The sequence below is a fragment of the Colius striatus genome, chromosome 21 (assembly GCF_028858725.1).
Source record: "Colius striatus isolate bColStr4 chromosome 21, bColStr4.1.hap1, whole genome shotgun sequence".
Taxonomy (NCBI): domain Eukaryota; kingdom Metazoa; phylum Chordata; class Aves; order Coliiformes; family Coliidae; genus Colius; species Colius striatus.
Window position 1 is genome coordinate 1,733,346 of NC_084779.1, and position 68,175 is coordinate 1,801,520.

Here is a 68,175-nt window from a genome sequence, read left to right on the forward strand (position 1 = left end):
AAGTCCTTCAGCCACAGGAGACTGCTCAGATTGTCGTCTGAGTCCTCCAAGGTGAAGCTCCTCCCTGCCTCAGTGGCTTCCCAGTCGCTGCTGGAGCTGCCTTGAGCCATGTCTGGGCGTGCTGGCTGCTCCTCCATTGCCCGAGCCCACGGGAAGGGAAGGGAAGGGAAGGGAAGGGAAGGGAAGGGAAGGGAAGGGAAGGGAAGGGAAGGGAAGGGAAGGGAAGGGGAAGGGAAGGGAAGGGAAGGGAAGGGAAGGGAAGGGAAGGGAAGGGAAGGGAAGGGAAGGGAAGGGAAGGGAAGGGAAGGAGGCCCGGGGCAGCCGCTGCACGGGCGAGAGGCAGCGGGCTGAGGCTCCCCGAGGCTCCGCGGCTGTTTTCTCTCGGCTCGAAAGCCGCAGCTCCGGCGTGTGTGAGGCAGAAGGCGGCGGGCAGCGAGCAGCCCGAGCAGCCGGCTGTGAGTGCGGCCCCGCTCCCGGCCGAGCCCCCGCAGCCGCGCACCGGTCCCGGCCCGAGCCGCGCGGCCGCGGTTCAAAAGACGCCGCAGGCGCGGGACGGGGCCGGCGCTGCCCCGCGCACACACAAACGGCCTTTTCTGCCCCGACACGAGGCTCGGGGCGGCCACAGCCCGTGCCCGGCCCCGCGCCGGCAGCACACGCGGCCCGGGACGCTTCTGCTCGGCTTCTCCGGCCGCAGACGAACGAGCCCGAGCCGCCGCTTCCCGCCCCGCCGGCGGCTCCGCTCCCTCAGCGGCAGGAGCTGTCCCTGCCGGAGCTCTCCTGAAGCCGGCGAGGGCCGGAGCGCGGCCTCCGGCGCGGCCCTGGGCTCTTCCGAGCAGCCGGGGACAAAGCACTTGAGGCCCCGCTGCTGCCGTCCCCGTGCCGCCCCTTCACGGGCTCTGGCACCCGCCAGCCTTCCCCCACCGCTGCCCCGTGCTGCCCCACACCGCTCTCTGCAGAGCTTTGCAGCCAAGAAGATATTCTCTCCGCTCTGGTACAGCCCTGTCTGGGTGATGCACCATTGCCCAGAGGTTACAATACGTAGCTGGGGCGCTCTGGATCGCTTTGCTCACCGTGGTCCGTGGACGCTGGACGTCGTCTGGATCTGTGGAGGCCTCGGCGTTATCTAGATGGCCACAGATGAGTTCCAGCACAGCTAATTGCAGGGGTTCCTCTTCATCATGCGAGAGGAGAGCGACCAGACTCCACCACGATGTGCATCGACTCCAAATGTATTGTCACATAATCACCACTTCTATACTTTCCCAAATGCTGTCACGTGCTACAGCTCATGGCAATTAGTTACCACTGAGCCTGAACCTGATGGGCCTCACTGGGGTAGGCAAGACACCCTTCGATCAGGTGGGTGCCACTAAAGCAGGTTTTTTATCTGCTCAGGTGTAAAATCCCAGGTTACAGGAGGTGATAACCCCACCCAGGGACTGTCCGCTTCAGGGGCATTTGAACATCTTTCCATCCCAAATTTGTCCTCTCTGATACCCAGATGAGTCCAGATTCCACAGAATATGTAACATAGCAGCCATGTTAATTAGTAATATTACACCTCTGATGGAAGGGTGACTAAGGACCTGGGAAGTCTGTGTAACAAAATTGTCTCCATCAGTCCGAGCTGAGGGGAAAGAGATGCGTTGCCCCAAGACCTCCACAAGACAGTTCCCACAGCACAGTAAATCCATCAGCAACAGAATGAGACTCACAGTTATTATTTGGGCCATCACGTTCCCAGGCCCCTTCATCCTTTGCACAAAGTCATGCAGCCAACTTAGCAAAGCTATCAAGGCTAGAGCCCAGCTCAGAGCCAGGGTTAGTAGCAGCGTGTTCCCAAACACTGGGAAGGGAGAGATAAGCTGCATTACAGCAAGGCTCCCAGACCAGCACAGCAGCTTTGCACTCAGGAGCTTACTACAATGACAATGCATTTGATGTGGAACTGCTGTTATCTCGCCCCATCTTGGGCGCTAACAACGTGTGTGGTGGTTTGACCCTGGGGATTTTTGGGAAGCAAAGTTTGGTGAAACAAAAGTTTGGGGAAGCAAAAGCTTGGAGAAGAAAAAGGTTGGGGAAGCTAAGTCTGGGGAAGCAAAGGAAAAGGAAAGTAAGTGGATGAAAGAAAAGCAAAGCAAAGCTTGAGCAAGCAAAGTAAAGCAAAGCAGAGTTTGGGGAAGCAAAACTGAGGGAAGCAAAAGTTTGGGGAAGCAAAGTTTGGGTAAGCAAAGCAAAGCTTGGGCGAGCAAAGCAGAAGTTTGGAGAAGTAAAAGTTTGTGGGAGCAAAAGTTTGTGGTAACAAAGTTTGAGGAAGTAAAACCTTGGTTAAGCAAAACCTTGGGGAAGTAAAAGCTTGGGAAGCAAAAGTTTGGGGACACAAAAGTTTGGGGAAGAAAAAATTTGAGGAAGCAAAGCAAAGTTTAGGGAAGGAAATCAAAGCAAAATTTGGGAAAGTAAAGAAAAGTTTCAGGAAGCAAAGAAAAGCAAAGTTTGGGGAAGCCAAAGTTTGGGAAAGTAAAGCAAAGTTTTGGGGAGCAAAAGTTTGGGGAAGAAAAATGTTGGGGAAGCAAAGCAAAGGTTGATGAAGGAAAGCAATGCTTGGGAAAGCCAAGCAAAATTTGGGGAAGGAAAGCAAAAGAAAGCAAGTGGATGAAAGAATAAAAAGAATAAAAATATGGAAGAGAAGTAAAGCAAAGCAAAGCAAGGAAAAGCAAAGGAAAGGGAAATGGAAAGGGAAAGGGAAAGGGAAAGGGAAAGGGAAAGGGAAGGAGAAAATAGAGAGAAAAGAGAAAAGAAATGGGAAGAAAACAATCCACAGTGATGAAGGAAGTAAGGAAAACACCAAGTAGTAGTAAAGGGAACGAAACAGGCACAGAAAGAGTAATGAAAACTCCATGGGTGTTTGGGAACTGAGGAAAAAAAGTGATGGAATGGGGAAAGAGACTAAAATGGATGAAACACTTTCTGCCTCACATGCTCACGGTACTGCAGACACACAGCCTGGCTGAACTCCGGATTCAAGGCAGCTCTTCAAGGCACAGAAATCATGCATTATTAGATAAAACCCATTTTACTCTTTCCTTGAGCTTATGCCCCTTACGTCCATACCACCTGTTTTTCGTGTCTACATCCTTTTTTTGGGGGGTCTAAACCCTCAGTTTTAGGGTCTAAATCCCCTTTTTTGTGTCTCAACTCCCAAGTTTGGTGTCCAGAACCTCGTTTTTAGGAGTAAAACCCTGGTTTTAGGGTCTAAATCCTTGTTTTGGGGGTCTAAACACTCAGTTTTAGCGTCTTAATCCCCTTTTTATGGTGTCTAAACTCCCAGTTTTAGGGTCTAGATCCTTGTTTTAAGGACTAAACCCCTGGTTTTAGGGTCTAAATCCTTGTTTTGGCATCTAAACTTCCAGTTTTAGGGTCTAAATCATTGTTTTTGGTCTAAATCCCCTGTTTTAGGGTCTAGATCTCCATTTTGAAGTCTAAATCCTCGTTTTGCCATCTAAATCCCCTTTTTTTGTTGTCTAAATTCCCAGTTTTACGGTCTTTTTCAGTCTAAATCCCCTGTTTTAGGATGTAAATCCTTGGGTTTGTTGGCCTAAAGTTGAGTTTTTAGGGTCTAATTCCTTTTTCTGACGTCTATACCACCTGGTTTTGGGTCTAAATCCTCGTTTCTGGTGTCTAAACTCCCAGTTTAAGGGTCTAGATCCTCGGTTTTATGACTAAACCCCTCATTTTTAGGTCTAAATCCTTGTTTTTGGGGTCTAAACAATCAGTTTTAGGATCTAAATCCTTGTTTTCAGTATAAACCCCCTGTTTTAGATCCTAATTTTAATGGCAAGACCCATACTTTTAGGATCTAAATTCTCTGTTTTGGTCTAAACCCCATGTTTTAAGGTCTAAATCCTCGATTTTGGTTCTACTCCCTCAGTTTTAGGGTCTAAGTCCTCATTTTTTGGGCCTAAACTATAGGTTGACGGTCTAAATCCTTGGTTTTGGGTTCCAAACGTCTAGTTTTAAGGTCTAAAACATAATTTTTGGTCTAAACCCACTGTATTAGGGTCTAAATCTCATTTTTGTGTCTAAACCCAGAGTTTTAGGGTCTAAATCCCTGTTTTTAGGGTCTAAACCCACTGTTTTAGAGTCTAAATCTTCATTTTTGGGGTGTAAAGTCTAGATTTTAGGGTCTAAATACTTGTTTTTAGGATCTATACGCCCAGTTTTAGGGTCTAAAAGCTAATTTTTAGGTCTAACCCCACACTTTTAGGGTCTAAATCAGTTTTTTGGGGTCTAAGCTCCCAGTTTAAGGGTCTTAATCCTCATTTTTTGGTCCTAAAGTCTAGTTTTTAGGGTCTAAATCCTCGTTTTACGTCTATAACACCTGGTTTTGGGTCTAAATCCTCGGTTTTGTGGTCAGAACCCTCAGTTTTACCGTCTAAATCCCCTTTTTTTGGTGTCTAAACTCCCAGTTTTAGGGTCTAGATCCTCGGTTTTAAGGACTGTTCTGGTTTAGCAAGGAGCAGCTTTTGGCTTAGTACCAGGGGGAGCGGGTTGCAGTGAAGACCCGGTAAAGAGTTTGCGGACTCTCCCCCGGCTCCTGGGTTCACACCCACCTCCGGCCTGGCTGGGCCAATCTGGCGCCTCTGCCAGCACTATTTAGGGGACGGGAATTTGAAATGCGAGGCAGGAGGTGTAAGAGTGACACGAGATGGAGGCGACCACGCGGACCCTTCAGCCAGAGAAGGAGGAAGGAAGGAGAAGCAACAGACCAGAGACCCCTTGAGCAATTCTCAGCCTCTTCAGTACTCTAGGCTAACTGTGGCCTTTGTTCCCTGATGGGCCTAAACCAGGACAAGGACTAAACCCTTGGTTTTAGGGTCTAAATCTTCGTTTTTCAGATCTAAACACCCAGTTTTAGGGTCTGGATCCTCATTTTTAGGATTACACCCCTGGTGTAATCCTAAATCACCCTCCTCCACCCAAGGGCTTTCCCAACCACAAGTCAGGATCCCCCTCCATGACCAGGGAGGCTGAGAGCCACCATCAAACCCACAGGCAGAACATTTGCTTTCAGCCCCCTGTGCAAGGCCGGGATGAGCATGGAGGGAGCTGAGAGCACCCGTGTCCCAGCGCTGGGTGTCCAGCCGGGGCAGGGCTGCTGAGATGGCCCCTACCTGCAGGGCAGAGGGAGGGCAGCCAGGCCGTGCTGCAGGGACACAACGAGGCAAAGGGGGCTCTTTCATGGAGCTCTGCCCTGGTGAGACCTCATCTGGAGTCCTGTGTCCAGTTCTGGGCTCCTCAGCTCCAGAGGGACCGAGAACTTCCGCAGAGAAGCCAGTGCAGGGCCACCAAGATGATCAGGGGACTGGAGCATCTTTCATATGAGGAGAGGCTGCGGGACCTGGGGCTGTTTAGTCTGGAGAAGAGGAGACTGAGGGGAGATCTTATGAATATTGACAACTGTCTCAATGGTGGGTGTCAGGACGCTGGGGCAGCACTTTTTCCCATGGTATCTAGCAACAGGACAAGGGGTGATGGGATCAAGCTGGAACACAAAAAGTTCCATTTCAACATAGGAAAAAACTCTTCCAGTGTTTCAGTGAGGGAGCCCTGGCTCAGGCTGCCCAGGGACGGTGTGGATGCCCCGTGCTGGGAGGGCATCAAGACCCGCCTGGACACGTTCCTGTGTGACCTGATCTAGGTGGGAGCTGCTTCTGCACTTGGGTGGTTAACAGCAGAGCTTCAACTGACCGTCCTGGTCCTGCCCAAACAAAACCCCTGCACGCTGTGGGAGGAGAAGAGGTCCCTGGAGTGCAGCCAGGGCAGTGGCTGGGGAAGGCAGGATGGGCTGCAGCTCCCATGGGAAAGGGCAAACCCACTGGTGGGATGGTCTGTGCCCAGGAGCCTGGCTGTGCTTGGTGGGTGATGAGAAAGGATGGGGAGACTCGATGTGTGCCTCGAGGAGACTGAACCTTGTGGACAAGTAACGTGTGATGTGAGCTGTGTGTTGTAGGAAGCACCGCGGCAGGAACAGGCTGAGCTGATGAAGAACGAGGTGTGGAGGCTCGTTGGCGCCCCGCAGCCTCCATTTCCCATCACCCCCAGCGCCTCGCTGCCGGCCAAAGCTGCGGGCGGGAGCCGCGGTGCCTGCCGGGAGTTGTAGTTGTGCGGCGGCGCCTGGCAGGAGGCGCCGTGCGGCGGAGGGGGGGGGCCTCGGGTTCCCAGCGTGCCCCGCGCGGAGCCCGCGCTCGTGCCCTGCTCGCGTGCCGGCTCCTCCTCCTCCTCCCTCGGGCTCCTCTTTGTCCTCGGGGTCTCTGTGAAAGGATTCTCGCCCTGGAAAGAGAAGATTCACAGTGCTCAGCGGCACAGAGCCCAGTGTGCGGCCTGTGGGCAGCGGAGTTCCGCAGGGATGGGCGCTGGGGCCGCTCTGGTTCAACATCTCCGTCAGGGAGCTGGGGGAGGGCACAGAGGGACCCTCAGCGAGTTCCCTGCTGGCACCACACTGGGAGCACTGGCTGAGTGCCCAGAGCCTGAGCTGCCCGGCAGGGAGAGCTGGGCACAGAGGAACCTGCTGAGGGGCAGCAAGGGCAGAGTGGTGCAGCTGGGCAGGAACAAGCCCAGCACCAGCCCAGGCTGGGGCTGAGCTGCTGGAGAGCAGCTCCAGGAGAGGGGCCTGGCAGTGCTGGGGGAGAACAAACCAGCCCCGAGCAGCAGCTTGTCCTGTTGCTACGTACCATAGGAAAAGGGATGTCCCGACCTCCTGACACCCAGCAGTGAGGTATTTGTAAATGTTAATGAGCTCTCCCCTCAGTCTCCTCCAGACTAAACAGCCCCAGTTCCCGCAGCCTTTCCTCGTATGGAAGATGTTCCAGTCCCCTGATCATCTTGGTGGCCCTGCGCTGGCCACTCTCCACAAGTTCTGCGTCTCTTTTGTGCTGATGACAGGTTGCTCCTAAAATTTCTTGTGATTCCAACACACCAACTTTAATGCAGCTGTAAATGAGCCCAGCTCCACAGGGACTGAGCAATGGACTGAGGCACAACGTGCTGTGCAAACAGGCAGCTTTATTGACTACACTAAGTCTCCTTCAGCCTTTGTGTGTGCTGAGAGGAGCGTGGGGAGGACAGAGCAGGGGTGGGACACAGGGGCTGCCCTTGGAGCAGCGGGCAGTGCCCCAGGGGGAAATGGTGGTGGCACAGCGCAGCCTGCGCTGGGTCCTGGCCACGCTGCTGCTCAAGCCCCTCTTCCCATCAGGAACCGCAGGAGCCCCCGCAGCAAACTCAGGAACTTCAACGCCTTCCGGCATGCAAAGACACAGGACGTGGAGCTGCCTGGTTGTGTTGCACCTGGCCTTGGTGTCTGAGAGGGGCCTGAGGTGGACACAGGCTGTGACAGTGGAGGAGCTGCTGCCTCTTCTTGGTGCCGTCCCATGTGCTCCAGGATCCAGTTATAAAAGTGCCGAGTGCTGGTGTAGATGCCAGGCTGTTTTTCCCTTGCACAGCCTTTCCCCCAGCTGGTCAGTCCAACGACCCAGTAGTAGTCAGCGTGGCTGTCTTGGCAGGCGAGGGGACCACCACTGTCACCCTACAGCAGAGCAGAGAGGAGGAAGGGAGTGTTGGGTGGCTGCTGTCAGCACAGGGATGCTGGATGTGTGGAAGACAGAGGTTCTAGCACTGGGCTCTGGACCTAAGGGCTGCCACTTACACGGGATGGGTGTGTGGGACAAGGCAAGGGGCCCTGGGCAAGGAGATGATGATGGGGAAGGGGAGGGAAGCCCCAGCAGTGTTGGGACAGGGCTGTGGGTGCTGCAGGGGGTGACTCGTAGCTGCTCCTACCTGGCAGGTGTCGATACCACCCTGTGGGTACCCGGCACACAGGTTGTAGCTGTGCACAGCCCCTGTGTACCACTGGCTGCTGTTACAGAGCTTGGTATCGATGAGGTGAACCTTGGCCTCCTGCAGCACATCGGATATTTCTGGTTCTGTGGCTGTGAGCACAGCAAGGAATTAGCCCCCAGCAGCTCTGGGCCACTTGCCCTCCCCTGTCTGGCAAAGCCCTTCCCTGGGCCTCGGCTTTGCACCTACCCATAGAGACACCAGACACGTCTTTCCCTTCAGTCTGGCTTTGGACAGTGGCTCAGACCCCCGTCTGCAGCCTGATGTCCCCACAGCCTGACTGTGGCCCTCGCCTTGGCTCTCCTCACGCCCAACCCGTCTCCCCAGCGTGCCAGGCCTCGGGACACAAATGCTTTTACAAGGGGAACTCACATCGTGCAACTGTGGATCCCCAACCAGCCACCTGGCAGTTTTTCAGCTCCGACAGCTTCACGTCATCGGGTTGAGGCAAACAGGCCAGCTGGACGTGCTCATTGCACTGGATGGGCTGGTCCAGTTCCAGCACAGCAATGTCATTCTCAGCTGTGGCCTGCCAGTAGGCCTCGTGACGCAGCAGCCGCTTGATGCGTCGCACTTGGGCCTCGGGGCCCAGCTGAGACAACTTTGTGGTCCCGATCACCACGCGCCACTTGGCGATTTTCCTGGAGGGCAGATGGAGAGCAGAGGGCTCAGAGGGAGCACTTGCCTGCCTCCTGCTCACCAAGGGCTCCAGGAATGGCCAGCCCCAGGCCGCTGGCGAGCAGCAGCACCAGCCCAGCGTGTGCCGAGCACGGCTCTGTGCTGGGCTGGGCAGCGCCCCGGCGCTGGCTGCTGCGTGGGAACGGGACGGGAGCGGCAGCAGTGGTGTAGGGATGCCCCTTCCCTGCTCCTCCTCACCTGAACTTGTCAAAGCAGTGGGCTGCTGTGAGCACCCACTGTGGGTTGATGAGGGACCCTCCACAGAAATGCTTGGTGCGTTTTCCCCAGGGGCGCTGGAGGCTGACGATCCAGGGCCAGGTCCCCGGAGCCGCATTTGTGCCACCCACGACGCGCAACGGCCCAGAGGAAGAAGCCTTGAGCTGGCGCCCGCAGCTCGCCCTGGAAGCAGAAAGTCACGAGTGTCCTGCTCCAGGGCTCGCTGCTGCTCGGGCTGCAGGGCAGCCGTCTGCCCTCCACACCGGGTGCTGCGTGGACAGCGGGGCAGGGAGCCCTTAGCCCTGGCTCCTGCCTTAGCCCCGTAGCCTGGCTCCCTCACCGTGGGCTTTGGGGAGCTGTGGCTTGGCCATGGGGCACCAGTGGACGCTGTAAGGGCTGCCCAAGCTCCCTCCTAGAGCCACTTACCCACAGCCTTCCCATGAGCCGCTTGCAGGCCTGCAGTACAGAGCCAGCAGGGTGAGGATGAGCAGGAGCTTCATCATGTCTAGTAGCACGTGGCCAGAAAGTGCTGGTGACCACCAACAGCGGGGCCGATGCTGTGCCTGCAGTGCTCACGCTGCCCACAGCACCTCGGCCCCGGGGCTGATGTCACAGAGCCGCTGGTTACGGATGCTGGGCGTGGGGGATTCCGTGTGGGGCACCAAGGGGGAGTCCAGCTAAAGGGGGGGTGTGGCATGATTACTGAAGTGCCCTGGAAATGAAAACTTACATTGAAACTGGTATTAAAGCACACATTAAACATCAGCATTGCTCACCAGTTAAGGAAAGGGATAAAATGAAGAAGGCTCACAGGGTGGATACAGCTGCTGCTGGTCAGTGAGGAATCCACAACACAGTAATTCCCTGCAAATACTCCATGGAGTGTGGAGCAGAGGGGAGGCTCTGTGGTCAGACTCTGCGACGATACATGGGAAGGAGATGCTCCTCTAGAGCTGATAAGCAGCATTTTCGTACCCTGAGCCAAAGGTCTGTCAAACCTGCCCTTTGGGTGCACTTTGCTCATGATAATGTCATTATAATACCAAACTACACCTCTGTCCTGAAGGCCACCGGCCTCTGAGGTGCCACCACTCCTTGAGCCTGTGCCCTGAATTCTTTGTAACTCACAGCTTTAAATGCAAGGCAAGAGAATTTTACACCAATCCTAATAAGCTTTGGAGGTTATTGTGTGTTTATGTGACTAAAGTCACTCAAACTCCACCTTGAAGGTGAAGAAAAAGCATCCTGGGATGCACCAAGGAGAGTGTGGGCAGCAGGTCAAGGTTCTTCTCCCTCTCTACTCTTCCCTGGGGAGGCCTCATCTGGAGTCCTGTGTCCAGTTCTGGGCTCCTCAGCTTAAGAGGGACAGAGAACAGCTGGAGAGAGGCCAGTGCAGGGCCACCAAGATGATCAGGGGAATGGAACATCTTTCATATGAGGAAAGGCTGTGGGACCTGGGGCTGTTTAGTATGGAGAAGAGGAGACTGAGGGGAGACCTTATTAACATTTATACATATCTAAAGGGTGGGTGTCAGGAGGCTGGGACATCCCTCTTTTCTATAGTAGATAGTAACAGGACAAGGGGTGATGGGATGAAGCTGGAACACAAAAAGTACCATTGAGACATACGAAAAAACTATATTACAGTGAGGTTAGGGAGCCCTGGCTCAGGCTGCCCAGGGACCGTGTGGATGCCCCGTGCTGGGAGGTCATCAAGACCCGCCTGGACACGTTCCTGTGTGACCTGATCTAGGTGGGAGCTGCTTCTGCAGGGGGGTTGGACTGGATGAGCTCTAAAGGTCCCTTCCAAACCCCACCATGCTGTGATTCCATGATTCTCTGTGCAGAGCACTGGGCAATGGGGCATGGGAGCAGTGGGATAAAAATGTAGCAGAAGCCACTTGGGTGGTTAACAGCAGAGCTTCAACTGACCGTCCTGGTCCTGCCGTGCGGCGCCGTGCAGCGGAGGGGGCAGGGCCTCGGCTTCCCAGCGTGCCCCGCGGGAGCCCGCGCTCGTGCCCTGCTCGCGCTGTCGCTCGCGCTCGCGGGGGTCGTTCGGTCACCCCAAAACTTCGTGTCCTGCTCCAACCCCCCCCGGGAAGAGGGGAGCGAGTCCAGCCCCAGAGAGGGGTGACAGCAGCTCGAAGGGCTCCTGGAGCCCTCCCGGCTCAGGAATTGCTGCGGCAGGGCCGGGTCCCTCTCTCCTGCTGCTGACTTGGGCCTTGCTGCTGGAGCCGTCTCTGCGCAGGGGACGGTGGCTGCAGCTCAGGAGGGAGCCACGGGGCTGCGGGGCGGCTGCCTCTGGCCTGGCTTCCTTCTGGGGCGGGACGTTGCCACTTTGGCTCCGTGTCTCTGCTGCTTCTCCCTCACGGGTGGTGTGAGCACGTCTGGGAGGAGCAAACGCAGAGCTGTGGTGCAGAGTTGGGAGCCCCACGGGTTGTCATCTGAGTCGGGTGTTTTTTAGTGGTATAAAGGGCTTTGGATTCCCTAAAGGAGGCCCTGTGAGGGCCATCAGTGGGAGGGGGCTCTTGGTCAGCGCTGTCTGCTCCTTGGGTTCACATGGTGGGCTCAGCTCTTTGCTCCTCTTCACACTGGGTTTGGTTGACCGTGTCCTACCCTCACCTCTTTCTGTCCTGCTGCCCTCTGAACTCCTTCCGTTGGGGTTTAGAGTAGTTTTGCCTGGGCCAGGTTTTTTGGTAGGGGGAGAGGTACAGGGGTGGCTTCTTTAAACACAAAGAGTTGCCAGAAGCTTCCCCTGTAGCTCACAGGGTTGGGGCTAGTGAACTGCTTTACCAACAGCAAGGCCAGTTAGGCTGGTGCATTCAGTAGCCTTAATTCCCGCTGAACAGCATTCTCAACAATGTGTTTTAAAGAGGCCATCAATACATCACAGTGGAGGGCAGACTTCTCCTCTGCTGTATCTGCAACTGATGCAACGGCAGCCACAACTTCACACGGGACATGCTGGGGCGGAAAAGCTTCTCTAAAGCTTCCTTGGCTTCCAGAGGTGTTTTTGGACAATATCTGACTTTATTCTGGAGGATATTTACAGGGTTGCTAGATACAGAAAAACATCAGCTGCAGCTGGGCTTGGCAGGATTTGCTCCTGTCTGCCTCTGTAGAGACTTGCCGAGCCATCCGGGACACGGCTGGTAGTCCAGCCACTGAGCAAATCCTCTTTCCACCAGCGCTCTGTGGAAACAGAACCCAGAAGCCCAGAACTGCCCCATGCCCTGAGGCAGCAGATGTCCAACAGCAGCTCGCAGGGAATCACTAATATACATGAGTTCTGGTAAAAAGAAACTGCAGAGCCCAAGGGATCAGAAGCTCCAATGAAAAACCCACCCTTAGACTCTTCTTCTGGCTGTGATACCGTCTTTGAGGAACGCGAAGGAAAAGGACAGCTGCAAAGACTCTCAGCTGTCTGGGGACTTGGCTGCACTATATGTGAGCTAGAGATGATTTAGCTGACAAAAATTTACATTAAGGTGGCTTCCTCTGGCAACATGTCCAGGGTGCTAATCATAAGGTGTTCGTGGCTTACTGTAAACACGAGCTATATGGTGCTATTCTGTATACTCAAGAGAAGTCTGCCTTTGCTAAAATCACCTCTAGGTTGACATTTTAGTACCTTTCATGTTTTGGAGTTTTTAGACTCATGAAAACGTTTGCCACATGGATAATTCCCAGAAGTAATTGTAGAAGAATCAGAGTTCTCAGTAGAATTTTCTTGTATTAACACTTCCTTGGGACTGGACACATTCTCTGCACCAGCTACATCCTCCTTCATGCTTCTGAACACAAAAGAGACAATTTTTAAAGAAATGGTTTAAATACGTTTGGCATCACAGAAACAACAGCTTTAACTAACTTGCCCAGCTCTGAGACAACCCGGCGAGGCCCATGCTGGTACTCCAGGGACCTTTTTTGTGTATGAAACAACACTTACTCTTTGAAAGAGCACAGTTGAGATTTCTCTCTTCCTTGTAAATATTAGAAAACAAACCCTTGGTCACAGACATTGAAATGATATTTCCAAGGACAGATTGTCAAACTGAAAATTGTCTAAAAAACCTCCTGAACAAGGGGCCACTCATCAGAGGCCGGAACAAAACACCTACAGATGTCTGGCTCATAAGCACTTTAAATCAAGGGTGCTAGGATCCAGAGACAAACCCCAGTGAGACGTGTGCTTCCACTACACTGGGTATTTCCTCAGTTCTGAAAGTTGCCAAGGTGTCCTGGTTTTGGCTGGGGTAGTTAAATTCCTCCCTAGTAGCTGGTACAAGGTTGTGTTTTGGATTTTGTTTGAGAATGATGTTCATAACACAATGATGGTTTAGTTGTTGCTCAGTAGCACTTTTCTTAAGTCCTTTCCAGTTTAGCCTGCTGTGCCAGCAAGGGAATGCACAACAAGCTGGAAGGGAGGACAGCCGATCTGAACTAGCCAAAGGGCTACTCCGTACTGTAGGATGCTGTGCCGGGAAGGACAGACTGCAGCTTGGGCATCAGTCAGCGGGTAGTGAGCAACTGCTTTGAGCACCTGCACTTGTCTTTCTTGGGTTTCCTTCTTTTTGTTATATTCTTTTTCATTACAATATGAATTTAGTCTAGTTAGAGTTTAGTCTAGAAAAGAGGAGACTGGGGGGGAATCTTCTTAATATTTACAAATATCTCAAGGGTGGGTGTCAGGAGGCTGGGACATCCCTTTTTTCTATAGTAGCCAGCAACAGGACAAGGGGTGATGGGATGAAGCTGGAACACAAACAGTTCCACTTAAACATACGAAAAAGCTGTTTCCCTGTTCAGGTGAGGGAGCCCTGGCACAGGCTGCCCAGAGGGGTTGTGGAGGCTCCTTCCTTGGAGGTCTTCAAGACCCTCCTGGACATGTTCCTATGCAACCTGATCTAGGTGGACCTGCTTCTGCAGGGGGGTTGGACTGGATGAGCTCTGAACGTCCCTTCCAAACCTCATCAATCTACGATTCTACGAATATGCTCTGCTGTACTGCCTGGTGCGATGCACCTAGTGGTAAGCATTCAAAAAAGCCAAAGATCACAATACAAGGTGACACAGTTTGAATTTGGGCTCCATCTTTTTATCATAAACTTGGCTACCTGCATCTAATACTAGTTTTACATCTTCTAGAGTTGGTATTTTTCTCTGTGACGGTCACAGGAAAGCAGACATATTACAAACACTATTGTTTCTGTGTTCAAACGAAACACACAGTCAGTAATATCAATCATGAAAACATCTCCTTAATTGTAGCATTCTTTTTTCATAAAGTGTATGTTCAAAAAACCTTGTAAACTCTTACAAGGGCTCCAAGTTTTCTGCATGTCCAATATGTTCATGTGGCTGCACAGCTTCTGAAGTTGTGTTCTGTGTTCTGCATTGTCAGTTCCCAGACCTGTAGGCAAAACCTCAGATTGAACGTCGTATTCGTTAACTGACATCTTCAAGTCTGGAAGCCTGGTAACCCGGACCTTGGATGACAAAACACACCAAGTTGAAACCATAACTCAGCAGTAGTCTCTCTCTAACTCTAAGCTGCTCTAAGTAAAACATTAAACATGTACCCGTTTATTGATACCTGTAAGTAATTGGTTTTCTCCCAATGTCCCAACCGGCACGTTCCCGTGTTTAATTCTTCTCCAGATATTGCCATCTTTTTCATCATAATAGTGTCGTAAGGAACTCGTAGTCAACTCCATGTAACACAACCAAGAGAGCAACCAAGTAAACAATCTGAGCCCTGATTACACAAGTTACAGCTGAAATACACACCACACAGAATAACTTCCTAGACCAAAACAGAGGAAGAAAACTGCTGGGGGGACACAGTTAGAAAAACTCTAAACAAGAACAAAAGCAGAGCAATCAGAAAAAGGCTGAGATGTGCCATATAGAAAAGGAAGCTGCTAAAGAGAATTACTTCCAGGAATTCCCCGTTTCCACTTTATTTTTCATCTGAAATTGACTGAATGCTCAGATGGAAAACAGCATCACACATTCCAAAACACTAACTAACTGTACTCTTGGACAGGACCAAGCAGCCACAAGAGGCACGTCACGATCCTGAGAGGGAGGGGTGGCCTTTCTGATGAACTTGTCCAGACAATTAAAAAATAACCAACTCTTTAAGCAAAACTCATCTCTAAGTCAATCTCCTACCAACAAGGTTTTGGGAGAATAGGAGAATGCTGAGAGGAAACACTCACTGCATGGAGGGCTGTTACCTTCTAGTCAGTCTTACCCAGAAGAATATTTGCCAGTGCCTTTATTACAGGCCAGGGAACTGACAGAACAATACAAACATGGCACTGACTGTAATACTTTCATTTCAGGAAAACCTGAAGAGTTGACTCTGAGAAAACCAATAATTGAAACAATTTCATCCCATGCCTGAGATTATTGCCATGAGAAGTTATCTCAGTTTACCACAGAATGGCTGTGGCTGGAATGGCCCTCTGGACATAATTTCATCCAAACTCCCTGCTCAAGCAGGGACACCTAGAATCATGTGCCCAGGACCACATCCTGGTTGCTTCTGCTTATTTCCAAGGACAGAGACTCTACAGTCTCTGAGAAACCTGTTCCAGGGGTCAGACACCTCCACAGTAAATTATCCAACAGTATTACCTGAATACCGTGTGGAATCAAATTGAACTTGGAACGGACAGAAGTAAAGAAAAGAACAGGTGCTCTTGGCAAAGGAGTTTAGATACAGTAAAAGGTCCAAAAGTTTCATAGAAGCAGAAACATCTTGTCTTACTTGGAGCTGTGTGAGCCATTTTCAGTGGTCCCTTACAGCCTCAGTGAGTCTATGTTTCTGTGATCTAATGCATTAGAAAATGAATTACAATGTTTTAAAAATCAAACCAGACATTTCAATTTCACTATGTAACAGCCCCTTAAAAATCAAGCTCCTTCAGTATCAACGTGATATGACATTAACCACTTGTTAGATATTACTTGATAAATAAGTTACAGACTCCCACACTCACGCAGTCCATCTCTGTCAATGTCTAAGCAGATGGCCTAAATAACCTGGGAAGCATCATGAAGATACTCTAAGATTACATCAGATGCACCCATTCTCAACATGCACTACCTTTTGGATCATTCATTGACATTTGCACCTTAGAACACAAAACCTGCAGTACTCTAATATATACATCCTCCACTCCTGTTTCTCAAGGTTTGTAGCAACTGCTCGACTGCAAAAGTGTAAGAATTGGTGGAATATACAAGAAAGGATTATTTCCCTGACATGAGATGGCAACTACATCACATCCTTGAGCTATTGGTGGCCAACAGTAAGATTCAGTGGAGTTAGGGCCTAAACATTTTTTCCGAGTAAGTTCCTACAGAAAGAGAAATAAAGAGTTCTACCTGAAAATCGTGTGCTTGAAACACCAACAAGGCAACACAAAGCACTGAGCAATTTAAAGGCCTTTGACCCACTGCATAATACATTTCCTTAACACACAATATGATAAGAGTTCTTCTGGGATGAGGAGTTAAATTCTTACATCTAATTCAAATGCCATCATTTGTAGCAGTGGTTGATGGATCAGATGAAACTGTACAATTCTACAGTCTCTCTGAAGCATAATTTACTCAACCGTATGAACAACCTCCTACACATTCCTCAATCAAAATTAGCTACTATAGTATTTAGTATCTGAAAGTTAAGGTCTGATACTAGTCTTAAAAATACTAAATGTAATGTATTACATTAGCATTACCCTTCCCAGATCTTCAAGAAGTGGTGCTGTTTCCAGAATTGATGGTGGTTTCATTTTCTTGCCAAGAAAGACAAAGTTTCCTTCTTCAAGATTTTGAAAACTCTGAAACCATATGAAATAGATGACAAAGGCAATACTTAGTAAATGGGTTTGAGCTTACATCCAACTTAAAAACTATTTTTTTTGAGAAGAATTAGCCAAAGAAATGGTAAACACAAATGAAGTACAACTCACACACACGTCACACAGAACAGTGCTGAGACTCCTACTGTCCCCTGACTTGGCCATTGCCTCTGTTTCTTGCTTTTTTTCTTTTTGTCTCTTCCTCTGCATTTTTTTTTGCCCTTCATATTTTCACAGAGGCACCATCAACTTTGCTGGCTTGCTGACCTTTGGTCTGGTCTTGTTGCTGATGTGGCTGGATTCAGTCCCTGATGTCCCTCCACAGAGTCCCTCCACAATGACCACTCTTGTAGCCTCAACACTACCCACACCTCCACATATATGACACACATTTACAGAGGTTAAATGGAAGTTATATCCTGGAATTACCTGTTGCTCATTTTCAGTTCTATGTGTCTTCAAAGGATCAGAATTTAAGCACTGCTGAAGCCTGAGAAATATACAAATATTAAATTCAATGGAAATGCAAAAGGAAAGTGTAATCGATAAATATCACCAATATTTCTAAATGGCACGAAACAGTTCACCTACAAAATATCTCTGATGTATTACCTGTGCCAACAAAAACCCTCAAATATGAAAGAAGAAATCAAAAAGTACCATTTTGGATGTAAAATTTACTATTAGGTTTTAGGTATCTGAAAATAACCCAAAGGATTTTTAACCAAGACAATTGGTGCATTCCCCAGCTTCAGAAGAAAATCAGATGGGACTGCAGGAAAAAGGTGTCTTACAGTTGCAAAAACATGAAACAATGTATCTTTGCAACAGTTAAAACTTGAATTAAAAACACCCCTCAGGTTGTTTACATATGCAGCAAGTGATCTGCAGCATAATAAAAGCCTTGCACAAGTCAACTCAGTCAGATTTCATTCAGCTGGAAAACTTTATAAATCACACTAAGAATAAAAGAAGGCAACTGAATATGCTGAGTGTGCAGAAACGTACTGCCTCATCACAGCCTTGTTTTCAAGCTACTGTTTAGAAAGATTTTTACTGTGGTCTGGATAAGTATCAGCAGCTTCTAATTGCTTCCTTCCCCAATACCATGTGCACACATCTTGTCTTACCCTCTGCCCTTTTAACTGTCTAAGAAGAGTAACTGGAAACATACTACAGCTCCTAATTATCTGGCTACACAATTGGTTCAAATATGTAACATACTGTACCATACCTGTCTGTGTGAACTGCTGGATTTTCCTTGAAAGGCAATCCTGGGATTGTTTTGACAATCTATCAAGAAAAGACAAACCCTTTTCTGGCAGTAAAATACTGTTTAAGAGCAACATTTTAGAAAAAAAAGATCAAGGTGGTTTTCTTACCTAACAGAATTTTCTTCAACATGCAACAAGAACATCAACCACACGGGAGAATTAGTTCATGTTCACATCTGGAAGTCACTGGGAGCTACTGGGGACCTCTAGGGGTGAACTGGGGGTTCCTGGGGAGGGATTTGGGACTTCTGGGAGCTACTGGGAGGGACAAGAGGCTACTGAGGGATAAACTGGGAGGATGTGGGAGCCTTTGGAGAGGGGAGTTGGGGCATTTTTAGGCCTTTTGGGTTGTTTTCAGTCCCTGAAGAGTCTTGGGGGGCGTTGAAGACTTTTGGGGTGTTTTGGGGTTCCCTCCTCATCCTGAGCCCCGTCCCCAGCGTGGTGTGCCAGAGCAAATGCTGCATTCCTTGAACTGGCCCAGTGACCCGAGTACTTCATGGGTGGCATTTCTGTGAGCCGTGGTTACAGCATTGATCTCATTCAGATGGGGTTTTATCTCTTGAGGACAGTTCCCTTTCTCTTTGTGTATGAGCAGGTGGATTAGCACAGATCAGCAGGTCACCAACAAGGCTGCCATTCCTGTAGCCTGCCGTGTGCCCTGGCATCTCTGTGTCACATTTCTGGGGAGGATCTTGCCATAAGCTAATGCAGCTGTTTCTTGCTGCCAAACTGGAGTCCTGTCTCTGGTGCCCAGATGTAATACCAGGGGTGCACCGACTGGCTGAAGCTGTCTTCCTCTCCTGACAGCTGATGGTTCAAGGAAGGAGTGTAGTCCAGGCTTCATCTCTGTGGTACTTGTGCAGCAGAGACCAGACACCCAAGGACTTGCTCTTGCCCTGTTCTGTTCTCTCGCTGCATCTCTGAGAGCAACTGGCGACAGAGCAGAAACGGGACGTTGAGGGGGGTTCAGTTGCACTGAGTGTAGCAGGAGAGAGCAGTGTCTGTGCAGGGATGGATTTGCACAGGAGCCCTCAGCATTTCTGCTGCCCTCAGGGAGAACTGAGCGAGGGCTGGGAGGCCAGAGGACGGGCTGTGGGTGAGAGCAGAGCCAGGGCAGCCGGGCTGTGCCCCTGCCTGGTGCCCAGCGCCCTGTTGCTGCCCCTTTGTGGCCGTCCCCTGTGAGCCTGCACAGCCCCAGCCCCTGCTGAGAGCAGAGGGATCCCCCTCACACCACTCCGTGTCTCGCCCTTGCTCAAGCTCTCAGCCCCCCACGGCCAGCCAAGGGCACTGAGGGCTCCTTTCCCCGCCCAGCAGCACTGTCTGTGCCTCAGTGTGTCTGTGCTCTCTGTGGGGCACTGAGGGCTCATTTCCCCGCCCAGCAGCACTGTCTGTGCCTCAGTGTGTCTGTGCTCTCCGTGGGGCACTGAGGGCTCATTTCCCCGCCCAGCAGCACTGTCTGTGCCTCAGTGTGTCTGTGCTCTCTGTGGGGCACTGAGGGCTCATTTCCCCGCCCAGCAGCACTGTCTGTGCCTCAGTGTGTCTGTGCTCTCCGTGGGGCACTGAGGGCTCATTTCCCCGCCCAGCAGCACTGTCTGTGCCTCAGTGTGTCTGTGCTCTCCGTGGGGCACTGAGGGCTCATTTCCCCGCCCAGCAGCACTGTCTGTGCCTCAGTGTGTCTGTGCTCTCCGTGGGGCACTGAGGGCTCCTTTCCCCGCCCAGCAGCACTGTCTGTGCCTCAGTGTGTCTGTGCTCTCCGTGGGGCACTCACACACACAGATCCCGGCCAGAGCTGCTGTGGCCTGAGCCAGAGGCTCCCTCAGCGCCCAGCCCCGGGCAGCCAATGGCAGCGCAGCAGGCGGGCTCAGCCCTGATTGACGTGTGAGCGGCGGCCAATCAGAGGCGGCGGCGCCTCAGGGCGGGCTCTGGCCCTTCCCGCCCTGTGCTGCAAAGCCCCTGAGCCACAGGCAGAGGCAGCAGCTGCCCAGCTCCTGCTTGTGCCCTCCCAGGGGAGGCCTTGGCAGCTCAAAAGGAAGGGGTTTGCTCCACAAGGTGTGTTAGGAAGCCAAAACGAGGCCTTGAATGCTAAAAACTGAGATGGAGACCCAAGAATGAGGGATTGAAAGCTGAAAAGGAACAGGTTAAAGCTAAAAAGAACAACTTGGGCCACAAAGTGAGACTTTGGAATCAGAAACTGGAGGATTGTGCTCCAAGCAATAAGGTTGAAAAAGGCACAAAAGAGGCTTTGGAACCTCAAAATGAGCATCTGGGCCACAAAACGAGCCTTTTGAGGTTAAAATTGAGTGTTTGGAAGCTAAGAAATGAGGGTTTGAGCACAAAAATGAGACTTTTTGAAAAGAAAGGTGCTGGTTTGGACCTAGAAGAGGATGATTTGAAATCTAAACCCAAGGTTTGGAATCTGACAATCGGGCTTTGGGAATTAGAGTTTGGGTCACCAAGTGAGGTTTGAAAGATTTGCATGGTGGCCTAGGCCTCAAAATAAGGCATTGGAAGCTAAAAAGGAGGGTTTGGAAGCAAAGCTTTTTGCTTTGGATGGTGAAAATAAGGATTTGTTCCCAAAAGTACCACTTTGGAAGCTAAAAATGTGGTTTTGGATGCCAACCAGGAGGTCTTGGCTCCAGAGCGAGGACTGAGCCAGCCACGTTCTACCTTCCCAGCCCTTTAGGTGTGGGAGCTGCCCTCAGTCGTGTGCAGTTCGTCTGCTCAGCCCAGATGAACAAATGCAGGGCGCAGGCCAGAGAGATGGGGTGGGCACTGAGGCACACAAGGAAGAACCCAGCCGCAGCTTTCCTACCTCTGTCATACAACCATGGAATTGTTATGGTTGGAAAAGGCCTCTCAGATGACCGAGTCCAAGCCCTCACCTCACACTGCCAGGCCCATCGCTGAACCACATCCCTCAGCGCTTCATCTGCACGACTTGTGAATATCTCCAGGGGTGGGGACTGCACCAGCTCCCTGGGCAGCCCGTCCCAGTGCTTCACAACCCTCTGAGTGACAAACTTCTTCTGATGTCCAATCTGAACCTGCCCTGGCGCAGCTTAAACCCATTTCCTCGTGTTCTGTTACTCAGTACAGGAGAGAAGAGCTCGACGCCCACCTCACTACAACCCCCTTCAGGCAGCTGTAGAGAGTGATCCTGTCTCCTCTCAGTCTCCTCTCCTCTGGGCTCAACATCCCCAGCTCCCTGAGCCTCTCCTCATCAGACCTGTTCTCGTGACCCTTCCCCAGCTTCGCTGGGACTCTCACACCCAGCTGAAGCCACGGTGCAGTTGCTGGCAGCAACAGGTTCCCCAGGTGCTGGTGGGCTGCTGGGGATGGACACAGCGTCTGCCAAAGCACGTGCAGATGTTGAGGCTGCGAATAGTGCAGCAGGAGATCAGAGAAGCGACTGTGCAGAGGGATTTCTGAGCTTCCCCAGCCAGCCCTTGGCACAACCAGCTCTGAGCCAGAGGCGTCCCTGTGGGGGCAAAGAGGTGCAGAGAGGTGCAGCCGTCGGCTGCTCCCAGGAGTCAGAGGCAGCCTGAGATGGAACCTTCCCTGACGGATTCACGATGGTGTCTTCCCCAACAGCCCCCTTTCTTAAGCCATTTTTACACTCTCTTTCCCTTCAAAGTGGGGCTGGAGTGACTCTGGTCACAGAGACCTTCATCTGGATTGCTGTGTAATGCTCTCACTTTGCTTTTAAAGGTGTGGGGTGAGGAGAATGCAGAGCACATGCTCAGTGAGGGCTGATGGTACCTTGGAGCTGTGTGGGCTTTGGGATGGAGCTGTGTTTCGGTGTTATAATCAGAGTCTAATGAGCAAAGTTCACCCAAACTCAGCGTTTTTTCAGACAATGACAGGCTGTTGGCCCAGGTGTCAAATGAATTGCAGATGTTACAGAAGCCTCAGAGCATAGAAGCATCATTCAGCCAGAAATCTGCAAGAACACATTTGTAAGTGTTTGGTATCTGAAATATTGGCCTTAGGAACTTGTTCCCTTGTGGCAGTACAAGCTTCAGGACATTGCTGATCTTGGAGAGTCACAAGAAGCCATCACTGCAGCACATCTCACTCCTGTTGTTATCTGGCAAGAAAAGAACTTATCTTGGGCCAATCAGAGTGAGGGAAATGAATCAGAAACTGCTCAAGTCTGTCCTGTGGTTTGGCCAAACAAAGGTGAAAAACACACTGTGAGGAAGACTCAGATCTTCATCCTCAATGGCCCCTGAGGCCATGCTAAAGAGGTTTGAGGGAGCTGTGGCCTGGGCAGACTGCGGCAGGACAATGAGGGGAACTCATGCAGAAGTGCAATGAATATGCAGATCTAGTCTGGGACATGTGGAAAGTTTTGCTCTAAGCAGGGCACACACTTGGTGGAGCCATCCCCTGTGTGCCCAGCGCTGCCAGAAAGAATCCCTACTTGACAGTCACATTGGCTGCTGAGTCCTGGTTGGCACTTTCCTGGCATCACAAACATGCAGCTTGTGAGTTCCACAGTACCCTGCAGCTCCCTTCTTCTGCAAGAGCTCACAGGACTTGCCCACGCAGTCTCTGCTCTGTCCCAGCCTCTGTGCTGGTGTCCCAGGGAGCCACTGTGAAGCGGATTTCTTGCTCCCCAGCTGCCTCCTCCCTGCAGCCCTGCTCAGTGTCAGACTTTTCCTGACAGTGTGAACAGTGCTGTGCCTTTAGTAGAAGTTGAAGTTCTAAATTATTGCCAGGAATTATTCCAGAGGCCATCCCAGGGGAGGGGCAGCGCTGTGACTGTCACCAAGGGAGAGGGAGAAAGTTGTGCGCTGCTGATGTCACACAGGGACTTTTCCAGACCCCACCCGGCGTTTGTGACCTCACCTGACCAGAGTCTATAAAGCCTCCCAGCGGGACAGCCAGAGCCAGTTGGGCTGAGCTGCCCTCGGGACAACTCGGCTCCTTCTTTGGCTACTTGCCTTCCTGCTTGCTTCTACCTATTTGTTATTTGCTGCCCACTTCTCCTCAATTTCCATCCTCTTCCAAAGGTAAGGATGCCCTAAACTCTCAGGACAGGGAAGAGAATGTAGACAGGGATGACAGGAGAGGCTACTCTGCACCTCCCAGTCCATTTCCATGCTGAGCCCTTCTACCTCCAGAGCCTGGCCAAGGCTATGGGTAGTGTTGCTGTCTGGTGATTCTTCGGTTGACCTCAAGATGAGGCTTTGGAAGCTAAAAGGAATGCTTTGGGCCCAATCATGAGGGTTTAGAGCACAGAGCTGGTAGAGCAGAGCTGTGAATGGAAGGAGCAGCCGGAAACCTGCTCCTAGTTATAGCTCAAGCTATTCCTGTTCCCTTGCCTGGGACTACAGCTTGGCTGCACCTTGTGGTTTTGGTGTGGTGCTTTAGCCCTGGCTGGGTGCCAGGTGCCCACCAAGTCGCTCTATCCCTCCCCCTCCTCAGCTAAACAGGGGAGAGAGAAATAAAACAAGAGGTTTGTGAGGCAAGGTAAGGACAGGGAGATCCCTCAGCAATTAGTGTCTGGGGCAAAACAGACTCAGCGTGGGGAGAAAAGGTTTGATTTATTAATGAACCATTCAAAGTGATCAGGGAGAGGAGATCTCCTCCTCTGGAGGTCTTCAAAAGCCACCTGGACATGTTCATAGAATCATAGAATCACAGAATGGTGGGGGCTGGAAGGGACCTTTAGAGACCATCCTGTGCAACCCCACTGCTTTGACAGCCAGTGTGTGTCTGTGGGAAATGTTCCACCACCAGTGTGTGAGTGTGTGTGCAAAGGTTTTATCCTTGACCCTTTGATGATTCCAGAGGCCATCCCAGGGGAGGGGCAGCGCTGTGGCCGTCACCAAGGGAGACAGAGAACATTGGGTGCTGCTGATGTCACACAGGGGCTGTTCCAGACCCCACCCGGCATTTGTGACCTCACCTGGCCAGGGACTATAAATTCTCCCAGCAGGACAGCCAGAGCCAGTTGGGCTGAGCCGTCCTCGAGAGGACTCAGCTCCTTCTTTGGCTACTTGCCTTCTTGCTTGCTTACAGCCATTTCTTGTTTGCTGACCACTTCTCCTCAACTTCCATCCTCTTCCAAAGGTAAGGATGACCCAAACTCTCAGGACAGGGAAGAGGATGTAGACAGGGCTGACAGGAGAGGCTGCTCTGCACCTCGCAGTCCATTTCGATGCTGGGCTCTTCCACCTCCAGAGCCTGGCCAAGGCTATGGGTAGTGTTGCTGTCTGGTGATTCTTCTGTGGGCCTCAAGATAAGGCTTTGGAATCTAAAAGCAATGCTTTGGCCTCAATCATTAGAGTTTAGAGCACAGAGCAATAGCTCAAGCTATTGCTGTTCCCTTCCCTGGGACGACTTGACCATGCTGTCTGTTTCTCCTGCTAGATGCTGCTGTGGCTCTGTGCAATGGCTCTTTGCTTGGCCAGCGTCATCCCCTACGCCGTGCCTGGAGCGCTGGCACTGCTGGGCTGCTGGTGGCTCTACTCCCACAGCAAAGAGCAGCCCAGAGCTGGTGCTGAAGCGGCAGCAGCTGCTGAGGAAGCGCAGCAGAGAGGAGGGACAGAGGAGGAATCATCACCCCAAAGGGAAGCCTGTGTCCCTCAGGAACTGCCTTTGTCAGCAGCAGAGGAACCCCCAGAGCCCGACCTTCGGGATGTGTCAGCACCAAGAGCTGAGCCCAGCGCTGCTGAGGGTGACACGGCAGGAGCAGAGACAGGAGGATGTGCAGAGGAGAGCGGCGTCCCTGCTGCTGTTTGTGTCCCCGTGCAGAGCACAGTGTCCCGGCAGCGCTGCAGCCAGCCCCGCACAGGGCTCAGGCTCAGGCGCCGACGCAGAGCAGCGCCAGCAGCGCGTGTGGGAGCCGGGCAGGAGCCGAGCGGTGCCCAGAGCGCTCCCGGGGAAGCGGCCACAGGCGCTGAGGAAGCGCAGGAGGAACGAGGGCTAGAGGAGGAATCCCGGCCCGAAGCAGCAGCCGCCGTCCCCGCTGGCTGTTGTGCCCTCCCGCTCCCTGAGAGCGCAGTGTCCCAGGCAGGGCTGAGGCTGAGCTGCCAACCCAGCCCCGCGGCCGGCAGCAGCGCCGGCAGCGCCAGCAGCGTGTGCGGGACCCCGCCGGAGCCGAGCCGTGCCCAGAGCGCCGCTGCGCTGCCGCCATCCCCGCAGGCACAGCCCCGGGCTGCGAGCGGGGCCGTTGCCGGCTGTGGCACACGCAGCCCCTTCCCCGCCGCTCAGCACACGGCTGCCAGGAGGTTTGCTGGCGGCTGGATGCCGGCGGGCAGCGAAGTGGAGCCCGCGCCAGGTAAGGGCTGCTCGGCCCCGTTGGGCTCTTTGGCTCTTGGCTTCCAGACCCTAGATGGTGTGTGCTGGGGAAGGGCTCACTGGGTGTGAAGGGCTGCTGCTCGACTCGGGCCTCCTGTGCTGGCATTCCCAGAGCTGGGCTGGGTGGTCCCCAGGCATCAAGGGAAGCTTTCAGTGGGCTCTGTGTGATGGGACTTGACCCTTTCTGACATCCTGGGGAACCTGAGGCAGGAGCATCCCAACAGAATGCGGAGCAAGTGCTCAGTGGCATCTCTCTGCCAAAGGATCTCTTCTCCTGGGCTGGTGTGTGGGAGCTGCGTTGTGTGGGCTGTCTGAATGCTGACATGGTGCCTTTCTGGCAGGTTTCAGTGTGACTCACATGGACTTGGAGGACACAGACGGTGTCGAGGGGCAGACAGTGAGTCGCCAGAACCGGCGCCGAAAGAAAAAGTCCAATGTCCTTGTGTGGGAAATAGAGGTGCCCAAGGTAAGCAGCCACTGTCCTGCTCGTCCCTCCTGCCCTGCCCTACACAGCCATCTCCTCCTTCTTCCATCTCAGGCCAACCCAGGAAGATTCAGAACCAGCCAACGAGGGTTTCAGCGTTTAGCTGTTAGGGCTACACCCTGGGATGGTTGCTGGAGTCCTTTTTCTCCATCACTTTCCACCCTGATCTGTCAGGGTGATGCTCTGAAAGCCTTCAGCAGGCTTTGAGTTCACAGTCCTTGAGAGCAGGGGATGAGTTGTGGTGCTTTCCCCTGTGCAGGAGGGTCACGTTCCAGCTGCCTGTCCAAACCCACCCTGCAAATGAGCTGCAGGAACCAGGAAGATGGGCAAAAGAAGCCCCAGGGCACAGTGGGGTTTGATCTACATTTCCCTCCTTGACTCTTGCTTTCTTGTCTTTCCTCAAGGATACAGTCAGACACATGATTGGCAAACAAGGGCAGTTTATTAACAGCTTGAGGAGAGAGTCTGGGGCCACAATTTCTCTCTCAGCACTCCCTGACGTTGATGATTACGAAGTCTGTCAAATCAAAGGTAAGAGGAATGCCTCTTTGTGCAGGGTCTAGGATGTAGCTTGGGGGCCTTGAATTAGATTAGAAATGGATTCAGTGGCTTGGCAAGGCCACAGCTTTTAGCCAAGTGTTCTGCTCAGGCAGTGGCCTGGGCCTGGGCACGTGCAGCCTCTGTTGTAGGGCTGGGAATGCATTTGAGCAGCTTTGGCTGCTGGAGCTGAACCAGCCGCTTTTGCAAGATCCCTTTGGGCTTGAAGCAGCAGATAGGGGATGCTTGTCAGCATCTTGACTGGGAAGGATGTTGGAGCAATTGGGGCTGAGAAGTATCTGCCAGCCAATTGGGTCCCTGCTGCAGGCCAAAGCCGTTCCAAGTGGGGCCTGGGGCTCTGAGCTGCTCACGGTGGTTGGATCTCAGGGTCGGTGGCCAATCTTTTCCAACTGAACTGGTTGATGCAGCACAGGAGGCTTCTGGCAGCTGGGTTGCTTCCCATGGCAGGGCTGGAGGTGTCCTCAGCCTACCTGTGCTGCTGACCTTGGGTGGGATTTTTGTCTTCCAGGCCTCTCCCATCAAGTGGACAGAGCGCTGAGCCTGATTGGCGGGAGGTTCCAGCACCTTTGTCTGGACAACAAACACTGTGCTCGTTTCTGCTGGCAAAAGGTTATGTTCTAGAAGGATGTGGGAAGGGGTGTAGCATGGGCAGCTGCCCCAGGCTGGCCAGCAGGTGTTGGATCCCATCCTGACATGGTGCCCAGCACATGTGTGCAGTTGTGTTGGGTCCCGGCTGATGAGCAGCGGCGTCACTCACCATCCCCTGTGTACATCCCCTGGTGCATTGTTAGAACTGTTTCTCCTTCCCTTGTTCCTTGTTGTTGTTCTATTAAACTGTTCTGATTGCAACCTCTGGGAGCTTTTGATGTTTCCCCTTGTGTCTGGTTCCAGCAGTGAGCCAGCACCCTCCTGGCTCTTTGTCCCCAGCTGATCAAAACCAAAACATCTACCCTGTCCCTCCCCCTGCTCCAGTGACACCTCCTTCTGTCCTTAGGGCTGCAAAGTCCCAGCTGCCTCGATCCCTCTCTGCAGAGAAAAGCAAGAGGGCAATGAAAAGCAATGGGCCCAGGGGCTGAAAAGCTGCCCAAAGGGAAAGGCCCTGGGGGGGTTATTTGACAGCCCTCTCAGTAAGAGCCAGCAGTGTGCCCAGGTGGCCAAGAGGCAAATGGCTTCCTGGCTTGGACCAGCCATCGTGGTCAGCAGCACCAGGGCAGGAAGGCTGCACCTCCAATACTGTGCCCAGTTCTGGGCCCCTCACTACAAGAAGGACATCGGGGTGCTGGAGTGTGTCCAGAGATGGGCAACAAAGCTGGTGAAGGGTCTGGACAACAAGTCTGATGGGGACAGACTGATAGAGATTGGGATGTTCAGCCTAGAGAAGAGGAGGCTGAGAGGAGACATGAGCACTCTGTACAACTGCCTGAAGGGGAGCTGTAGTGAGGTAGGAGTTGGTCTCTTCTCTCTAGGAATAAATGACAGGCCATGAGGAAATAGGTTCAAAATTCTTCCAGGGTAAGTTTAGATTGGCCATTAAGGAAGAACTTTTTTCCCTGAGAGGGTTATTAAGCATTGGAACGGGCTGCCCAGGGAGCTGGTGGAGTCCCATCACTGGAGACGTTCAAAAGACACACAGAGGAGGTGCTGAGGGACAGGGGGTAGTTTAGTGATGAGCCTGGCAGTGTGAGGTGAGCGGTGTGACTCAATGATCTTCAAGGTCTTTTCTAAGCACAGCAATTCTCTAATTCTCTGATTCTAAATGGAAGCACATCACAACCTGTGCAAACATACCTGTTACACACAGAGGTAGAACACAGCACCAAGCTCAGCTTGTAGACCTGAAACCTACATGACCTCCAAACCATCACAGGTCACCTGTCCAGGTGCTACAGCCCATGTCCTGGCATGTTCCTAGGAAATACAGAGCATCACTAGGCACAGACACCAAGGGTCACATCAGAGCCATGCAAGTGATGGCAGCACACAGTTTGTACTGCACTGAATCACACACACTGTGTTTACCACATGTACAAGGTTTTACTGGAAGATAGATTAAGTCAATGTTTGGAAGGTTAATACAAGGCTGCAGTGTTCAGAACTAACTGCAGTGTGTACAAAAACAGTGGGAGACTGTGTCTTTACTTACAGCTTTTGATGTACCATTCACTGGCTCACATGGACCTCTAGAAGAAGAAACAAAAGTCCTCTCCCTTTCAGGCAGCATTTCCATACCAGGAGAGGGGCTCCTGACCAGGGACTGCTGGAAAGCACTGCCACAGCTGCTGGAGTCATGTGCCCAAAGTTTACAGGCAGAGACACGTCAAGTCAGGGGTTTTTGCTTGCAGATGGCTACCAGAATGCTGTTGGTCTGAGACACACTCTGACTCCTCAGTCTATTGGTTGAGAACAAACATTAGAAAGACAGAGCAGAACCACAAGCCAAGGACATGTACTAATTGTGGGGGAGACACACCTCTTTAAGGGGGCTGGAAAACATGACCATGCCAACAATGCTCGTGTGGCTGAGACAGAACTGGACTGTACAAATACATCCATGGCAGCAACACTCCTGGAGCCAGGAGTGCAGTGGAATAGCTGTCACTGTAACCAAGACACCTGATTCTCTCCCCTCCATAAAGCTCAGGGATACAGAATTCAACCTGGAGCATAGAGTCAGCTTAGGAGAAAAACAGACTTGGAAAGAGAACTCATTGCACTTGCTGATGTGATCAACTGCTTGCAGAGCTTCACCTTGGGGAAGGATTAACTATCCCTTCATCCCACTCCACACCACAGGCAATGCCCTGCAGGGTATTGCTCTTTTTCTCCAGCCTGGAATGGACATTGTCTTTAGGAAAAGAAGAGCAGTTGCTTACAAATGAAGTTGTTGTTGGCATGTTTTTGCTCTTTATCACTTGGACACAAAACCCCCAGTTGGAGGTTTCAGAATGCAAGAAATAGTCAAACACGGAGAATCAGACTCTTCTGAGATGGGAACAAATCAGGTGTTTACGCTACACTGGGTGTTTGTCTTTGCTCTAAAAGCAGAAACAGCAAACACAGAGAATAAGGAACCTCTCAGCGTAGAGGAAACAGCATCTGCAACTTGGGGCTCAGAAAAAACAACCCCAAGAGCCAAGGCCAAGACAACCATCTTAAAAGTTGCCATTGTTGCAGTTGGAACCCCATGTCCCAGCAGGCCTAAATGCAAGTCTGCTTTGGGACAGGTACATTAACATCTGCCCCATGCCGACACAAATGCACAGCAGCTTTGACAGGAAAGATACAACCTGAAAGCCCTGTAAGCTCATAGAACAGGCGACCACCCTGAAACCTCCACAAGGAGCACAGTGCTGTATCCATTTGAGCCCTAACATAATGCAGCCCACTAGCAGAAGCAAACTCAAACAGGCTGTGCAAGCATCCATCCTATGAATACATCAGGCACTTTTGGCTTGGTAGATTCTTACCTGCTTAACTGTGAGAACTCACCTCTCCTCTATTGAGCCAAAGAAAGAGCCAGGATGGCTGCTACAGTGAGTAGAAGCTGCTGATTTGTAGCTGGCGCAGCACCTGTGGGGAGAAGGGAGATGGAGTGAAAGCCCTGCCAGAGTGAGCAGCACCACACACTGCTGCTGTCAGACTGAGATGCTGGGGCGGCTGCGGGGGCTCTGGCAGCTGGGGCACCCGGGGCCTGTGCCCGGGGCCTTGTCTCCATCTCCTGCCCCTCCCCAGCTCTCGGGTCACCAAGGGGCTGCCCCAGCCAGGCCCAGCTCCAGCCTGGAGCTCCCATCACCAGCCCCGGGTGGGCAGCAGGCAGGAGACACCCCCAGAGCTGCCCAAGGGCCTGGCTGGCCCCAGCCCTCACCTCAGCCAGGCCACAGCTGCAGCACAGCCTGTGCCTCACAGCACCGACACGGCTGTGGGCAGCTGAGGGGGCAGCGACAGCTCCCAGAGCGCCCAGCAATGAACAGGGACGGCTGGCAGCCCCTGCCCAGGGCTACAGCTCCCACATGGCCCAGGAGCCAACATGGCTGGCCGGTAGCCAGTGCCCCAGGCCTACAGCTCCCACGTGCCCCGGGGCCTCCTTCCTGCTGCCTGACCCTGCAGGGACACCAGCCCCTGGCCAGGCCCCCCTGACCCTGCAGCCCCATGGCCGCCTCCCCAGGGCTGCACAGGCCCAGCCCCAGGAGGAGACAAAGGAGGAGGAGGAAAATACGGGGGAGGAGCAGGGCAGAGGGACAGAGCAGGAAAGGGATGGAGCTGAAGGAGACAGCGAGTGCAGGAGGAAAAAGAGCAACAAGCAGCAGCAGAGAGGGACAGAGAGAGGATTGGAAGGGCAGAAAGGAGAACATGGGATACACAGACACAGGCAGGGAGTGGGACAGGGGGACAGAGAGACAGAAAAGGCAGCAGGAGAGTGGAGTGACAGAGAAATGGGACAGGGATTAGCACAGAAGGGAAAAGGGAAAGGAGAGAGAAGGCAGGGACAGAAGGCAGGGTGCAGAGAAGAGAAGGGAAAGCATCTGGAGAGAGCGAGGAACAGAGGGATGTGGATCAGCAGAAGGAGGCGCAGGAGGGTGGAACAGCGAAGGGCTGAGAGAGTCAGAGGAAGAGCTAAAAGGGGGTGAGGAGCAGGATGGAGGCCTGGAGAGAAGAGAGAAGCTCCAGCCAGCTGAGCAAGAAAGACGGGCAGGAAAGTGGGGACAGGCTGTGGGGCAGAGAGAGGGAAAATAACGCCAGGAAACACAACATGGTGATAGAAAAAGGCAAAGGACAGGGAGCAGGAGAGGAGAAAGGAAAAATAGCAACAGGGTGTAGGACAGACAGGGAGGGGTTAGAAAATACAGACAAGGAGTCCTACAGAGGAAGAGAAAGAAAAAACAGTGATGGGCTGAAGATAGAGAGGGAGGAAGTAACAGATGAGAGCAGGGAGCCAGACGAGCTCATGGAGAGAGACCAAAGCTAGCAATTATGGACAAGTGCCCTCATTCCCTGAGCACTGCCCAGGAGCTGCATTAGCAGGAGCCTCCAGAAGTGTGGTGCCTGCAGCAGGCCTGTCCTGGGCCCAGCCCTGCCCTGAGAGTGCTGCCGACCAGCACCTTGTCCAGTGGCCAGCCCTGGGGAAGGGAAATCACCCAGCTGTTTCTTTGGGCTTTTTGTGATGGTTTTGCTTTTAAAAAGCAACTGTTTCAGCTGTAAATACCACCTGCAAGGAAAAGGGAAGCAGGCTTCCCAGGTGGGACACCTTTAATGCCTGAACCAGGTACCAGACTTGAGAGCTTTCCCATTCACAGGCCCCAGATCCCTGTCCTCTGTTGCTATTTCATACCAGCAGGTGTGGGCTTAGACGAGGAGTTGAGTGATGAATGGGGAGAGAATGGCAAGCCAAGGGCTGAAAGTGTTTAATAGTGCCAGGAGCCACTTGTGTGTTGTGCAGACGCCTGTGAGCAGGAGCCCTTTGCAACCAGCCTGGGAAGGGCCGAGGGAGCGAGCCTTATGGGGGCCAGTCAGTTGTGTTTGGGCTGTAAATGGTGGGACCAAGCAGCCAAAGCAGCTGAAAGCATTTCCAGCCAGGCCACAGTGCCCACAGTGAGATCATGGCTTCGTCTCTCCGTAAGGGATGGGAGCTGTGTTGTTTCCTTTCCCAGGGGCACGCTGGGTGCAGCGATGCCCCGAGCAGCCGGCGCTGACAGAAAGGAACGACGCTGCCGATGCTGCCCTGGGCTCGGGCACTTCAGTCCCGGTGCCGGTGCCAAAGCCGTTCCCCAGCTGCACACAGCCCCGCTCACTGCTGCTGCCCACACTCCTGCCTGCGGCTACAGGCAGCCGCCCTGGCCCTTCAGTGCTCCCCAGGAACGGCAGCGCCAGGCAGCTCAGAAACCCCACCCTGCCTGCCAAAGGCTGACAGCAGCTTCATGCTGGGCAATCTTTCCTCTTCTCAGGCCTCAGTGCTGCTCCCTCCCAGGAGAGACTCGGGGCTTCAGGCTCAGCCCCACAGCAGGAGAGTGCCAGGGCTGCAAAGCTGCACAGCAGAACGGGGAATCAGGCTGTCTCCTCAACACAGCCCTTGAGACAGATGCTGTGCCTCAAGCACATGTCACACCCAGCCACTTTAGCAGTACTGTGCCTGTTTCTTCTCCAGCAAGTGGAGGACAGGAGGGAAAACAGAATATGTCAGAGCAAGCTCCTAGAGACATCCTGTGAAGACTGAGAACTAAATGTTCTTTCAAGCTGGGGCAAGTACTTTTAATTGTAACACAAGAAGGAGCCGTGTTTGCCCTGTGAAACAATGCTGGGGAAAAGTGTTGATGTGACAGAACAAAATACAATGACATAGAACATAAACAGAAAATAAAACGTAACAAGATGCTTCTCTGATGGCAGCAGGTCCCACACTGATGGGGAGCTGCAGGTCAGGCTGTGGGCCTCTTCTCTTCTCTTCTCTTCTCTTCTCTTCTCTTCTCTTCTCTTCTCTTCTCTTCTCTTCTCTTCTCTTCTCTTCTCTTCTCTTCTCTTCTCTTCTCTTCTCTTCTCTTCTCTTCTCTTCTCTTCTCTCTTCTCTTCTCTCCTCTCTTCTCTCTCCTCTCCTCTCCTCTCCTCTCCTCTCCTCTCCTCTCCTCTCCTCTCCTCTCCTCTCCTCTCCTCTCCTCTCCTCTCCTCTCCTCTCCCCTCACCTAATCTTCCTACTCCACTCCCCTTGTCTCCTTTCCTTCTCTTCCCCTTATCCCCTTCCCTTCCCCCTGTCCTGTCCTCTTCTTCCCTTTCTCTCCCATCTCCTATCCCAATACCCATCCTCTCCTCTCCTTTCTTCTCTTTTCTACACCTCTCCTCTCCCCTCCCCTAATTCCCCTCCTCTCCTTCCCCAATTCCCATCTTCTCCTCTCCTCTTCTGCACTCCCCTGATCCTCATTTCTCCTCCCCTTTTATCCCACCTCCTCCCCCAATCCCCATCCTCTCCTCTCTCCTCTCCTCTCCTCTCCTCTCCTCTCCTCTCCTCTCCTCTCCTCTCCTCTCCTCTCCTCTCCTCTCCTCTCTCCTGACTTCTGTCTTTTTTCTTCTTCTCTCTTCCCTCCTCTCTTCTTTCTCTCTCTTCTCTCTTCCCTCTTCTGTCTTCTCTCTTCCCTCTTCTTTCTTCTCTCTTCCCTCTTCCCTCCTGCCCACAGCCCCTTGCAGTGCCAGGGACAGCTCACCCTCTCCCCGCCAAGCCCAGCACACAGGGTGACACCCACTGAGTGCCTGTGCCGTGGAGCCTTTGCCGCCCAGCTGCTGACAGGGGCCTCCTTTGGCTTCCTGCTGCGGGACAGGGCGCGCGCCTGGCGCTTGGCCAGCGCCCAGCTCGTGTACTTGCACCTGCCAGAGCCGCATTTGCAGCTGAAGGATTTGCCTTTGACGGCCCAGAAATCCTCCTTGTAGTCGAAGCTGCGGGAGAGAGACGGAGCCGGGCTCAGTGCAGAGCAGCAGCACGGGGCAGCCAAAGGGATGGGGCAGCCAGAGCTGCAGGATGGGGGGGCGCCAGCCCGCGGCGCCGCCACCGTTTGGGGCTCGGCAAAGCTTCAGGGGATGGCGAGTGCCGGCGGGGGCACGGCCCCGGGAACACAGCGCTGGAGCCCAGCAGCTCGCAGCAGCCCAGCGCTCGTCCCTCTGCTCTCCATCCTCCCTGCGGCCCAGGGCCGGCACCTACCCAAGCTGCTCTCCAGCTCTGATGTCCCTCGTGCTGAAGAAGACCAGCCTGGGGAAGCGCACGTCCTGATGGGATGTGAAGACCCTGGCAGCGAAGAGGTTGGGCTCGCAGTGATGGTTGATGAAGCGGCCGATGTTGCCATAGAAACGCGCACCGATGCAGTACACGTCTCCTTCCTGAAGTGAAACCGTTGCTTCTAAGCTTTACGTGGCACTTCCCAAAGTGACATTTCTGCTGTGAGACAGCCCGCACAGGGCAGCACAGGCCAGCTCCCAGCACAACAGGCCTCGGCTCCCAGTGGCCAGGCTGAGCAGTGGCCGGTGGATCGTGCCTGCCCACGGCGAGGTGGAGCTCAGGGTCCACTTCAGCTCCGCGCTGCCAGGACAATTCGAGCACACGCTGCATTTTGAGACCCAGGGGACAAAGGGCTTGCATCAGCTGCAGTGCAGGGGCACCTGCCTGTACCCCACCGTCAGCCAGGACCCACGGAAAGGCTGTCCCGTGGGAGCCCCCCACGCTGCTCCCCCGGAGCTCAGAGCCTGCTGCCTGGGGCAGCTCGTGCTGCTTGAGCGCCCGACGCCTCTTCCCAGGCTTGGGGCTGGCAACCGGGGCTGCTGCTGTGACGACCGAGCAGGGCTGTGGCTTTGTGAGCAGGAGTTCTGCTTGGAGCATCTCACAGCTCCTCCTCTGCTTTCTCTGCCCAGGGCAGTGTTTCCTCGTTGCAGCAGGAGCAAGGCAGATGATGCCATCATCTCCAAGCAGTTTGTCATGAACACGGGCATCTTCCACTTTGGTGTGCAGCTGTGTGGGACGTCGAGGGATCGGTACGTGCTCCCGGCTCTGGGCGAGCATCCTGATGGCCCCTGTGAGCAGTGAGATGTTGGGAGGGGATCTGCAGGGCCTTTTGCTTTCAGGGACACACCTGGGGATGTGCTGTCCCCGAGGCACAATTGAGGGCAAGCCCAGGGAGAGACCTGAGAGATACTCGGGGTGAAGGGCCAGGGGTGTGTGAACTTGAGCAGATGACAGGCACGGGAGACTTGGAGGAGCTGGGGAAGGATGGAGCTGATCTCCCTGCCTGGTGGGGCCTCGGTGGCCGGAGCCAGGTGGCTGCTTCCAGCCTGGAGGTGACTTGGAGCACCTCGTGCCTCCCATCCACATCTCAGCCTCACCACCTATGACTTGAACTCTGTGGTGCTTCTGCCAAGTGCTTTGAGCTCTGCAGGTAGACTAAAGGAGCAGTTACTCTGCTGATGGCTTGGTAAACCAACCCTTCATCTGTTATCTTCATAGGACTTTGATGTCACCTGCCAGTATGGGCAGGGGGGTAAGGTGCAGAGGAATGAAAACAGGGATTACATGTCCCTGTTCCTCTCTGTTGGATAAAGTCTGCCTAAAGCAGTTGCCTTTGGAGCTGCTGATGGATTTCCATTCCCAGTGTTGGTTGGGTGGGTTTTTTTAACATTAGCACTTTAGGTCTATTCTTGGGGGGAGCTCTGGAGAGTTGCTGCTGTTGTGAGATCCCAAGGGAATGAAACCAACCCAGCAAAAAACCCTACAGCAGATCTTTAGCCAGGCTGAGGAATGGTCTTGGGGTTCTGTTTGCTTTTTTTTCCCCTTTAGCTCCAAAATCTGTTCCACGGCTGAAGGAAGGCTGAGAAGGGACAAGGTACAAGTTGGGCTGCTTGTTAGACTGTGGCTTCCAGCGCAGCCTCCCGCTGCCAGGCCGTGGTACCTTCCTCAGCCAGGGATGAAGGCAGCGGTGTCCTCTGCAGCCATTCCCTTGTTTGTGGCAGGTACGAGGCCCTGACCCATCCTGGCAACCACCAGCAGCTCTCCGTCCTCAATGCCACCCCACTGGAAGCTGAGCTGAGCTTCTCCTTTGAGCACAATCCACCTGGGGTCACCTTCCCCTTGGGCCCTCCCAGCATGATGCTGAAACCCAAGGAGAGGGAGGTAGGGCTGGGTGGGGAGAAGTACCCAGGAACCGTTCCTCCTGCTCACTGGATGCTCTCGTGTCTCTGTTTGTGCGGGGACAAGGCCAGGAGCGGAGTTTTTGGGCCTACCCCGCTGCAGCTGGGCTCATCTGCCACATTAGGGACAACCCGGAGCCTGCGCTGCCAGGGGGTGAAGGTGCAGCTGGAGATCAGCCCCAAGCAGCTGCATTGCAACAGGCTGCTGTACAGTCAGTCACCCACAGGATCTGCCAGGGCCAGCTTCTCCTGCTGGCCGTGTGGCCGCTCAGGTTGGCAGCTGGGTTGGTGTCCCTTTCTCCCAGCAGCTCCCAGTCTCTTGCTGGCCGTTCCTGGCTGGCTCAGGTGTCCTGTGGCACCCCAAGCTCTGCAGCCCCCAGCGATGCTGCGTGCTGGGCGTGTTGAGGGATTTGTGTCCCGTCTGCTGCTCAGAGAGCAGCCCAGTGGCTCCTCCTGATCGCCTTGCTGCTGGATACACCTGTAGCACCCAGCTGTCCCCCAGGACTGCCCTTCTGAGACTCGTGACCAAGAGAAGGCGTTTCACTGTGGCTCCAGGCGCCGGGATAGGGCTGCTCCCAGCTGCAGGCAGTTGCAAGGCTGGTGTGACCATCGAGCAGCCAGCGCTGAGCCTCCTCCACTCTCTGCAGGACAGAAAGCAAGAGCCTGGTCCTGCAGAACCGCAGCCCGACTCCTTGGGCTGGGAAATGTCAAGGACTTCTCTGTCTCGCAAGATCGGGGCGTCCTCGAGCTCAGCGTGCGGCTGCACTTCAAGGCCACCAAGGTGCTTAGGCTCAAGGACAAGATCTGCCTGGAGGTGAGGGGCCTGGAGAGGGCTCAGGCCTGTGTTCTTAGGGAGGGAGGCTGGGAGGGAGACGGAGCCTGCCCAGGGCAAAGGGATGAGCCTGCCTCAGATTGCTTCCTGCCTGCACGGCCGAGGCCAGGCTCTGAGCCGCCGGGGCCTCGCACCCAGGGATTATGTTTTGGGAAGCAAGTGTCTACTGCAGTGGTCTTGTAGCTTGAGCTGAATGGGAGGAGTGTGCTGTGGAGGCGGGAGGAGATGTGCCTGATGGGCCCATGGGTGCTGTGATCCCAGCTGCTGCTGCCTCAGCCTGGGTTCTACAGACACGTGGTGCATCCCCAAGCACCTGCGTCACCCCGAGACCCAGCGCTGTGGCCGCCAGCTGTCTCCTAAGGTTTCACAAACGAGTCCCATTGTCTGACTCGATTCTTTCTGGGGTGCCTTGTTGCCACAGGACTTGCCTTTCACGGCCCAGGACGGTGTTCCAGGCAGTAGCATGAGGCACAGGATCTGTTTCCAGCCATGCAGTGGTCGCTTCCACCACGGTGAGCACTTAGTGCTTGCCTCAGCATGTGGGAGTGTGCTAGAGTCCATCTGCCAGGCCTCTCTGCACTGGTATTTGAGCCATTGTCCTTCAGAGCACAGAGACTTCAACCGCTTGGCTTGTTTGAGGGCAGCATATCTTGCATCCATGGACAACCTGTGCAACAGCCCATCTAGAGCTGCATCTCTTCCTTGGTGGCCTGAGGCATCGTGGGCCCCCCGAGCTACAAACATTCACATTTCCATTGCCAGTCCCAACACACCTGGGCCACTGCCATCCTGGCTCCTGTTTGTGCTCATGTTCTTCAGGGGCCTGGTTCCTGGGTACATGGCATCTCGGTGGCACACCATCACAGTCAGCTTCTCCAGGTGGGCAGCGATGCCTGGCCTCAATGAGGCAGCCCAGATGGGGTGGCCCTGGCATTGCCAGTTGTTCTGTCTCCATGGTTGCAGCCACCCCACAGAGCATTTGCCACCAGCCAAGAGTCACTACAAACTATTGGCCATTTTTCTCATTGGGGGATGTCTAAAGCCAGCTGGGAGGCTTCCACCTCTGTCACCTGACTCCAATGCCCCTCTCCTTCTGCAGCTTGTGCCACGTGTCACAGGGGACGCCCCACAGCCACCTTCCAGCTCCGATGCTGTCCCACAGCACAACAGGAGCCATCGGTGAGCGACACACTTTGCTTCTCATCTGCTGAGAGCTTAGTACATGGTGGGGCCTCTTCAGCATCTGCCAGCTCCTTCTCAGGCAGTAGTCCAGAGCTCTTGCCCTCTGGCCAGTTGGTGATCACGTGCAGGATGCTGGGGTGACTGCGGTTTCCTACAGGAGCTCACTGAGTGCTCAACACAACCCCCTCACTCCATGTGGCGTCAGTCGCCTGATGTGTGGAGGAGACCCTCCCTTTGGACACCCAGCCCAGCACTGGCAGTTGGGTGCTGAGAACAGTCCTGCTTCCATGCCAATTCCTTCTGAGGCAGCTCAAACTCCTTCATCTGCTGCCAGTCTCCCCTTCTTGGTGGGAGTGCACCGGGCCTCGGATCCTCTGCATCCCTGACTCAAGAAGCCCAGGGCTCAGCCTCCAGCCTCCCCACGTGCTTCTAGCCAGAGGCTCCAGGTAGGGCCATTCTCTCCAGCTGCAGTGCAGAGCACATTTGTCACGTCTGGTCCTGTTCAGACTGGCCCAAGGGACACCACCTGAGCAGCCTCTCGTTTAATTTGTTGAAAGCCTTGTCGTTGTTCAGAGCCCCATTTGACATAGTTTTTCTTCCAGGTGACTCGATAGAGAGGATTTACAGCAGCTGGGAATGTGCAGCCTCCAAAAGCCCACACTGCCTAAGAAAGCTTGGGTTTCTTTGTCACCAGTTGGTGGAGACGTGGCTGCAGTTTTGCTGGTGTGAGATGTGCTGACCACCATCCTCGTGACCGAGCTGACGTGTGATAGGATGATTTTGTCAGACTCTCCAGGTAGAACTCCTCATTCTCTAAGAAATCATGGTCCTGAGAAGAAAGGGATGATGGGACAGATATCAGAGTGCAACACAAACGGAGTCACAGCCCAGGGTGTCACTGGGTGAGGAAAGTACCCCGAATCCTACAGAAGCAGCCTGAAAGAGCAGCCCAGCCTGGAGAAAGCCCCAGCAGGGAAGCAGGGGGCTGAAGGGAGGGGACTGGCACATCACAAAGCCAGAGTCCAGCAGAGATGGCTTCTCCCAGTCAGGGATGGTGTGAGGAGAGGGATGAACCATCAGGTCCTGCATGTTATCAATGAACCTGAGACAAGCTGTGAAGGTTCACCCCTCCTTGCTTCTGGCATCACTCTTCTAGGTGTGACAGGTCCTCTAGGTCCTCTTCTGGAAGCCCACCCAGCCCAACAGCTCAGTAATGGTCTGAGGAGACACCCCATGCTGTGGCTGCCGGCCTCAAAGCACGCTTTAGCCAGCCCTGTTCCCATCCAGCCGGTTCCAAGCCCCTTCTCCAGCCCCAGCCTCCTCCCCCTCACCTGCTGGGCCCTGAACTTCAGCAGCAGCAGCGTGGCGTCAATGAGCTCGGTGCCGCTGGCTGTGGCCAGGGTGTCCCTGCCAGCCCCAGGGCTGTGCTGAGGGAGCACCCTGACAGGAGCTGGAGGCTCTGCAACAAGACCCCAGCTCTGTGGTGCCGCTGTTGTCAGGGGAACTGCAGACAGAGACAACAGCATTCCTTTTCCAGCTGCCTGCATGTCCCCACAGCAAGGTCCTCCCCAACCACCCACTGCAAATGGGCTTTAATCCAGCTGCCTCTCCCCTTCTGCCCCCTCTACACCCTCCTGGCACTGCCCTGCCTTCAGAGGACAAGGGGCCAACTCATAGCTGAGGTTTATCATCAGGGGAACTAACTCAGCCCTCAGCAACATGCCAAGCCTCCTGAAAAGTGGAATACAAGCGCAGCTCCCCCCCCAGCATGTCCCTTCCCATTGGCAACAGGCAGAAAGCCTTACACAGTGTGCTGGAGAGGCCGTTCACAGGAGCACCGAGGTCCTGGTCTGCAGTCAGCAGCATCATGGGGTTGTTGGGCAGCTCCTCACATCGCTCTTCTAGCTGCCTCCTCTTCAGAGCCGTGCTCAGCCACTCCTGCCCCATCCCCAGGAGAAAGAGAGAGAGACGCTGTTGGCAAAGGTTGAGGCCCTCAACACGGTGGCTTCAGGCCAAGAAGGAAAGGCGAGGGGGTGTACCTCCTGCAGGTGCTGTTCCTGCTGCCTCAGCTGCTTCAAGCGCTGCTGCATGGCCTGCAGCCTCCTTGGGTGCTCACACTCCCCCCTGCAAGCCTTCTGCAGCACTCGCTGCCCCCTCTTGTCCTTCTGGGATGAGAGCTGCAAGGTAGAGAGGCTGGGGAGGCTGGGGACAGGGTCCCTTGCTGCTATGGGGCAGGGCTCCTTTCTGCATCCCCTCATTTCCCTTCCAGGACAGCACTAGGACTCCTCCTGGCTTGGGGAGGGCTGTGACCCCTCCCAGCTCTGCTGCCAGACTCAGGCAGATGCTGTGCTCACCTTGGCCCTGCTCTGCACCTTCTCTTCCTGCTGCCGGACGCGCTGCGCAGCCACCTTCACCCTCTCCTTCTCCAGCCTCAGCTTCTGCCAGGCCTTATCCTGCAGCTCTCTGGCCTTCTCCAGCTGCTCCTCCTTGGCTTTCAGCTCTGCCAGCTCCTGGGATGGGTACGGGGGAAACCAATGCACTACCTGCCCTGTCCTGTTCACTGTTGTGAGTCTTTCCCAAGTGATGGGAGAGATCTGCCCCCGTTGAGCTTCTCGTGTGTGCCAGTGTGGGGTGCAGAGCAACACCTCCAGGTACTTAAGCAGTGCCCTCATCCATCACCCCTTGGGGACCAGGGCTGGCAGAGCTGGGATTGTACACACACACACACTCCCTTCCCTGGGAAGGACAGAGCCCCTCAACCATGTTGCACACCCTCAAACATGCTCAAAGCAAAACAATTTGTCAGCAGTGGAAATACTCAGGCTGAATGCTTCTTTTCCACTGTGGCAGCTCTGCCACCTTGTCTGTGCCACAGATCCCCTCTGGATAGCCCTAGGAGGGAGCAGAGCTGGCTCTGGCCACGTCCCCATGGCAGGGGGATGTGGAGGAATGGTTAAGGGAGAATGGACATGGACCCCAGGGTATAATGTTAGGCCCGACGGGGCAAGGCAATCTGAGTTCTAGTTATATGAATTTAATGCACAATCAAGACCAGAGTCAGAGCCATGGTTAAAGCAGTTGCTGTCACGTAGTCAGCGCAGACAGCAGGCCGCTTTCTGCTCCTTCAAGGTCGGGCTGTTTTCAGCTAACAGCTAACAGCTCAAGGTGGAAAACAACCACGGAGAAAAACAAGATGGGAAAATGTGAGGGAGCTTGCTTATGGCAGAAACCGCAAGTAGGATGAACATGAGAATGTAATCTATTAGCTGCTGGTTCTGAGCTAGCTTTGAAGCTGTTGGATATATAAGTTAGAGCCTGCTCTCAATAAAGTGAAGATTTCTGCTATCACTCACATGGAGTAGGACTGATTTCTTCCCACCCAGCTGAGAATCGGACCCTGGGTTGATCGCCACATGAAGTAGGCTTGGAGCTGGTTTTTCAGGCTTCGAGTCTGGTTTCAGACTTCGAGTCTGGTTCATTTTTCAGGCTTCGAGCCTGGTTTTTAGGCCAAGAGCGGAAAACTTCGTGGCAGGGGGAGGCTTTGCTTACACCCACCGTGGGGGTTTCCTCTCATGACGGAGGTGGCTGTGCCTGGTCTGGCTGCCCCAACTCCTCACAGGCAGAGGGGAGAGACAGAGGAACCCACGCTTCTGTCAGCATCTAAAGCAGGCTGGTGGAGGCTGCTCCTGGGGCAGCCTGATTCTCACCACCCCAAGGGACATCTCTGTCTGAAACACCTGAAGGAGCGTAGAGCCTGCCCTGTGGGCATGGGAAGGGGCTGCGCTGCAGTACTTTGGCCAGGCTGCTGATGGTGCCCTCTCCCTGGGAACCCATGTGCCCGTGTCCAGTTCCATCCTCACCCTGCTCTGCTGCTGCTGGGCACGAAGTTCAGCCCACTCAGTCGCCAGCTTCTGGTACTCCTCTGAGCACTTCTGCACCACCAACTGCTGCTCCGCCAGAAAAGTGCTCTGCAGAATGTCACAAGAGAGGGAGAGGCAAAGCACTGAGTCCCCTTTGCTGATGGATTTTTCTCCTTCAGCCCATCTCTGCCACCAAACATTAGGCAACACCCAGAAGCTGGTTCAAGCTCCCAGTGCTTGGGGTGAGCCCTGCTTGGAGAGCTCAGCCCCAAGCTTCCAGCTGCCAGGGGACCACTCTGATTGTGAGTCACTGCGCCTGGGGGTGGGATTGAGGGAGCAAAGTGCTGCAGCCCAGAACCCGGCTCCTTCCTCCACCACACAGCGCACTGCAGCCCCGCTCACACTCGGGGCACACGTGAACAGCACCTGGAGCTGTCTGTCCCACCTCACCTTGGCCCTCTCCAGCTCTGCTCGCTCCTTGGAGAGCTGCTGGCTCAGGACTTGCTGCCGCTCCTCCAGCGAGCGCTGCAGAGATCCCACTTGGCACTGCTCCGCCAGCGCCCTGCAGCGCTCCTGGGTTTGGACAGGGAGGAGAGACAGGGGCTGTTCCAGGCTCCTGGGACAACACATACCTATCCCAAACCCAGACAGGAGGGCTGACTCGGGCAAAAGAGACAGCCTGGGCTCACCTGCTCCAGCTGCTGACACTGCTCGCTCAGCCTGGCCTCCACTTTAGCAATCACGTCCTGGTGTCGTCTCTGTTCCTCCTCCATGTCCTTCTGCTGCTGCAACATCCTGTCTTGGAGCACTGTGCAGAGGGAGCAGACGAGCCATGAGCAGCACGAGGTGGGAAGCCCTCTCTGCCCACTCACAGCAGAAAACCTGCATGCATTTGTGCTGCTCCCCTTCTGCACACCCCCAGGACCCCACTTCGTAACGGGGACACCCCGAGGTGTTCAGTGGCCGAGGCAGGCCAGGCTTTGCCAGCCTCGGCTCCCAGTCCCTGCCTGACTCAGGGCACCTTCTCCCCATTTCCTGGGTGCCTCCAGAGCCATTCCAGCACTGACAGATGGCTGACAGACGTACCCCTGAGCTGCTGTGCCCACGTGGCCAGCTCCTGGGAGGTGCTGTGGTGCTTGGCCTCCACCTTGTGCCAGAGCTCGTGCAGATCACTGGAGAACTTCTCCATCCGCTCGATGACGCCGTTCAGAGACCTGCGGAGGAGAGCGAGGAGAAAGTCAACCCTGTGGCACACGCTTCACCTCACTGTGATGGAGGGGGAGATGTGGTGGGCCAAAGGCCAGGCAGTCCTGCCCTGCCCCTCTGTGGGTCACAGCAGAGTGGTGGGAAGACAGAGCTGCTGCTTAGCAGAGTACTGACAGAGAGCAAAGTGCTCAGCAGCCCTGCGAGAGGCAGCAGGGGGAAGAGGGGATGGGCTCTGTTGCCACAGCCTGAGGCTGGTTCCGCGGGGAACACCACGGCCAGGGGGCTGGTACCTGGTGTGTGACGTGGCACTGGTCACCGCATCCACCTCCTGATCCTTCAGTCGCTGCAGCCGCCGCAGCTGCTCGTCGTAGTCCTGGCGCAGCTCCTGGATGGACGTCCTGCAGGACACGGGTGAGGAGCCCACCACGGGCTGTCTCAAAGCCGTGCTCCCCGTGACAGGCACTGTGCAAGAGGCCTGGTCATGGAGCTGAGTGGTGCCAGGAGCTGAGCTGGCGTGGTGGGCTGTCACAGGGCACGCCCCTGACAGCCATCCACATTTGGCACGGACCACATGCAGGGCTTAAGGGCTTCTCTACCAAAACCTGGCTTCTCATTGACCCAAACTACGTGCGACACCAGTGGCTCACTGGACTAAGTAAAAAGGTAAAACATTCTCTCTGAAATGGTACCTCCAGCCACATCTCCCTGTGCCAACCTACAAAGCAAATCCCCATTCCAAAAGCCACTGAGCCACCCACAGCCCAGTGCCTCTCGAGCCTCCTTTCACCGCAGCCCCAGGCTGTTCCCTGGTTCCTTTGCCAAGAGCAGGGCTACTAACCCCACGTGTGTGCTGCTCTCACCTCTGCAGCTCTTGCAGCCGCTTCACCTCCAGCGTGTGCTGCTGCTCCAGTGCTGCCAGCTGCTGCTGGTGCTGTGCCCGCAGCTCTGCCTGCGCCTGCTCCGCGTCCTGGCTCTGCGACAGCAGCTGAGCCCTCAGCTGCTCCAGCTCCTGCCGCAGCCTCTCCTCCTGCCGCCCGTGGCTCTCCTCCAACACCTTCATTTGCCGCCTGCTCGTACAGGTCACACCAAGGGAGAAGTGTTGCTCTCGTGGCAATACCTGGAGCTCTCCACCCAAAGTGCACGTGGGGATTCAGATCAGTGTTGCTGTGCACATGGGAAACATTCGGCCTCTCCACAGTCAGAGCCTCAAACCCTCCTGCTGCTGCTCAGTGCATTGCACTGGCTGGGGACATGCTGGCAAAGACTTCCTCCAAACCTGTTCCTCCTCCTCACCACCCACCAGACAGTGTTGGTCAGAGTGGACTCCAACCTTGGTTGTTCACCTGTGGGGCTGCTCTCTGTCCCCACCAGGTCCACTCCGACGTGCCTCTGTGCCTGTCCACCCCAAGGATGGACTGGGGAAGCAGCCCAGCCCTCCCTACCTCAGAGGAGATGGCTGCAGGCAAGGATCTGACAGAGGAGGGGAGCACAGGTAAGAGCCTGGTACCTGTAGGGGCTCTCGAGAAGATCCAGGTTCTTCTGGTGCTGCTGCTGGAGACTCTCCAGCAACAGCCTCTGCTGCGTCCGCTCCACCTCCAGCATCTGGACCTGCCGGGCACCCGGGGAGAAGGTCCTTGTGCTGCTCCAGGGACACAGCTCCCACAGCAGCACTCACTCAGTGGTCATGGCTACTTCTGGACAGAGAGGTTTCTCCTCTCTCCCCTGTCACTCTGATGCCATTGGAGTGGACATGAGCCCTTCTCCTCCCGCTGTGTCACCCGTGGCCCCCTTCCAGCAGGTGACGGGGCTCACCTGGCTCTCCAGTTCTGCCACACGGGCCTGGGCGCTGACCAGAGCTGCCCGGCAGCCTGATGCATCCTCACAGAGCTGGGCAGTGCCATGCCCCGGCCTCCTCTCATGCAGCAAGCCCAGGCCTGAGGACTCTGCCTGTGGGGATGGAGAGGGAAGATCAAGGCCCTTCAGGATCCGTGGCTTTGTGGGGTGGCCATCAGCCCACACAGGAAGGCGTGTGTCTCACCTGCAGCTGTGGGGCAGCCTGGAGACGTGTCCTGGGCGTGGGAACCTGCAGAGACACAGGGCTGCTCTCAGGCAGGTCAAGTCCTGAGGGAACATTCTTCCTAGCCTGGGAGTGGTAATTCATACCCACCTTACTGAGGCCCTTCCTCTACCCTTCCCCAGCCCAACCCTGTTGCTGGCCTGGCTCCCTTCTGATGCTCAGCAGCCCCTATCCCAGACAAAATGATGTTGGGCTCCTCTTGCTGTGGGGGTAGATTCAAGGAGAAGGCCGGCAGCTCTCGGGGAGACAGCAGCTGTCCTGCCATGAAGGCAGGGCAAGGAGGCCCAGGCAGATGTGAAAAGGGGCTTCAAAGACAAAGCAAGAGCTGCCCTCTCTGCCAAAGGCTCTGATGGCCCTCCAGTGCTCTAGAAACCATCTCCGAGTATCCTCACTACCATGCTGAGGAAGCCAATTCCTCTATCAACTGCAATCTCTGCTGTTAATATGACGTATATGTGCCTGGAGAAGTCTGTACATGCTGCTCAGGCAATGCAGCAGTGTCAACTGCTGTGATTTACAAAGCATCCACAGCACATGTGCTTTGGCCTGATAAATACAACTTGTGGTATCCCAGAGCTCTCCCAACACTTTCCCTCCATGAACCCAGGCTCCCATGGATGCACAGAGCTGGATGACGAGGAGTTGGCAGCAGAGGGCCATCAGCACAAGCCTGATCCTGCACCTCACAGGGCCACAGGCCCAGCAGACCTACCTGAGCAAGTGGGACAGGGCCCTGCACCTCCTGCTCTCCTGGCAATAAGGCTGTAGAGGCTGAAAATGGAACAAGTCTGCCATTCAGACATGGCAACAGCAATCATCCCCTCCCAGAAGGACAAAGGTCTGGCTCTCCTGGGCAGAGTGAGAAGGGTCCTGCTCTGCTCTGGTGGGTGGTGATGGGGACAGAGGGTCAGGCAGGCCTGTCCATTCCTGCACCCCCACAATGCTGGCACTCTGCCCTGCAGAGAAAGGCTGAGGGCAAAGCATGGCTCCTCCTCCATCTCCATCACCTAGGGAGGAGGCTGAATCCTAAAAGAGTTGCTTTCAGTAGGCTCTGAACTGGTGCACAGCTTCAGCCCAGACACAGCACTAGTGGGACCAGCACGTGGGCAGGAAGAGGGAAGGGGGAAGAGAGAAAGGACAGCATGAACTCATGCCCACCAAGAGAAACCAAGTCTTTTGCAGCCCTCTGAAAGCCCAAAGGCAGCCCTGCAGAGTTCAGTGTGCCCCAGCACCGTGTCTCCACCACACCACAAAAGGGGGATGGTGGGATCCTGCAGCGTGGCAAACTGCTCCCACACCGGCTGCTCAAAGCCTGGGCAGCAACTCCATGGCCAAGGGCAATGCTGTGCCTCCTGATTTGTTCTTGTTTTGCAGGGCAGGGGGAGCCTCTCTGCATCCTGCTGCCCAAGCTGCACAATCCCAGGAAACGCACCCAGGGCGCTGGTGTCTCCGGAGGGATCCTCCTTCTCAGCCTCCGACGCCTGAGCTGAGGCTCCTTTCGTGGTGCTGAGCCAGGGCACCGGCTGCCTGCAGGGGCAGAGACACAAGTGATGCACAGCAGGGAGAGGCACACAGATATTGCTCTGCTTGCCATTGAAGTTGAAAGCTTGGCTTTCCTAGTGCTCCAACACACAAGAACCCAACCCACATGCCGAGCTGCCCTCCCTCCTAGCTACAGAGGTCTCAGGCCCAAAGGGATCGCTGCTGGCTCCCAGCCCCCCCCACTCCCCCACTGCACACACGCAGCTGCTTTCTGCAGGACATCTGTCCCACGGAGGGTGCCCGAGAGCTGACAGAGGCCTTACCCAGAGCTGTCTGCACTGGCTGTGTCCTGCAGGGCAGCTGCCTGCTGTGGGGCTCCTGTGGAGGCGGCTGGATGACTGCAGGCAGAAACACCAGATGTGGAAGAGCTCAGGGAAGGCAGGATCCTGTCCCCAACACCAATTCCTGCCTTGCAGCTGAAAGCCTCTGTCTCAAAACCTCCATCACTGCTGTTCCTACTCGTTTCATCCCCCCTCACCCCGGACAGCAGCAGCCCCAGCTAACACAGCCCTGCACATCACACATGGCTCTCTGCAATTCCCTTCTGCGCCTCATTCCAACGGCACAAGGCTCAACCTGTGCCGGTGGAAACTCAGCAGGAGGAGGCGGTGTGTCTGGAACTAGGAGGAACGAAGGGGAAGGCAAACAGTAACAAGGAACACAGCGTGTGATGTGGGGCTGTGCTCATCCAGGACAGCTCTGCAAGACCTGGGACAGCGGGTGCGATTCTGGCCACAACAGCAAGGTGAGCCTGGAGGGCTGCAGGCTGGATCAAGTAGGAGAAAGCCCTGCGCTAATACTCCACCCCAAGACAAACTAGCGCTTACAACTAATGGCCTCAATCTGAGACGAGGCTTTGGGAGAGGTGCTGCTGGAGCAGCTACACGTGGAGCAAACGGGAGCAGCGTGGCCATCAACTGTGCCTTTACCTGACAGCAGGACGGGGATGCAGCCTTTCCCCTGGGGCCTCCGAGGCCTCGGCATTCCTCTCCTGGGCCTTGGCCTGAGCTTGGGCTTTCTTGCGAGCCAAGGCAGCGATCAGCCAGTCCTCCTCCTCCAGCGGGGCCGCTTTAGCTGCCGCCTCCTCTGCAGCCGGGACGTGGCTGGCGGGGCCAGGCCGTGCGGCCGGGGCAGGGCTGGGGCGGCTCACGGCAGGGCTGCCCTTCGCTGCAGGCAGCGGCTCCCACTCACACCAATCCTCATCCTTCCAGCCCAGCCAGTCGGCTCCAGCCGCCCTGCCCCGCACCGTGCGCCTGCTGCCTGCAGGAGCAGCTTTGGGGTGCAGCTCTGCTTTCACTTGGCTGCTCGTGTCGCTGGAAAACCTGCCGCAAGGAGAAGCAGTTCCATCTGTGCCCGAGGGGCCCTGGGAACCCTGCCCCTGGGAGGGAGCCCTGCCTGCAAGGGGACCCCAGGGCCCCTGCCTGCCCTGTCGCAGGGGCAGTGTGCCTGGAGCTAGGGACACACACGCAGCACCACACCTGACAGACCGCCTCCTCGCCACTGGGCTCTTGGGTGTGGAGGCCACCGAGGACTCGTACTCGCCAGACACATCATCTTTCCTCTTCCAGTCCTCTTCCTTCTCTGTTCAAACCAGCAGCCTTGAGTCAATGCCCAGAGGAGCAACTGGGTGCAAAGACGCCAGCCCCCCCGCTCCTCTGCAGCTACATGTGACGCCACACATTCCTCCCCACAGCCTTGTGGCTGGCATATCTCTAATGCAACCCCTTTGGCTCTCCTTCCACTTTTTGTTCCCAGATGAAGACATCCCCTGCTCATTCCCAATCAAGTTGTGAAGACAAAAGTAAAATCTCCCTCTAACCTTTCTCAGGAGCTAACAGCTTCCCTGGGGCTTTAGCTCGTCCTTCTCCCAAGGAACCCCATTCCTCAGGACCTTTCACTGTTGTCTTCTCTGCTGCAGAACTGGGCTTTGATATCCCCAGGAGATCAGCTTCCAGGTCATCCATATCCTGGGAAGCAAGGGGACAAGGATGGGAGCAGGGTGAGCACTGCTGGAGGCCACGGCTGGAGGCACGGTGTGGGGAGAGGGAGGCATTTCCACACTCACCTTCAGGTTCTGCAGCAGATTCTCCGCGTCTGTGGCAGAGGCCCTGGGTCCCTGTGTGCCAGGGAGGGGAGAGATCAGAGATGAGCAGACTTTGGAAACTTCCCCCCCCCTCACTCCAGCCTCTGCTTTTCCTCGGTTTATGAGAAAGAAGAGCACATGAGCACCTTTGGGTGCCCTTCTCACTCAAAACCTCCCTGTGCCTTGCTTCTGTTGCTCAGATTCTGCTGCCTCAGGGACAAGCATCAGGAAAACTCAAAGGCATTGATTTGGGCAAGCGTTCTTCTTACAACACTTTCCCTGAAGTGCACCCAGGAAGGCTGCAGCAGCACATAATTCCTGGCACCTGGAAGCCTTTCTCCCCCCATCCACCCACTCCCCTGTTCTATCTTCCCCACTCCACAGGGATGCCACAGAGGGGTTACCTCTTCAGACACATTGCACAGTCCATCTCCCATATCCCACTACTGACTTGGACACGGGGAGATCAGGGGCAATCTTAGCCCAGCCCAGTCCCAGCCCTTGACACACTTGGGCTCTCTCCTGAAATATGGACTCACCCCTGCAGCTTTGCTGTCCTCTGCAGAGAGCTTGTTGAAGAAATCATCCCCTAGAACAGAGCTGTGACACAAGCCTGAGTGTTAGCAGCACCACACGTGAGCTCAGCAAGAGTGTCCTAAGGACAGTCAGGCCAGGCAGTGGGAAATGGAGAGAGCACACGGCCACACCACAGCAGCCACATCACAAAACATACAACGAGGCTCAAATAGCACTGGGATAAAAGACTGCAGTGCTGGCACTACTGCATTTAAGCAAGGAGCCGTTCAAAGGGAGATTTACAGCAGATGTAGCGGGTTGGCGGCACCCAGCTCTTGCTGCACAGCTTCAGGTGCTGGGCTCCCAGGGCTCCACCCCAAGACAAACTAGCGCTTACAACTAATGGCCTCAATCTGAGACGAGGCTTTGGGAGAGGTGCTGCTGGAGCAGCTACACGTGGAGCAAACGGGAGCAGCGTGGCCATCAACTGTGCCTTTACCTGACAGCAGGACGGGGATGCAGCCTTTCCCCTGGGGCCTCCGAGGCCTCGGCATTCCTCTCCTGGGCCTTGGCCTGCGCTTGGGCTTTCTTGCGAGCCAAGGCAGCGATCAGCCAGTCCTCCTCCTCCAGCGGGGCCGCTTTAGCTGCCGCCTCCTCTGCAGCCGGGACGTGGCTGGCGGGGCCAGGCCGTGCGGCCGGGGCAGGGCTGGGGCGGCTCACGGCAGGGCTGCCCTTCGCTGCAGGCAGCGGCTCCCACTCACACCAATCCTCATCCTTCCAGCCCAGCCAGTCGGCTCCAGCCGCCCTGCCCCGCACCGTGCGCCTGCTGCCTGCAGGAGCAGCTTTGGGGTGCAGCTCTGCTTTCACTTGGCTGCTCGTGTCGCTGGAAAACCTGCCGCAAGGAGAAGCAGTTCCATCTGTGCCCGAGGGGCCCTGGGAACCCTGCCCCTGGGAGGGAGCCCTGCCTGCAAGGGGACCCCAGGGCCCCTGCCTGCCCTGTCGCAGGGGCAGTGTGCCTGGAGCTAGGGACACACACGCAGCACCACACCTGACAGACCGCCTCCTCGCCACTGGGCTCTTGGGTGTGGAGGCCACCGAGGACTCGTACTCGCCAGACACATCATCTTTCCTCTTCCAGTCCTCTTCCTTCTCTGTTCAAACAAGCAGCCTTGAGTCAATGCCCAGAGGAGCAACTGGGTGCAAAGACGCCAGCCCCCCTGCTCCTCTGCAGCTACATGTGACGCCACACATTCCTCCCCACAGCCTTGTGGCTGGCATATCTCTAATGCAACCCCTTTGGCTCTCCTTCCACTTTTTGTTCCCAGATGAAGACATCCCCTGCTCATTCCCAATCAAGTTGTGAAGACAAAAGTAAAATCTCCCTCTAACCTTTCTCAGGAGCTAACAGCTTCCCTGGGGCTTTAGCTCGTCCTTCTCCCAAGGAACCCCATTCCTCAGGACCTTTCACTGTTGTCTTCTCTGCTGCAGAACTGGGCTTTGATATCCCCAGGAGATCAGCTTCCAGGTCATCCATATCCTGGGAAGCAAGGGGACAAGGATGGGAGCAGGGTGAGCACTGCTAATGCCTCAGTGTCACTGCTCCCTTTGGAAGCTGATGCTGGAGGCCACGGCTGGAGGCACGGTGTGGGGAGAGGGAGGCATTTCCACACTCACCTTCAGGTTCTGCAGCAGATTCTCCGCATCTGTGGCAGAGGTCCTGGGTCCCTGTGTGCCAGGGAGGGGAGAGATCAGAGATGAGCAGACTTTGGAAACTTCCCCCCCCCTCACTCCAGCCTCTGCTTTTCCTCGGTTTATGAGAAAGAAGAGCACATGAGCACCTTTGGGTGCCCTTCTCACTCAAAACCTCCCTGTGCCTTGCTTCTGTTGCTCAGATTCTGCTGCCTCAGGGACAAGCATCAGGAAAACTCAAAGGCATTGATTTGGGCAAGCGTTCTTCTTACAACACTTTCCCTGAAGTGCACCCAGGAAGGCTGCAGCAGCACATAATTCCTGGCACCTGGAAGACTTTCTCCCCCCATCCACTCACTCCCCTGTTCTATCTTCCCCACTCCACAGGGATGCCACAGAGGGGTTACCTCTTCAGACACATTGCACAGTCCATCTCCCATATCCCACTACTGACTTGGACACGGGGAGATCAGGGGCAATCTTAGCCCAGCCCAGTCCCAGCCCTTGACACACTTGGGCTCTCTCCTGAAATATGGACTCACCCCTGCAGCTTTGCTGTCCTCTGCAGAGAGCTTGTTGAAGAAATCATCCCCTAGAACAGAGCTGTGACACAAGCCTGAGTGTTAGCAGCACCACACATGAGCTCAGCAAGAGTGTCCTAAGGACAGTCAGGCCAAGCAGTGGGAAATGGAGAGAGCACACGGCCACACCACAGCAGCCACATCACAAAACATACAACGAGGCTCAAATAGCACTGGGATAAAAGACTGCAGTGCTGGCACTACTGCATTTAAGCAAGGAGCCGTTCAAAGGGAGATTTACAGCAGATGTAGCGGGTTGGCGGCACCCAGCTCTTGCTGCACAGCTTCAGGTGCTGGGCTCCCAGGGCTCCACCCCAAGACAAACTAGCGCTTACAACTAATGGCCTCAATCTGAGACGAGGCTTTGGGAGAGGTGCTGCTGGAGCAGCTACACGTGGAGCAAACGGGAGCAGCGTGGCCATCAACTGTGCCTTTACCTGACAGCAGGACGGGGATGCGGCCTTTCCCCTGGGGCCTCCGAGGCCTCGGCATTCCTCTCCTGGGCCTTGGCCTGCGCTTGGGCTTTCTTGCGAGCCAAGGCAGCGATCAGCCAGTCCTCCTCCTCCAGCGGGGCCGCTTTAGCTGCCGCCTCCTCTGCAGCCGGGACGTGGCTGGCGGGGCCAGGCCGTGCGGCCGGGGCAGGGCTGGGGCGGCTCACGGCAGGGCTGCCCTTCGCTGCAGGCAGCGGCTCCCACTCACACCAATCCTCATCCTTCCAGCCCAGCCAGTCGGCTCCAGCCGCCCTGCCCCGCACCGTGCGCCTGCTGCCTGCAGGAGCAGCTTTGGGGTGCAGCTCTGCTTTCACTTGGCTGCTCGTGTCGCTGGAAAACCTGCCGCAAGGAGAAGCAGTTCCATCTGTGCCCGAGGGGCCCTGGGAACCCTGCCCCTGGGAGGGAGCCCTGCCTGCAAGGGGACCCCAGGGCCCCTGCCTGCCCTGTCGCAGGGGCAGTGTGCCTGGAGCTAGGGACACACACGCAGCACCACACCTGACAGACCGCCTCCTCGCCACTGGGCTCTTGGGTGTGGAGGCCACCGAGGACTCGTACTCGCCAGACACATCATCTTTCCTCTTCCAGTCCTCTTCCTTCTCTGTTCAAACAAGCAGCCTTGAGTCAATGCCCAGAGGAGCAACTGGGTGCAAAGACGCCAGCCCCCCTGCTCCTCTGCAGCTACATGTGACGCCACACATTCCTCCCCACAGCCTTGTGGCTGGCATATCTCTAATGCAACCCCTTTGGCTCTCCTTCCACTTTTTGTTCCCAGATGAAGACATCCCCTGCTCATTCCCAATCAAGTTGTGAAGACAAAAGTAAAATCTCCCTCTAACCTTTCTCAGGAGCTAACAGCTTCCCTGGGGCTTTAGCTCGTCCTTCTCCCAAGGAACCCCATTCCTCAGGACCTTTCACTGTTGTCTTCTCTGCTGCAGAACTGGGCTTTGATATCCCCAGGAGATCAGCTTCCAGGTCATCCATATCCTGGGAAGCAAGGGGACAAGGATGGGAGCAGGGTGAGCACTGCTAATGCCTCAGTGTCACTGCTCCCTTTGGAAGCTGATGCTGGAGGCCACGGCTGGAGGCACGGTGTGGGGAGAGGGAGGCATTTCCACACTCACCTTCAGGTTCTGCAGCAGATTCTCCGCATCTGTGGCAGAGGTCCTGGGTCCCTGTGTGCCAGGGAGGGGAGAGATCAGAGATGAGCAGACTTTGGAAACTTCCCCCCCCCTCACTCCAGCCTCTGCTTTTCCTCGGTTTATGAGAAAGAAGAGCACATGAGCACCTTTGGGTGCCCTTCTCACTCAAAACCTCCCTGTGCCTTGCTTCTGTTGCTCAGATTCTGCTGCCTCAGGGACAAGCATCAGGAAAACTCAAAGGCATTGATTTGGGCAAGCGTTCTTCTTACAACACTTTCCCTGAAGTGCACCCAGGAAGGCTGCAGCAGCACATAATTCCTGGCACCTGGAAGACTTTCTCCCCCCATCCACTCACTCCCCTGTTCTATCTTCCCCACTCCACAGGGATGCCACAGAGGGGTTACCTCTTCAGACACATTGCACAGTCCATCTCCCATATCCCACTACTGACTTGGACACGGGGAGATCAGGGGCAATCTTAGCCCAGCCCAGTCCCAGCCCTTGACACACTTGGGCTCTCTCCTGAAATATGGACTCACCCCTGCAGCTTTGCTGTCCTCTGCAGAGAGCTTGTTGAAGAAATCATCCCCTAGAACAGAGCTGTGACACAAGCCTGAGTGTTAGCAGCACCACACATGAGCTCAGCAAGAGTGTCCTAAGGACAGTCAGGCCAAGCAGTGGGAAATGGAGAGAGCACACGGCCACACCACAGCAGCCACATCACAAAACATACAACGAGGCTCAAATAGCACTGGGATAAAAGACTGCAGTGCTGGCACTACTGCATTTAAGCAAGGAGCCGTTCAAAGGGAGATTTACAGCAGATGTAGCGGGTTGGCGGCACCCAGCTCTTGCTGCACAGCTTCAGGTGCTGGGCTCCCAGGGCTCCACCCCAAGACAAACTAGCGCTTACAACTAATGGCCTCAATCTGAGACGAGGCTTTGGGAGAGGTGCTGCTGGAGCAGCTACACGTGGAGCAAACGGGAGCAGCGTGGCCATCAACTGTGCCTTTACCTGACAGCAGGACGGGGATGCGGCCTTTCCCCTGGGGCCTCCGAGGCCTCGGCATTCCTCTCCTGGGCCTTGGCCTGCGCTTGGGCTTTCTTGCGAGCCAAGGCAGCGATCAGCCAGTCCTCCTCCTCCAGCGGGGCCGCTTTAGCTGCCGCCTCCTCTGCAGCCGGGACGTGGCTGGCGGGGCCAGGCCGTGCGGCCGGGGCAGGGCTGGGGCGGCTCACGGCAGGGCTGCCCTTCGCTGCAGGCAGCGGCTCCCACTCACACCAATCCTCATCCTTCCAGCCCAGCCAGTCGGCTCCAGCCGCCCTGCCCCGCACCGTGCGCCTGCTGCCTGCAGGAGCAGCTTTGGGGTGCAGCTCTGCTTTCACTTGGCTGCTCGTGTCGCTGGAAAACCTGCCGCAAGGAGAAGCAGTTCCATCTGTGCCCGAGGGGCCCTGGGAACCCTGCCCCTGGGAGGGAGCCCTGCCTGCAAGGGGACCCCAGGGCCCCTGCCTGCCCTGTCGCAGGGGCAGTGTGCCTGGAGCTAGGGACACACACGCAGCACCACACCTGACAGACCGCCTCCTCGCCACTGGGCTCTTGGGTGTGGAGGCCACCGAGGACTCGTACTCGCCAGACACATCATCTTTCCTCTTCCAGTCCTCTTCCTTCTCTGTTCAAACAAGCAGCCTTGAGTCAATGCCCAGAGGAGCAACTGGGTGCAAAGACGCCAGCCCCCCTGCTCCTCTGCAGCTACATGTGACGCCACACATTCCTCCCCACAGCCTTGTGGCTGGCATATCTCTAATGCAACCCCTTTGGCTCTCCTTCCACTTTTTGTTCCCAGATGAAGACATCCCCTGCTCATTCCCAATCAAGTTGTGAAGACAAAAGTAAAATCTCCCTCTAACCTTTCTCAGGAGCTAACAGCTTCCCTGGGGCTTTAGCTCGTCCTTCTCCCAAGGAACCCCATTCCTCAGGACCTTTCACTGTTGTCTTCTCTGCTGCAGAACTGGGCTTTGATATCCCCAGGAGATCAGCTTCCAGGTCATCCATATCCTGGGAAGCAAGGGGACAAGGATGGGAGCAGGGTGAGCACTGCTAATGCCTCAGTGTCACTGCTCCCTTTGGAAGCTGATGCTGGAGGCCACGGCTGGAGGCACGGTGTGGGGAGAGGGAGGCATTTCCACACTCACCTTCAGGTTCTGCAGCAGATTCTCCGCATCTGTGGCAGAGGTCCTGGGTCCCTGTGTGCCAGGGAGGGGAGAGATCAGAGATGAGCAGACTTTGGAAACTTCCCCCCCCCTCACTCCAGCCTCTGCTTTTCCTCGGTTTATGAGAAAGAAGAGCACATGAGCACCTTTGGGTGCCCTTCTCACTCAAAACCTCCCTGTGCCTTGCTTCTGTTGCTCAGATTCTGCTGCCTCAGGGACAAGCATCAGGAAAACTCAAAGGCATTGATTTGGGCAAGCGTTCTTCTTACAACACTTTCCCTGAAGTGCACCCAGGAAGGCTGCAGCAGCACATAATTCCTGGCACCTGGAAGCCTTTCTCCCCGCATCCACCCACTCCCCTGTCCCGTCTTCCCCACTCCACAGGGATGCCACAGAGGGGTTACCTCTTCAGACACATTGCACAGTCCATCTCCCATATCCCACTACTGACTTGGACACGGGGAGATCAGGGGCAATCTTAGCCCAGCCCAGTCCCAGCCCTTGACACACTTGGGCTCTCTCCTGAAATATGGACTCACCCCTGCAGCTTTGCTGTCCTCTGCAGAGAGCTTGTTGAAGAAATCATCCCCTAGAACAGAGCTGTGACACAAGCCTGAGTGTTAGCAGCACCACACATGAGCTCAGCAAGAGTGTCCTAAGGACAGTCAGGCCAGGCAGTGGGAAATGGAGAGAGCACACGGCCACACCACAGCAGCCACATCACAAAACATACAACGAGGCTCAAATAGCACTGGGATAAAAGACTGCAGTGCTGGCACTACTGCATTTAAGCAAGGAGCCGTTCAAAGGGAGATTTACAGCAGATGTAGCGGGTTGGCGGCACCCAGCTCTTGCTGCACAGCTTCAGGTGCTGGGCTCCCAGGGCTCCACCCCAAGACAAACTAGCGCTTACAGCTAATGGCCTCAATCTGAGACGAGGCTTTGGGAGAGGTGCTGCTGGAGCAGCTACACGTGGAGCAAACGGGAGCAGCGTGGCCATCAACTGTGCCTTTACCTGACAGCAGGACGGGGATGCAGCCTTTCCCCTGGGGCCTCCGAGGCCTCGGCATTCCTCTCCTGGGCCTTGGCCTGCGCTTGGGCTTTCTTGCGAGCCAAGGCAGCGATCAGCCAGTCCTCCTCCTCCAGCGGGGCCGCTTTAGCTGCCGCCTCCTCTGCAGCCGGGACGTGGCTGGCGGGGCCAGGCCGTGCGGCCGGGGCAGGGCTGGGGCGGCTCACGGCAGGGCTGCCCTTCGCTGCAGGCAGCGGCTCCCACTCACACCAATCCTCATCCTTCCAGTCCAGCCAGTCGGCTCCAGCCGCCCTGCCCCGCACCGTGCGCCTGCTGCCTGCAGGAGCAGCTTTGGGGTGCAGCTCTGCTTTCACTTGGCTGCTCATGTCGCTGGAAAACCTGCCGCAAGGAGAAGCAGTTCCATCTGTGCCCGAGGGGCCCTGGGAACCCTGCCCCTGGGAGGGAGCCCTGCCTGCAAGGGGACCCCAGGGCCCCTGCCTGCCCTGCCGCAGGGGCAGATCTACAGACAGGGACAGGAAAGCACACGAGTGTACGTGCCTCTCAGACTTTCCCTGGGTGTTTTAGCCCACAGAGAAAGAGAATTTCCCTCATTAGAATATCAAGCAGGTCTCACCTGGACTTCCCCAAAACATATTTAAGCCACAGGCAGCTTTCTCCTGAACAGCCCATGAGCAACACTCCTCCTACCCACACTGTCTGGGAAACAGCATATGAAACCAGGGGCATCACAGAGATATTGGCAACTTCAGAAACACCAGTGGGCACAGCCTCTCCTGACTGACAGCTGGGCAAAAGCCTCCAGCCCTTGGCATCACTTATGCCTCCAAACAGAGGTACCAGAGGTTGCTCTTATGGCCAGTGACACTTCCCTGCAACTGATCTCCCTCTCCTGCTCAGGGCCCCTCTGCAGCCTGCCAGCCTGGCTCCAAGGCACTCCAAACAAAGTTTCAGCTGAGTCTTCAAAACCACCCCACACTCCCCAAAGCAGTCTCGAGCTCCTGCAGTGGTTTGCATGGTAAACATCACACTGACACTAAGCTCTGCAAAATACCCTGAGAGGCAGCAAGTGCCACCCGCACTGTCCCACGAGTGCTGACCCAAGCAGAGCCCATGGGGCTCCCGCTCTGCCCAAAGCCTGGTGATCACCTGGGGGAGGAGGCAAGCAGAAGAGGAAGGAGGGAAGAAAACCTCATCTCCTTGTGTCTGGAGCACCCAGGGGATCCCAAATAAGTGGGACAACAGAGCAACACAAGGAGGGAATGAACAATTCTAAAGACTGCAAAGGAGCAATGTTCAGTGTCACTGCTCACTGCCTGCAGCCTAATGCTCAGCCCAGTGCCCAGCCCCATGTCCAGCCCAGTACCCAGCCCAGTGCTCACCTGATGCTGACTCGAGCTCAGACGGAGATCAGATGAGCCTCAGATGATCCTTGGCCTGGAGCTCAGACAGACCTCAGCCCGGAGCTCAGAGAGAGCTCAGACAGACCTCAGCCCGGAGCTTAGAGGGACCTCAGCCCGGAGCTCAGCCCAGAGCTCAGACGGACCTCAGCCCGGAGCTCAGAGAGAGTTCAGACAGACCTCAGCCCAGAGCTTAGGGGGAGCTCAGGGGGAGCTCAGACGGACCTCAGCCCGGAGCTCAGCCCAGAGCTCAGAGAGAGCTCAGCCAGACCTCAGCCTGGAGCTCAGAGAGACCTCAGCCCGGAGCTCAGACGGACCTCAGCCCGGAGCTCAGACGGACCTCAGCCCGGAGCTCAGACGGACCTCAGCCCGGAGCTCAGACGGACCTCAGCCCGGAGCTCAGACGGACCTCAGCCCGGAGCTCAGAGGGACCTCAGCCCGGAGCTCAGCCCAGAGCTCAGACGGACCTCAGCCCGGAGCTCAGACGGACCTCAGCCCGGAGCTCAGACGGACCTCAGCCCGGAGCTCAGAGAGAGCTCAGACAGACCTCAGCCCGGAGCTCAGCCCGGAGCTCAGACGGACCTCAGCCCGGAGCTCAGAGAGAGCTCAGACAGACCTCAGCCCGGAGCTCAGACGGACCTCAGCCCGGAGCTCAGACGGACCTCAGCCCCGAGCTCAGAGAGAGCTCAGCCCGGAGCTCAGGGGGACCTCAGCCCGGAGCTCAGGGGGAGCTCAGACGGACCTCAGCCCGGAGCTCAGGGGGAGCTCAGAGGGACCTCAGCCCGAAGCTCAGCCGCAGTTCAGTCAAAGCTCAGCCGCAGCTCGCCGGCAGCTCAGACGAAGCTCGGCCGGGACTCACCCGCCGCTCGCCGCCAACAGCTCCAACGGCCGTTCCCGCGCGCCCGGGCGCCGGCGTGTGACGTCACCGCGACGCCGGGCGGGCTGGCTCCGCCCCCTTGCGGCGGCTGGGCCGAGTTAACCCCATCGCCGCCAAACCCAAGCCACGCTCCCACCTTTGTCCCGCACCAGCTGCGTCTGCCCGCTTCACACACGCTGCTTACGCCCGCTTCCCTGCCACTGAGATCTAGGCACACAGATACGCACAGACACCGTCCCCTCAGGCCGTGGCCAGCCCTCTGCCCTGGCTGCTGGGTTGATTTAGCCCATGGCTTCAGGGCTCCATCTGTCACAGCCGTCTCTCAGGTTTCTGCTCCGATGACATCAACCCGCTGCTTCGGTTCCTCTGCCCTCAGCTCGCTGCATCTCCTGCATCGGGTCACCCCTTTCTGAAGAGCGCACTCGGGGCAAAGGATGCCCAGAAACACACGAGGCAGAACAGCAGAGTCACGGGAACACCAAGACAGGAGGCGCTTGTTGAATCGGAGCCACACGGCCACAACTGGACACCCTCAGAGATCAATTGCTCTTGCACCAGCACCTCCTGCTCCCACGAGGGGGGCAAGGATACAAGGATGAAGCCAGTGAGCACGGCCCCTCCTGACTGACAGCTGGGCAAACGCCTCCAGTCCCTGGCATCACTTAGGCCTCCAAACAGAGGCGCCGGAACATCCCAGTTGGCTTTCCCAGGCCTGCCTTCGTAGCTTATCACACCACGGCAGTGTCCCAGCCTTCCCCTGCTCCAACAAGGCCGTTTACAGATTCTGCCGGCCTCCACGTCAGGATGCAGAGGCATCTGACACTGCTGATCACAGCCACGCCAAGCTCCTCCCTGCAGGGAGAGGAGAGTTCCCGATCTGCTCTTATGGCCAGCGACTTCCCTGCAACACGTTTCCCTCAGGGCCCCTCTGCAGCCTGCCAGGCTGGCTCCGACCTCTCCACTGCTCTCTTCTATATCCTGTGGCTGGAAATGAGACACGAGCACCAGAGCTGAGGTGAGCTTCTCCTCCTGCAGCACCCTGGTAGCCAGCTATCTCCCCACATCACCCTCGAGTCTGGGACTTTTATGACAGAAATAGAAAAGGAAGTCACAGGTTCCTAGAATAGTAGAGGCTGGAAGGGCCCTGCAGAGCTGCTCCAGCCCCAGCCCCTGCTAAAGCAGGTTCCCCTGGCTCAGGGGGCACAGGAACGTGTCCAGGTGCGGTTGGAAACCTCCCGAGAAGGAGCCTCCACACCCTCCCTGGGCAGCCTGGGCCAGGGCTCCCTCCCCTCAGCACCAAAGGAGTTTCTGCTCCTGTGCCAGTGGAACTTGCTGTGTTCCAGCTTGTACCCATTGCCCCTTGTCCTGTCACTGGGCACTACAGAAAAAAGTGTTGCCCCATTCTCCTGACATCCACCTTTTAAATACTTGTGAGTGTTGATGAGGTGCCCCCTCAGCCTTCCCTTCTCCAGACTGAACAGTCCCAGGTCCCGCTGCCTTTCGTCCTCACACACGTGTTCCATCCCCTCAGCATCTTGGGAGCCCTGCATTGGCCTCTCTCCAGCAGTTCCCTCTCTCTCTTGAGCCGGGGAGCTCAGAAGTGGACACAGGGCTCCAAATGAGGCCTTACCAGGGCAGAGGAGAGGAGGAGGAGACCCTCCCTCGACCATCCTTCCTCTTCTCAAGGCATCAGATTTTGCTTATACCTTGAATCTCTTCTTTCCTTGCCCACACCAGCCATGGATCACAAGATCTTGCTTTGCCAGGAAGGATCCCTGCAATCAGCAACTCTGCCTGTACCCTTTACCCCCACCAAGAGCAGTGGCACAAAGGCCCAACTTTCCCTAGTACTCACCAGAGGGGATCTTTCCCTCCCAAACACAGTGACAGAAACAACAGTGTCCTGCACTCCCACCGCTTGGGCTTCCAGAGCAACCGGCACCTGCACTCAGCTATGAGCAGGGCCAATCTCACATGGCTTGGGGCTGGAGAACCACACAGCAAACCCTCAGGAGAAAGCAGAAAGGCAGGAAATAACCCAGACACAAGACTCCGCAGCCCTAGGGGGTCTAAAATCTGCTGCCTCCACTCCTGTTGCTGGCAGCTTCCTTGCAGCAGCTCTTCACTGTCCTCTAAGTTCTCCTGTGCCTCAAAGGCTAGAGAAGATAAACTGCTTCCCAAGGTTTCCCTTCAGGTAGGTTCCTGTTCCCAGCACAAGGTCTTATCCAAATCACTTGCAATGGGGGATGCTGAGACAATGCAGAATGTGTTTGCTCCCCAAAGAGCATGAAATGGAGCATGCTTGTCGCTGTCAAACATGGTTAATACAGCTATAAATCACCTTTCACTTTGTGTGAAGTCACCTGTAAAGGATGGGCAAACCCTGAGGCTAAGCACCACGGGGCCCTGTCCCAGAGCTCTCTGATGGGCACTTTTGCCCCAAGGGGCTTGCAAAGACGGTCCTCCCAACAGTCCCAGCAAGATGTGAGCTCTGGGGGAGCTTTCCCACCATCAACCAGTGCTCACCTGGGCTCAAGGAACACAAGACTCCAGTGTCTCACAAAAGCTGGCTCCTTCCTCTCTGCATCCCTCTTGTCATCAAACTGACACCCACTGCAGCACAACGGGATCCAATCTGCCTGCAGCACGAGCGACTTCTGGCACAAGGCTGAGACTGCTCAAGAGAACCAGAAGGAAGCAGAGAAACCTGAGTCCACCTTCCACAGCAAGGACCATTTTCCCCTTTCTAAGGCCTTGCCTTTATTTTTCCCTCACCAGTCCTGCCATCAGCCCTTTTCTCATGTGGCACAAGCTTTTGTCAGCTGAACCACACACCAGCTCTCAGCAGGCTCCTCGCTGTGTCCAGTGCTGCACTTTGGTCACAGCCCAGCCCAAGCCCACCACTGGCAGGAAGGAGGAGAGGTGGCCCTTTGGAAACTGGCTACAGCTCAAGCACCAAAACCCAGGCCAATAACAAATATCATGATGTTCCCTTTAGCAAAAGGCTCAGGGCCGTGCCTGAGTGTTGAGCACAACATGGGCTGCTCTCCCAGCCCTGCTGCCCTCCTGGCTCGCTGGCCACAACTGGCTCTGGTTTGGAGCTGGAGGCAGAACCCTGCACAGGCAGCTCGGCGCTGGGGGCATGAGGAGAGGGGCTCAGCTGTGAGGAAAGTGCTGGTACCTGGCAGTGATGGGCAGCTCACACACCTCCTCACCAACACCATCCACGTCCAGCGCCAGCGCCAGCGCCAGCTCGTACGTCCTTACTGTGGTGGAACACAGGGAGACCTGGAGGGAGAGGAGAGAAGAGCATTAAAAGCTTCATCACTCCTAGAAGCCATTGTCCTCTGTTGGTCTGTGCACAGAGCACAGCCTCTGGGAGCAATGAGAGTCTTTTGACAAGATCTGGTCTGTTAAATACACCTTGCAGGGATCAGGGCATCTGTAAGCTAAATCCAAGCACCTTTAGACTCATGCTCTACTCAGCACAGCCTTAGAATTAATTTCTAAGTCCCCACTACAACAGCATCAATCCAGAGGGAACCTGCTGACTTCAACAGAAGGTGTTCAGCTTTACCAGGGGAAAGCTGAGGGCAAAACATGGCCCAGCAGATGCTGTGCCAGAGCTTTTCCAGTCCCCACTGGAGATCACCACATGGAGTACAACTCCTTCTGCTCCACAGGAGAGGAAGAATAGGACAGGGAGGAAGAGCAAACAGCTTTAGGCAATGACATGTCTCTTTTTAACAGCTCTTTCCTCACTCTTCCTCTGCCTACTTTCAATCAAAGCCATTGCTCTAAGCAGCTCCCAAATGGCTTCTGTGCTTCACCATATGGTTCGTGATCATCATTGATCTTGGAAACAAAGCAGTGCTCCTTCAGAAAAGTCCCAGGATAACCCAGCTAACAAAAGCCTAACACTAGGGCAGATCTCTCACCGCATTCTGCTCAGAGCTGCCAGCCCTAAAGCCCTCTCATGCATCAGTGAAGTTTCAGCTCCACCTGCCCAAGCACGTCTGGCTCTCCCCATAGCTGGAGAGCCAGGGATCCCTGGGGGAAGATGGTCCCTCTACGAGGCCTGATGGAGAACTCGGTTGGCTTGACATGGCCTTGGGCTCCTTTTCTACAGGATGGGTGAATGTTGTCTGAGATCTGAACAAGACTGGAAGTGCTGGGCTCTCCTGAGCCATCCCTGGGAATGCAGAGGCTGAAGGTCACGGGCACCGAGGAGATGTTGGTGAGGCGACACACCAAGGTGCGAGGGCAGCCTGGGGAAAGGACACCAGCATGCATTTGTGCACAACTTATGCTGTGACTCCCGCTGTGAACACCCTGACACGACAAAACTGGGCTTGGAGTTTAACTACAGCCTCTGAATTACAGCTCACTGAGAAGCTGAGCAAGGATCTGATGGTCAAAATTCCCTTTCACACTGACCACAGACATAGCTGCTTTGGAAATGCCCCACTCTCAACAGTGCTGAGCATCAGAAGTTTCTCTCCAATTGAGAGGAGCTCTCTTACCTGCCCCTAAAGCAACACCAATTATTTCTCACTTAGAAGTATGCACCCAGACAGAGCATTCATTCTGAAAGTGCAATCCACAAAATCAGCAGGCACCGTGTCTCACATCACCTGACACACAGGGACAGCACAGCCACGCTGCACACTGGCTCTGCTCACTGCCCACAAAGCTTCACATCACTAGAGCTTTGACACTTGCTCTTCAGAATGGGAAAGCAAGGAGACAACTACACCAGGTGGGGATGTTCTGCAGAGAGAGGACATCAGCCCAAAGGCTGCGCTGGAGTGGACATCTGGCTTGGCTGGCCAGCTCTGCCAGGAGCCATCTCCCATGGGCTGCTCACTCAGCGTTGTGTGGGGGCAGATTTCTTCAAAAGGAACTGCAGCAGTGGCAGAGGGGTGATGTGGGGAGGGGAGGAAGTGGCTCAGGAGAGACCATGAGTTTTCTGTCCACCAGCAGTATGAAAATGATTTCACTTTTAAACTGCAGATCATCTCAGTACAAAGCCTTTTGTGAGACTGAGATGGAGACCCAGGGCCTGCAGCTCAATGGAGATGCTCGGGGTGCTCAGTCACTGGTTCTGCCAGCAGAGCTTCTGGGGAGGAAGGAGAAGGAGCCCACGTCTCTTAAGAACATCAGTGCCTGGTGCAGAGCTGTGCCTTGGGCACGTTACCTGGCCAGTGACAACGAGGAGGCCTCACGGCACTAATTAATATCTCACACCAAAGGTCAGGGAGGGAAATGCTGTGGTTGCCTTTCAGCAGGAACATCTGCCCACAGCTCTACAGGCTGGTGGGTGGCTTCAACTCCCTTCTCCTGCAGTCCTGAGCCCTTCTGGGACAAACCTTTCCCAGGCCCAGAATGACTTTCCCAGTCATTCTGCTGCCAAGGACTGGCAGGGTAGGGATGCACAGGTTGTGAGGGACACCCAAACCCACTGACTTTCTGTTCCTTGGGTCCTGTTTGATCCCGTGATGGCAAAGCTCTGCTGAAGCAGCCACCAGCCCTGGGTTGAACAGTCTGAGGCTGTTCTGGAGGAACACACAAGTGACACAGGAGCTTGCAGTCAAGGGCTCCATTTTGGGAACACACAGAGCCCTCAAGTTGTGGGGCCAAGCCCAGGGCACACTCACCAAAGGAGACATCACAGGGGTGTCAAGGGGAGGGAAGGTACATTGAAATGAAACGTGGGTCTGATGACACGGCCCCTGTGTGGACAAAGACAGAGGAGGCATTGCAAAGGGTTCAGCCCATGAGCAGACCCCAGCATCCTGCAGCAGACCTATGTTCATCTGCTGTCCCATTTCCTGACCAAAGAACACCAAAGAAAACACCAAAGAAATAAGCACCCAGGACTTGCTAAGGTTGGCTTCCAAGCAAAGAGAGAATCATCACCTGTGGTTTGGGCATCTGCGACTGCCCAGTTAAAAAGCACCAGCCTTCAGGAGTTTCCATTCAATGCTGAGTTTTCATCCTTGGAGCTGAATTTGTTCCCAAGAATGTCAGGCAGCAAATCCCTACTGCTGCTGAAGTTCCCTCTCCAAGAACCAACTCCCAAGACTTCAACTTCCCAGGCTTCACCTGCCAAGCCCTAACAGCTTCCTCGGGAGGGAGCAAAGGGAGCAGACATGCTTTCCGGCACAGCACTTGCCAGGAGGCCATGGGAAACTCCCTCCAAACCAGCCACGACTGGAGACCACCCTGGGAAAGGACGAGCCTCACCAGGCCCGTGGGGAAATGACTGCCACTTCTGCTGAAGGCACTGTATCTGTGCCCAAGCCAGTTAAAACCTGGATGACTGCTCAGAAGGCTCAGACAAGGAGCCAGCCCGGAGCTCTGTGTACCACAGCTGAGAACAATACAGCCTGCAGGAAAAGGGGGGGAAAGGCAGCAGTTTTGGCAACCACTGTGCTTTACAGTAGCGTGAAAGAATGCCCTTGTGAAGGGACATCAGGGTCCTTGCAGAGCAGGAAGGACAACATAAAGTGGGAGAGGTACCCCTTGTGTTCCAGCAGCCAGCTCACCTCCATTCAAAACAACTGGGAGAAATCCCAGGGCCCAAAACCTCTGCAAGAGGGAGGCTCAACTTGACCTGGGGAGTGGACATCTCAAAGGCATCTGAGAAGAAACAGCTGGAGTTGTGGGGCTGAAGAAAGAGAGATAAGGGTTGGATGGAGATCCCTGAAACCAAGACAAGATGGAAAGGCAGGAGTCAACTCAGAGAAGAGTGGGATGCAACAGGAATTGTTGCTGAGGGACAGCTGCTCAAGAGCAGATGGTACATCACACAGGCAGCTCAGCAGCCACCATCCAGGAAGAGAGGAGTTACAGGGAGGAGGAAGACGGACTAGAAAGGAACATCAATTCAAGAAAGGAACATCAAGAGATCATTTCCCAATCAGATTCTCCCAATCTGATGAAGTGTACTTCTGCCAAATCATGTATTATCATCTGTTATAACATTTCCAACTTCTACAACAAATTAGTAGCTTCTACTCACTGTAGCAGCCATTCTGGCTCTTGTTTATGCCTCAGCAAAGTAGAGGTGAGTTACCACAATTAAAGCAAGGAAGTAAGATTCTGTCAAGTCTCTCTTAGAGCGCTTTCTAACTCGGCTCTTTCCTCACTTCTGTCTTCTCCCACCAGCTTGCTCTTGGTACAGGCCTCATTCAAGCAAATCTCTCCCCTTCTGAAATTCACAAGGTCTCAATCTTCCTCTTCACAGTGGAACAAGGTTGCTGCATTCTTCACCAGAAGGTGAAGAATGGGAAAATCCCTCTCATCTTTCGTGGGAAATCTCAAAATAATTGCCTTTTTTAGGTAAAGGTGCAGAGCTTCAGTAGCACTTTCCTCTGGTGTACACTGGTTCTCCAAAGGCAAAGCAGGGAGACACGGTGCCTTAGAACTTAATTAAGCTCAGCAGGAGCCTCAAGTGGCACCTAAATGCCTCTCACTGCTTCAGCTAAATACTCTGCAGAGATAGACCTGGGAGTGCTGGCTGGTAATAAATTGAACATGAGTCAGCAACGTGCCCTCGTGGGCAAGAAGCCAATGGCAGCCTGGGGGCATCAAGCAGAGTGTGGGCAGCAGGTCAAAGGAGGTTCTGCTCCCCCTCTGCTCTGAAGTCCTGTGTCCAGTTCTGGGCTCCTCAGCTCCAGGGAACTTCTGTAGAGAGGCCAGTACAGGGACACCAAGATGATCAGGGAACTGGAGCATCTTCCTCATGAGGAAAGGCTGCAGGACCTGGGGCTGTTCAGTCTGGAGAAGAGACTGAGGGGAGACCTTATTAACATTTACAATTATCTAAAGGATGGGTGTCAGGGGGTTGGGACATCCCTTTTCTCTGTTGTAGCTAGCAACAGGACAAGGGGTGATGGGATGAAGCTACAACACAAAAAGTTCCATTTAAACAAAAGAAAAAACTCTTACTGAGAGGTGAGGGAGCCCTGGCCCAGGCTGCCCAGGGAGGGTGTGGAGGCTCCATCCTTGGAGGGCTTCAAGACCCCCTTGGACACGTTCCTGTGTGACCTGATCTAGGTGGGAGCTGCTTCTGCAGGGGGTTGGACTGGATGATCTCTACAGGCCCCTTCCAACCCCACCATTCTGTGATTTTATTCTATGATTCCATGAAATCTCTGAACTCTGGTACCTGGTTCAGGCATGAAAGGTGTCCCACCTGGGAAGCCTGCTTCCCTTTTCCTTGCAGGTGCTATTTAGAGCACACACAGTTGCTTTTTGAAAGCAAAACCATCACAAAAAACCCCAAAGAAACAGCTGGGTGATTTCCCTTCCCCAGGGCTGGCCACTGGACAAGGTGCTGGTCGGCAGCACTCTCAGGGTGCAGGGCTGGGCCCAGGACAGGCCTGCTGCAGGCACCACACTTCTGGAGGCTCCTGCTAATGCAGCTCCTGGGCAGTGCTCAGGGAATGAGGGCACTTGTCCATAATTGCTAGTTTTGGTCTCTCTCCATGAGCTCGTCTGGCTCCCTGCTCTCATCTGTTACTTCCTCCCTCTCTGTCTTCAGCCCATCACTGTTTTTTCTTTCTCTTCCTCTGTAGGACTCCTTATCTGTGTTTTCTAACCCCTCCCTGTCTGTCCTACATTCTGTTGCTATTTTTCCTTTCTCCTCTCCTGCTCCCTGTCCTTTGCCTTTTTCTATCACCATGTTGTGTTTCCTGGCCTTATTTTCCCTCTCTCCCCCACAGCCTGTCCCCACTTTCCTGCCCGTCTCTCTTGCTCAGCTGGCTGGAACTTGTCTCTTCTCTCCAGGCCTCCACCCTGCTCCTCACCCCCTTGAAAGGGCTCTTCCTCTGACTCTCTCAGGCCATCACTGTTCCACCCTCCTGCGCCTCCTTCTGCTGATCCACAGCCCTCTGTTCTTTGCTCTCTATGGATGCTTTGCTTTGCCTCCCCTCCCCTCCCCTCCCTTTCTCTTTCCTTCCCTATTCCCTTCTGTGCTAATCCCTGTCCCATTTTTTCTGTCACTCCACTCTCCTGGTGCCTTTTCTGTCTCTCTGTCCCCCTGTCCCACTCCCTGCCTGTGTCTGTGTATCCCATGTTCTCCTTTCTGCCCTTCCAATCCTCTCTCTGTCCCTCTCTGCTGCTGCTTGTTGCTCTTTTTCCTCCTGCACTCGCTGTCTCCTTCAGCTCCATCCCTTTCCTGCTCTGTCCCTCTGCCCTGTATTTTCCTCCTCCTCCTCCTTTGTCTCCTCCTGGGGCTGGGCCTGTGCAGCCCCGGGGAGGCGGCCATGGGGCTGCAGGGTCAGGGGGGCCTGGCCAGGGGCTGGTGTCCCTGCAGGGTCAGGCAGCAGGAAGGAGGCCCCGGGGCACGTGGGAGCTGTAGGCCTGGGGCACTGGCTACCGGCCAGCCATGTTGGCTCCTGGGCCATGTGGGAGCTGTAGCCCTGGGCAGGGGCTGCCAGCCGTCCCTGTTCATTGCTGGGCGCTCTGGGAGCTGTCGCTGCCCCCTCAGCTGCCCACAGCCGTGTCGGTGCTGTGA

At 55.2% G+C, this 68,175-nt stretch overlaps 2 protein-coding genes and 4 long non-coding RNA genes across 6 annotated transcripts; all 6 read right to left on the reverse strand.

Annotated features, from left to right (window-relative positions):
• Positions 1 to 7,231: 7,231 nt before the first annotated feature.
• On the reverse strand, positions 7,232 to 11,925 carry LOC133627505 (acrosin-like). Its single transcript, XM_062013245.1, has 7 exons — positions 11,918 to 11,925; positions 11,003 to 11,174; positions 9,364 to 9,464; positions 8,770 to 8,970; positions 8,266 to 8,534; positions 7,834 to 7,985; positions 7,232 to 7,582 (listed from the first exon to the last, which is right to left on the reverse strand). Exons 1-7 carry the CDS (start codon positions 11,923 to 11,925, stop codon positions 7,232 to 7,234), a joined length of 1,254 nt encoding a protein of 417 aa, XP_061869229.1.
• Positions 11,926 to 38,620: 26,695 nt separating this feature from the next.
• On the reverse strand, positions 38,621 to 47,625 carry LOC133627506 (fas-binding factor 1 homolog). The gene is made up of 18 exons (XM_062013246.1): positions 47,571 to 47,625; positions 46,905 to 46,979; positions 46,532 to 46,626; positions 45,812 to 45,870; positions 45,061 to 45,105; positions 44,906 to 44,969; positions 44,530 to 44,630; positions 43,883 to 44,089; positions 43,313 to 43,420; positions 42,903 to 43,030; positions 42,506 to 42,624; positions 42,267 to 42,389; positions 41,817 to 41,924; positions 40,311 to 40,466; positions 39,996 to 40,133; positions 39,762 to 39,894; positions 39,288 to 39,460; positions 38,621 to 38,785 (listed from the first exon to the last, which is right to left on the reverse strand). The coding sequence occupies exons 1-18, from the start codon at positions 47,623 to 47,625 to the stop codon at positions 38,621 to 38,623; spliced, it is 2,052 nt and encodes a 683-aa protein (XP_061869230.1).
• Positions 47,626 to 47,675: 50 nt separating this feature from the next.
• Positions 47,676 to 48,567, reverse strand: LOC133627435 (uncharacterized). Its single transcript, XR_009820191.1, has 3 exons — positions 48,461 to 48,567; positions 48,120 to 48,222; positions 47,676 to 47,963 (listed from the first exon to the last, which is right to left on the reverse strand). It is a non-coding gene; the product is annotated as an uncharacterized LOC133627435 (long non-coding RNA).
• Positions 48,568 to 49,744: 1,177 nt separating this feature from the next.
• On the reverse strand, positions 49,745 to 50,736 carry LOC133627436 (uncharacterized). The gene is made up of 3 exons (XR_009820192.1): positions 50,630 to 50,736; positions 50,289 to 50,391; positions 49,745 to 50,132 (listed from the first exon to the last, which is right to left on the reverse strand). It is a non-coding gene; the product is annotated as an uncharacterized LOC133627436 (long non-coding RNA).
• A 1,249-nt stretch (positions 50,737 to 51,985) lies between these two features.
• Positions 51,986 to 52,944, reverse strand: LOC133627437 (uncharacterized). The gene is made up of 3 exons (XR_009820193.1): positions 52,838 to 52,944; positions 52,497 to 52,599; positions 51,986 to 52,340 (listed from the first exon to the last, which is right to left on the reverse strand). It is a non-coding gene; the product is annotated as an uncharacterized LOC133627437 (long non-coding RNA).
• A 1,249-nt stretch (positions 52,945 to 54,193) lies between these two features.
• Positions 54,194 to 55,152, reverse strand: LOC133627438 (uncharacterized). Its single transcript, XR_009820194.1, has 3 exons — positions 55,046 to 55,152; positions 54,705 to 54,807; positions 54,194 to 54,548 (listed from the first exon to the last, which is right to left on the reverse strand). It is a non-coding gene; the product is annotated as an uncharacterized LOC133627438 (long non-coding RNA).
• Positions 55,153 to 68,175: the final 13,023 nt, after the last annotated feature.

Coding starts and splice junctions, on each gene's coding strand:
- LOC133627505 (XM_062013245.1), bottom strand. Junction 8,535..8,769: donor CACTGCTTTGACAAGTTCAG/GTGAGGAGGAGC, acceptor TCTGCCCTCCAG/GAAAATCGCCAAGTGGCGCG. Junction 7,986..8,265: donor GGGATCCACAGTTGCACGAT/GTGAGTTCCCCT, acceptor CTGTGCTCACAG/CCACAGAACCAGAAATATCC.
- LOC133627506 (XM_062013246.1), bottom strand. CDS start 47,625: ATGCCGAGGCCTCGGAGGCCCCAGGGGAAAGGCTGCATCCCCGTCCTG. Junction 42,625..42,902: donor GTGGGCACAGCAGCTCAGGG/GTACGTCTGTCA, acceptor CCCTCTGCACAG/TGCTCCAAGACAGGATGTTG. Junction 39,895..39,995: donor AGGAACAGCACCTGCAGGAG/GTACACCCCCTC, acceptor GGGATGGGGCAG/GAGTGGCTGAGCACGGCTCT.